The 71,705-nt window shown below is 43.1% G+C and overlaps 3 protein-coding genes across 4 annotated transcripts; 1 reads left to right on the forward strand and 2 right to left on the reverse strand.

The window, feature by feature from the left end:
* Nucleotides 1-3,621: 3,621 nt before the first annotated feature.
* On the reverse strand, nucleotides 3,622-9,498 carry LOC111178987 (uncharacterized). Its single transcript, XM_030761105.2, has 2 exons — nucleotides 9,390-9,498; nucleotides 3,622-9,070 (listed from the first exon to the last, which is right to left on the reverse strand). The coding sequence occupies exons 1-2, from the start codon at nucleotides 9,397-9,399 to the stop codon at nucleotides 8,343-8,345; spliced, it is 738 nt and encodes a 245-aa protein (XP_030616965.2). The 5' UTR covers nucleotides 9,400-9,498; the 3' UTR covers nucleotides 3,622-8,342.
* A 1,920-nt stretch (nucleotides 9,499-11,418) lies between these two features.
* CTSO (cathepsin O) lies at nucleotides 11,419-36,541 on the forward strand. 2 transcript variants are annotated; one of them, XR_016393417.1, is made up of 9 exons: nucleotides 11,419-11,552; nucleotides 17,976-18,084; nucleotides 18,654-18,793; nucleotides 21,900-22,067; nucleotides 23,498-23,619; nucleotides 27,977-28,140; nucleotides 28,718-28,810; nucleotides 30,925-34,801; nucleotides 36,140-36,541. XR_016393417.1 is itself a non-coding variant. In XM_022582208.3 (8 exons), exons 1-8 carry the CDS (start codon nucleotides 11,454-11,456, stop codon nucleotides 30,957-30,959), a joined length of 930 nt encoding a protein of 309 aa, XP_022437916.1. In that variant the 5' UTR covers nucleotides 11,419-11,453; the 3' UTR covers nucleotides 30,960-36,541. The 2 variants fall into 2 exon arrangements, 1 of the variants encoding a protein (XP_022437916.1); XM_022582208.3 differs by having other exon boundaries at nucleotides 30,925-36,541.
* Nucleotides 35,253-55,826, reverse strand: TDO2 (tryptophan 2,3-dioxygenase). The gene is made up of 11 exons (XM_089912495.1): nucleotides 54,741-55,826; nucleotides 53,307-53,397; nucleotides 51,292-51,362; nucleotides 50,155-50,282; nucleotides 48,471-48,657; nucleotides 47,134-47,241; nucleotides 39,973-40,084; nucleotides 39,312-39,369; nucleotides 37,864-37,943; nucleotides 37,201-37,291; nucleotides 35,253-35,459 (listed from the first exon to the last, which is right to left on the reverse strand). Exons 1-11 carry the CDS (start codon nucleotides 54,885-54,887, stop codon nucleotides 35,306-35,308), a joined length of 1,227 nt encoding a protein of 408 aa, XP_089768621.1. The 5' UTR covers nucleotides 54,888-55,826; the 3' UTR covers nucleotides 35,253-35,305.
* Between the last annotated feature and the right edge of the window lie 15,879 nt (nucleotides 55,827-71,705).

Here is a 71,705-nt window from a genome sequence, read left to right on the forward strand (position 1 = left end):
AAAAAGAACTAAATAAATGGGAAGATATTCCATGTTCATGGATGGAAAGACCTAATATTGTCACGATGTCAGTTCTTCCCAATTTGATCTGTGAATTCAACAGAACCCCAATCAAAGTCCCAGCAAGTTATTTTGTGTATATTGACAAAGTGATTCTAAATTTTATATGGAGAAGCAAAAGACTCAGAAGAGCCGCCTTGATTATTAAAGGAGAAAAGTCAGAAGACCAACACTACCCAACTTCAAGGCTTAATATAAAGTTACAGTAATCAAGACATTGGGGTTTAATGGAACAAAATAGAAACCTCAGAAATAGATCCATATAAATATAGCCAACTGATCTCTGATGAATAAGCAAAGGCAATACAATGGAGCAAAGACCATCTCTGCAACCAATGGTGCTGGAACAGCTGGACAGTCACATAAAATAATGAATCTAGACACAGCCCTTACACCTTTCACAAAATAGATAGAAACCTGAATGTAAAAAACAAACTATAAAAATCCTAAAATATACTCAACAATAAGCGTATAAACAACCCAGATAGAAAATGGGCCAAAGGTCTTAACAGACCCCTCACCAAAGAAGATAGATAGATGGCAAGTAACATATAAAAATGGCCAAAATCCAAAACACTGACATCCGTAAATGCTGTCAAGGATGTAGAGCAACAGAAACTCTTATACACTAATGGTGGGAATGCAAAATGGTACAGACACTTTGAAAGACAGTTTGACAATTTCTTACGAAACTAAATATACTCTTACCATAGGATACAGCAATGGCCCTTTCTAGTATTTATTCAAATGAAATTGAAAACTTATGTTCACAAAAAACCTGCACATGGATGTTTATAGAAGCTTTAGGGACAATTGCCAAAACTTGGAAGCAACCAAGAAGTCCTTCAGTAGGTGAATAAACTGTGGTATACACAACCAATGGAATATTATTTAGCACTAAAACGAAATGAGCTATTAGACCATGAAAGGATATGGAGGAAACGTAAATGCATATTAGGAAGAGAAATTTAAGCCAATTTGAAAAGGTTACATACTGTATGGTTCCAACTATATGACATTCTGGAAAAGGCAAAACTATGGAGAATGTAAAATGATTGGTGATTGACAGGGGTCAGCTGTCTGGAGGGATGAATAGGAGCACAGAGCATGTTTAGGGCAGTAAAACTACTCTGTATGGGGCTTCCCTGGTGGCACAGTGGTTGAGAGTCCGCCTGCCGATGCAGGGGACACGGGTTCGTGCCCCGGTCTGGGAAGATCTCACATGCCGCGGAGTGGCTGGGCCCGTGAGCCACGGCCACTGAGCCTGCGCGTCCGGAGCTTGTGCTCCGCGACGGGAGAGGCCACAACAGTGAGAGGCCCGCGTACCGCAAACAAACAAACAAACAAACAAAAACTACTCTGTATGATTCTATAATGGTGGATATATATCATTATACATTCATCAAAACCCATAGAATATTCAATACCAAGAGTGAACCCCAGTGGAGAAGAGTGATGAGCTAATGTAGGCCGTTGATTGTGACAGATGTACCATCTGGTGGGGATGTTGATGGTGGGAGAGGTCGTACACGTGTAGGGACAACAAGTATACGGAAATTCACTGTTCTCGTTGTTCAATCTTGCTGCAAACCTAAAATTGCTCTAAAAGTCAAGTTTATTAATTTGTAAAAATGAGTGATCAATAAAAATCATTTAAACCAAGTAATCCTTCAAAACAATGAAACTGAATCTTTCTGCAGCTAACTGCCCCTGTAGTTCAGCTGCAAGTAGCTTTCTTTTTTGTATGCTTCCTGTGTTATAGATATTTTTTGTGATTGTTGAGTGTAAGGCTAGATTATAGTCAGGATGAGTCAGCCTCATTTATGCAAAATCCACCTGAAGACTGTTTTGTGTGTGTGTGTGTGTGTGTGTGTGTGTGTGTGTGTGTCCCTCCCTGTGAGTCTTGCTTTTCTTACATCTCCTGTTTGGGATAATGTGATTTTTGCATAGACAATAGAAGTTAAAAGGCATGTAATCATTTCAGGCTCCATCTAACCCCAGGAAATGGAGAGGTATTAAAAAGGTTGTACATTAGTACTAATGACGTCCTGAGAATAAAGGATACTAGAATTATTTTCTTAGATCATGCAAAGGACACAGTTCCGCTATTTAAAATGATTGCGTGAGAGAGAAAGGGAGTTTTAGGGTCCTGCAAAATATTATTGTCTTGTGAAATGTATTGTTTATACCTACAAGTCCCAGATATTTCTGAAATACTTAAGACGATGGAATAATCTAAGTCTATGAGGAGAGAACTGCTACTGTTTTGCTACAAGCAGTTACTAATGGTTCTAAGATAAACCCATTAGCTGTCACCACAGCGCATGCCATGCAGCAGAGCTAGTGCTATCTTCTGCTCACATTCATTCAAATGTCGGCAGAATAGAAATGGATTGAGGTTTCTATGGAAACCACTCATGGTTTCAGGCATTTCTTGGGGCATTTTGTTCCATTAATTGTTTGGAGAAAGGAGGTATACATCAGGGCTTTTCATTAATGACATTTTCCCTCTTGGTTAGAAGCTGGTGGGTGGAGTTACCACCTTGCCTTTTGTTTTACCGCAGTCTTAGCAGCTCCTGTGGCAGCTTCCCCTCCGGCTGAGAAAATGGAATGAACTACTTCTAAAGCTTAACAAATCCTGCCCATCAGCAGTGGCTGTTCAGACAGCATTTCTTCTCTTTGGCCTTAAAGGAAATTTGAAATTCTCATACCTAGAAATTTATGTAACTTATTTTCTCACTCAGGATTTAGGTAGTTCCTATGAAATGTAAACAATGCAAAAAGTCAAGACAACTTCAATGCCTTTATGAACCCAATTAGCAATAACAATAACAGAAGGGAATGCTTGTGGGGAGGGGGGATTTTGTGGCATTAATGAAAATTTCAGTGTGAAATCCAAGACCAAAGAAAATAAAATATTTTAATCCAGACACTAGCTAATTAATTGCCTGGAGGAATAAGATCCCTCCCATAATATAGAGAGAAAAATTAAAAAGAAAAAAAACAGCTCTTCAACGACTCAAGCACATTAATGAGTGTCACGCTTTCCTGTAATCATACCAGAACACAAAAAGCTCGTAGTGGACTAAAGAAGGTATTATTAATAAAGAAAAGCCAACACTAAATAAATAATAAGAAGAAACAAGCACAGAGGTTCCTTGGTGTAACTGAGGGCAGGCTGGACTCTGAAATCCGACAGCTCAATTTACATCTCTTCGCAACCACTGACTACTTATGATCTTAAATAATTTCCTTAGTCACCATACAAGTCATTTGTTGAGTGAAGGTGAGAATTCCTACCTTGCGGAGGTGTTGTGAGGATCAGAGGTCATGGATAAGGTTCCTTCTCATATCAGTATAGTCATTATCTGAGACCCTGCAGTCATGAGGTTGTATAGGGATACAAAATTCCACATATCATGCAAAACATCACTAAAGTACTACTCTCTTATAAAATTAACATCCATTCAAATATCATCCCTAGTTTAACATGAGCAGTTTCCTCGGCTTATGTGTCCGATTATTTGACTATCATTAGCTGATTAAAGTTTCCAATATCTCTTGCAATTATAGTGTTCCTTGATAAGGAATTAATAATGCATCTCTTAAGAAGATGCAGAATTTCATAAAGCAAATAAAGATGGGGATGAAGAAGTGAAAAGGCTGCAGAGCAGAGACTAGAGCCGGGCTCCCCCGACTCGGATGGGCCAGTTATCAGATACACAACATTGAGCAAGTACCTCTACTTTTCTGTGTCTCAGGTTCCCATGTGCACAATGGAAAAATTACAACCCCATCTCCTACAAGGATTTGTTATGAGGATTGAATAAAGGTAATATTTGCAAAGTACTTAGAACAATGCTTAGAAAATCTTAAGCATGGGTGTTCATTAAAGTAAAAATAAAAACAAACAAAATAACTCCATAGCAAAGTCATTTTATTTATTTTTTTAATTGGAGTTTAGCTGATTTACAATGTGGGGTTCATTTCTACTGTACAGAAAGTGACCCAGTTATACAAGTATATACATTCTTTTTAATATTTCTTTTTTATCAGATAAATAATATATTTTTCTTCTTTTCCATGACCGTTTATTACAGGATATTGAATATAGTTCCCTGTGCTCTACAGTAGGAACTTGTTATTTATCCATCCTATATACAATAGTTTGTATCTGTTAATCCCAAACTCCCAATCCATCCCTCCCTCACTCCCTCCCCCTTGGCAACCACAAGTCTGTTTTCAATGTTTGTGAGCCTGTTTCTCTTTCATAGATAAATTCATTTGTGTCATATTTTAGATTCCACATGTAAGTGATATCATATGGTATTTGTCTTTCTCTGTCCGACTTACTTCACTTAGTATGACAATCTCTAGGTCCACCCATGTTGCTGCAAATGGCATTATTTCATCCCTTTTTATGGCTGAGTGATATTCCATTGTATATATGTACCACATCTTGTTTATCCATTCATCTGTCGATGGACACTTAGGTTGCTTCTGTGTCTTGGCTATTATGAATAATGCTGCATTAGCAAAGTCATTTTAAAATAAAGTAAAATGATTATAAACTGAAGAAAACCCAGAAGGTTTATGACAAGATAGAAACAATAACAAATAATGATCTGAATACCACAGAGGTTGAGAAGCATTTGTGAAAACAGTGGAAACGCTGGATTGTTCTCACGCACACACAAATGACCGCGTGCGCTGCTAGTGTCGACGTGAGGCTGTGGGATCTGTTTTCCCAGACGCACCGATGGGTCCAGCTCCTGGTGTTCACAGCCTGTATCATCCCCTCCACCCACCCTAGACCAGGCTTGGTCTGTGTAACTCAGCGCAGAAGGGTGCTGTGCAACTTCAAGGTTAGGTCATGGGAGACACTGTGGCCTCACCCCGGTCCTTCCCTGGCCTGTTCTCCCCACCCCTGGAATGGCTCACTCTTGAGGAAGCCAGCTTGCAGGCCCCATGGAGCCCTTGGGGGGGCCCAGGGGGTAGGGACTGGAGGCCTTCATCCAGAAGCCTGAGGACCTCTGAGGACCCCTGCCAACAGCCATGTGAGCTTGAAATCGAATCCCCCAACCCCGTGAGACCTCCAGATGACCACAGCTGCTTTCAACAGCTTGTCTGTGTCAGCTGAAAAAAAGGCACAAACTAAACGTGAGAATTATGTGTTACTTGGCAGACATTCTGAGGACTTAAGCCCGGGACGCAGCCTCTCAGATGGCTCGGAGGGACTGTTTCAAAGAGGCAAGGGGGGAGCCAGGATATAGAGGAGTTTTTGCTACAAAGACCAGGTAGTCGGAACATCAAAAGATTACTGTTAAGTAAAGAAAACCAGACATCTCAAGTTAAGGAAGTTAGAGCTTTTCGGTGTGTGGAAAGATGCAAAATCTGGGCTCACTGAAATTGTTCCTTTGATGCCCACCTCAGCTCCCTGGGGCAAGTCTCCCCATCACTGCAAGGTGGCTGCGGTGGCTGAGGGCTAGATGGCGGGCATCCCGTTTCCATCCTGAGTCCCTCAGGGCTCACCATCCAGGCGGCTGTAACGTGATGGCTCGATGGCTGCAACATCCTTTGTTTACTGATATGGCGGCAACAGCTTTCATTGACACCTGCAACCCCGTGAGAGAGCCTGAGCCAGAATCACCCAGCTAGTTCGCTCCTAGATGCCTGCCCCACAGACACTGTGTGAGATCATAAAGGTTAGTACTTTAAGCTACTAAGTTTGGGGGTTATTGTTATGTAGCAACAAACAACCAGAAGCAACACAGAAGCAAAGGAAGCCCAGTGTGTTATTCTGCCAGTTTAATGAGAAGAATTACACCTCCCACATAGATGAAATTGATGGTGTTTATTCTAAAAATTAGCAGGAACGTGCAACCTTCAATTTTCAAGATAAAAGCTTTTTCAAATCCCTTTCTAATAACTACTTAATAAATAATTTTGATTCCCCTTTAACCTGCAGAGAAATACACAGTCTGAGCGCTGCTTCTGCACTCCCCGCGTTCTCTCCTCTCCACCGCACGGACGTCTTCAATGCTTCTGGACCATGCCAGGCACACTCCCACCTCAAGGCCTCAGCGTTAACTATTCTTTCCATCTTAGTTTCTCTCTCCCAGACACTTGGGCATCTCACTTCACCTCCTTCAGGTCTGCTCAGATGTCTCTTCCCCAGAGAGTTTCCTCCCAAGCACCTTACTGAAAATTGAGGCCCCACCACTCACTCCTGACCCTCTGTATCCTGTTTTATTGCCTTGTAACACTTTTACTAACTTGTGTGTACCCTTCCTCCCTGGAGGCCAGCTCCACGAGGGTGGGGATTTTTGTCTCTTCAGTCACTTACTTACTGACAGATCCTTATTAACCAGAATGTCTGGCACTTAATAGGTGCTCAATACACGATTGTTGACGTGAGCTTAGGAAATAAATTTAGTTTAAATGGCTTTTTTACTGAACCAGTTTTCCTGGGGTAAGGTGGCTGCCTGTATTTAAATGTTCTGACTCAGTAGGTTGTCAATAAACAGTAGCTATGATCTGAATGCAAACTTCTGCTAAAAAAAAAATATATATATATATATTTTTTAGCAGAAGTTTGCATTGCAAACATATATATATATATATATTGCAATATATATATTAGCTTGAGTGACTTACAGGAGAGGGCTTGTTGCAAAAGAACAGCCAGAGTTCATATGAACATTGACCTGTGAGCTCGCTGTTTAAATTAAACCTTTACCCCCTACATTCCGAGAGCAATCGTCTTATCATACATGCATAGAAAAAACTTTCATGTCTTTATTCCTAATACCCAGAACAGGTGTACATTATCTGTATTATCAATTTTCCATCAGAGAATAGTATGACTCACCGTACCTAGGCAAAAACGAAAGATGTACACCAGATGGTGGTTCTAAAAAGTCTAAGAGGGCTGACCTTGACATCAATTCCGAAGACTCCTGGAAGCCTTGTTTAGAAAAGATTAGAGTAGAAAGGCCTAGTAAGCTGCCTGTGTGGGCATGTGGCACGGGGAACCACACAGGACCGTGTGCTCAGAGAGACTCAGCACTTGTTGCCATCCTGAAATTCTTAATAACGTGTGAATAGGGGGCCTCCATTCTCAGTTTACACGGGAAGCTGCAAATCACATAGCTGCCCTGAGGCCAGAGACGACAATATTACTCACTGATACTCACTGTCGGAGGAAATGAGCAGAGATGCAATGACCAGAAAGGAATATGAATTTTCTCTGAGGGAGACACCTCAGCCCTCCTTCATTTCCCTGCTGAGTGAAGGGAGTGCAGAAACAGCAGCAGCCTTGGTGTACTGCTTGCCCTTCTAAGTGTGGCCTCTGCTACCAGCAGCAACAGCCCTGGGAGATGGTTAGAAAAGCATAATCAGGGCCCACTCCAGAACTACTGCACAGGAATTTGCACTCACTGTGCACTTTAAATTGGAGAAACAAATCTGTGTTCTTCTGAAAGACAATGGACATTGGAAGTGGCCTGGTCTCCTTGTTACCAAACTTGGGTTCAGTTGCTCACCAATCAAAAGTCAATAATTTGAGAGGCAAGTGTGAATAGAAAGGAAAGGTGCTTCAATCAGAAAGGGCGGCAATCTGGGGAGAAGGTGGACTCATGTCCTAACACCAACGCCCAAGATTCTGCTCAGCCAGGACAGTGTTTAAAGGGGAAAATGGGGGGAAGAATCTCAGTGAATCACAGAGGCAGGAGAGCGTGCAGGCTGGCTGACTCCTTCTTCAGATGTTATCTCCTCCGCCTAATCTGCCTGCAGGATTGTTAAGGGGCCTTGGGGGTAGAGAGATAGCCATTCTTTACTTGCTGAATTCTTCCTTCTTCCTTCTTTTTATCTAGGAAACAAATCAACAGGTTAGCAAGGCATGGTGTGCATTCAGGAGCCCATAAGTCAGAAGTTAGGTTAAACTGCCTAGTGGTCTCATTCCTATAATTATTCTTTTAAGGTTAGAGGGGGACAGAAATGTATAAATAGGAAAAGGGCAAAAGAGCTGCTTTCATCCTTAAAGTGGCCCCCACCTTCACCAGAAAATCCTTAACCTGAGATGCTGCTGGAATGGGATGTTAACTTATTTGAACACTACTTCTGCTCCTTCTGTGGTCCATTCTCTAGGATTAGGTTAATATGAAGTGAAATGATCTGAAAAAAATTAAAAACAAGGAGAAGAAAGCACGAAGAACTGGGTGACTATGAACTAAGCTGAGCAGGTGGAAAGCAGTGTAACGATAACCAAAGGAGGGGAAAAACTACTTAAACATAAAATAAATAGCTAATACTGAGTGCTTAAGACGTGCCAGGCACGTACAAAGTGCCTTTGTGTGATGATATACTTTATTTAAACTTGGCCACACGGCCGGATGTGAGGCTCCTGGGCACAGGGCCTGCCCCGAGCTCAGCCCCGGCCAGCCTAGGGTCTCCCGGGTGCCGCCAGCCCTGGAGGACAGAGCCATTGCTGAGCCTGCCAGGAGCCCAGCCTCGGGGTTAGGGGCTGGGCCCAGACCCTGGCCCTGGCGATGGTGAGGCTCAGCATGCCGGGCAGGCAGCCCGAGTGCGGCTCCCTGTGCCCAGGCCACCCGGGGCCAGGACTGTGCCTTGGCCTGCGGCCCGGCGTAGGGGGGCCAAGGGCAGGAGAGCTCGTCTGTCTGACTCTGGCCTGGAGCTTGGTCACCAGGGTCCTGGTTCAGAGCTCCCTTCACCTGGCTGCCTGAGGGCCCCAGGTCCCGGCCCCAGAGGTGGACAGACGCCTTGGGGGAGAGGCGCTGGTCCCGAAGAGCCACATCGGGCAGCGCGATCTTTATCCGTGACTGGCCGTGTAGACGGGCGGGGGCTGCTGGCCCGTGGAGGGGCAGCAGGGTTCTGTGCCCACTGCCGGTAGTTCTGGGTGGTGTAGCGCGGGCGCTGGGCGCTGACAGGTATAGCACGTAGTCAGACGTGCGCCACAGCGGCTCCTCTCCGAATTGGTGCCTGTGGATCACTGGGGGGCCAGGACCTGGGTCACCGGCTGGCCCCGCCTCCTGGCCCCGGGCGGTCTCACTCCAGCCCCTGGGTCGCGTACCCTGGCCCAGGATCACCGTACTCCTTGCCCCATGGATCTGTCTTCTCACATCACGCTCCCTACCGCGCGCGGGGGCCCCTGTACCGCCCGGGAATGATGCCATCTACCAGGCAGTCGTCTCCCGGAGCCACTGGGTGTAGGCTGCGGGGTAGGGGTCAGGGGTCATCTCTGCACCTCTGGGCCTCACCCTCCCCTCGAGGAGGGCCTGGTGTCGGGGCGGGCGGGGCTGGGCACTCACCCGAGGGCATGCTGCGCTCCTGGGGGCTGTGGCATCCGCGCTTGTGGACATAAGCCTCGAGGTATGGGCTGTCCAGAGCGCCTGAGGGAGTGTGTTCCAGGCTTCTCGGGGGTCCGAGCTGGTCAGGCCCATGTACCACTGTGGACCGGCAGCGTCGCGCCCCATGGGTGTGTACTTCCAGCGCATCGCCTGCTTGATGGCCAGCGTCTGGCGGGGCCCCTCGTGGGACAGGTAGTCATTGCTGAGGGCGGGAATGGGAGGAGAGAGACTGAGTTTTCAGCCCCCCTGCCCTCCCCGGGCCTCTTCACCCCCTTCACCAGCGCTGAGGGTGCAGAAGCCTGGCCCGAGGTGCGGGGGGCCTCGTCTGTCCTTCAGTACTGGACACCCTCCCACCCAGGCTGGCAGAGGGTGGGAGGCTGACCGCTTGTAGCCCCTCCTCTCTGCCACATTCTCCCCAACCCCCAGGACCTCCTAAACATTTCATCTTTTCTTGCCTCTACTAAGTCCTTTGCCCAGCCTCCCAGTTCTGCAGGCCCTTTCCTCCAGGAAGCCCCCCTGGCCTGGAGGTGCACCAGGAGGACGTGGTCTCAGCTGTGGCTGAGTGAATGGCGCAGGTTTCACCGTCATTGGTCTGGCCTGGGAGCCGTGGGCTGGGGACACAGGGAAAGTGTGTGGGGAGCCCAGGCTCCCAGGGAGACCTTCAGGGAGCTCTTGCACCATCACCACCTGCCCAGTCATCGGGGCCAGCTGGGAGTGAAGACAAGCTCACATTTAAAGGAGAAACTATGCAGCTACACAGGAGTGCCTGTTCCGGGGCCTCTGTTGCCAGAGCCCGTCCCAGGCTGAGAGCATCAGGAGGGATTCCCCAAGGAGGAGGTGGCAGTGATGGGAGGAGGGACCCGCTTGTGCAAAGGCCCTGGGGCATCAGGGATGGTGTAAGGAACAGAGTCTGGCAGAGCAAAGAGGGAAATGGAAATAAATATGCTAATGATGGCAAAAATCTAACCTCAACCAGGTACCATTAAAACTAAAGCTATCCTTCCAGAGCACCCTCGCAGCACCACTGCCCAAGAGACAGACATGGGCACGTGCTGTGCTTTGACTTGGTGAGCTCCCTCCGGGGAGATGCCCTAGGGAATGAGGACGTGGCCCCAAGATGGTCCTAGCAGGGATGCTGATAAAACGTTCTCCCCTGTGCCTACTTGGAGTTCTCACTCCGCACGGAAAACCAGAAACCCACGAGTCTCATAAGAGGTGGGCTCAACCCTGGTGGTTCCGGGACACAGGTTTCAGGAAGTGGCCGCAGGCTGGGTTTGTCGCTTGCAGGGAGGGGAGTTTGGGGACCATCTGGGGAGCCCCACTCTTCTGAACTACAAAATGAGCCGAAACTACAAAATGCACCTGGCTTGTAAAAAGGAATTAAAACAGTCTAAAATAACACACACACACACACACACACACACACACAATTTGACCACAAACTTAAGAATTAAACGCTACGTTTCTTTCTGTGCAAATGAAGAAACTGGCTTCCAAAGTTTGAAACGGCCATACTGTAATAAACCGAAACATTGTGCACTATTTTCACAGCCGTGCGCTTTGATATGCATTGAATAAACACCTGCTGAATGAATGTCTCCGTGCAAACTCGCAGACATTACTTCGGAATCAGGTTCCCAGTGTCAGAGCCCATCACAGAAGAAACAGGATGACGGTGAAATTAAACTCCGCGGCTGCCTGCATCTTTCCATCCGAGATAGAAGGAGGAGGCCGAAGGGGCTTGAGGCAGCAAGTGCGGTCACGCGACAGCGCGTACTGTCACTCCCGTGCAAAGCCCACCCTCAGGCTCTCTTCTAGCAGGCGGGAGGCGACGCCGGAGCACGGGGTCCCGGGCGGGCGCTCCGCCGAGCACAGCGCGAAGCCGCGCTTCGCGGCCGCCGGACGCCCACTTCCGGGCGGCGGGGAAGAAGGGGCGTAACCGTCTCAGCCCCGCGCCCCGCCCGCGGCCCCCAAGCTCCGTACCTGCCGGCTGCGGGAGCCCGCGACCGGAAGAGGGAGCGCGCGATGGAGCTGCGGCGCCTCTGGCTGCTCTGCTGCTGCTGCTGCTGTCCCGGCGCCGCCCCGGCCCCGCCGAGCGGCCGCAACCCGCCCGCCGCCTTCCGGGTACCGCGCTCCCCGGGGGCCCTTCCCGCCTGCCTGTCCCGGAAGGGGGAGGGGGACCTGAGCGCACCCCCGGGTCCCCTGGGCTTCCTGTCCCGGGGACGGGGGAGGGGACCTGAGCTCACCCCCGGGGTCCCCTGGGCTTCCTGTCCCGGGGACGGGGGAGGGGGACCTGAACGCACCCCCGGGTCCCCTGGGCTTCCTGTCCCGGGGACGGGGGAGGGGGACCTGAGCGCACCCCCGGCGTCCCCTGTGCTTCCTGTCCCGGGGACGGGGGAGGGGGACCTGAGCGCACCCTCGCATTCCCCTGGGCTTCCTGTCCCGGGACAGAGGCGCCACCGGAGCGCCACCCCCGGGGTCGCCTGCGCGCAGTCCGGTGACGCGCCTGCGTTCCAGAGCTGGCGTGACGCGCGCGAACCGTGCTGACCCACAGCGGGGTCCTCCAAGAAAGATGTGCAGCTGCGGGTGACCACTGGCTACGTCCAAGGTGGTCCTGATTGGAAGGCGCACCCCTTTTTGGAGCCCCCGGGCGTCCTCGCCGCCTTCCCAAACTGCATTTCAAGGATGGGAACCAGAAGTAGGCGGAGAAACCTGCCCATCTTCCGGAGGGGGCGCTGGCCACCTCCTTCTGAAGTCGGAATTTTATCCGCACAGAGCCAGCCTTCAGCAAGCTCAGGGAATCCTGCCGGTTTATGATTTAACTGAACGCGGGCCCCTTGGACTAGCGCACACCCTGCAAGTTCCGCTGACTTGGTGGAGACCGATCTAGAGAAGGGGGAAGCATTTCATTTCCTTTTCAGATTATTTTGAAAAGGCTCAGTAATCTCAGATGCACGCCAGCATTAAAACTCAGGAACACACCAGTTAGCTCAGTATAAATAAGGTTTTTCCTGAAACCAAGCAAGCTGCAAGAGGTAATGATTTAGAGTTGACCTCACTGTGTTCTATTCAGTATGTATCCAATACTGGGAGCCGTGGGCTGGGGACACAGGGAAACTGTGTGGGGTCATGAGAGGTCATTATCATTTTTTAAGTTATCAAAGAAAATTCCTTCTTTCTTAATCAAAAGCAAGTATGAAATCAGTAATCCTGCTGCTTAGTGGAATTGCATTTCTTATTTTGCTGGTATTTTCTTGAGCTTTCCATGGGATTCTGTAGTGGTGCTCTCTTCTACTTCTCGTTCTCATCTCCCTGGACCTCCAGTGTTTAGGAAGTGCCAGCCTTGCCTGATTCTGTGCATTCTTGTTTTTTGCCCAAACCAAGATGTGTATTTTTATCACCAATTTATTTCTCTAGCTTTCAAAACCAGAAGCACCGGTATAATCGCTTAAGATCAAAGTTTTTGTCCTGTATTCCATTCCTGCCCTGAGCTTGGAGGCATATGGTGGTGAACTAACACCTTAGGGGAAAAAAATCAATCCCACCCATACCGCTAATGTATTCATTGACTGAAGAAATAAAAGCACTGCCATACTTCTCAAAAATAAAAAAATTGAGAATTGAAGTCACAAGGAGGCCAGAGTAATGAATATGTATTTTGAACCTATGTTACTTATATAATTTATAAATATATATGTATTCACTCATATTGTATAGTTACTCATACTAGAGGCCATACCCAGGAGATGCTGTCTAGAAAATACAGCTCCTCTCGGGTTCTGCAAGGGTGCATGCCAGGAGATAGACAGTTGTAAGCAGACAAGGGCAGAGTGAGGAAGATTCTCGGTAAGTTTAAAAACCTTGAGCTGAGAAAGCCTGAAAGATGTTCAAAGCAATTGCTCCCAGTGGGAGTTTAGTTCTTGAGATGGGGGCCCGGAAAGGAGAGCAACGAGGGCTTCTGTCCACACTTGCTGGAAACTGTGTTTGAACCTAAACAGCTGTTTGGACCTGGGGCAGAGCTGGACGTGAGCAGATAGAAAGGGCCTTGCTTGCTGGGTACCCACAAGCATTGGGAAGCACCTCTCTGGCCTGGCAAGATGGATTAAAATGTGTTGTAACTGACAGTATAACTCTGCAAAGCTTTATCTCTTTAAAATTATGTCAGGGCTTCCCTGGTGGCGCAGTGGTTGAGAGTCCACCTGCCGATGCAGGGGACACGGGTTCGTGCCCCGGTCCGGGAGGATCCCACATGCTGCGGAGCGGCTGGGCCCGTGAGCCATGGCCGCTGAGCCTGCGCGTCCGGAGCCTGTGCTCCGCAACGGGAGAGGCCACAACAGTGAGAGGTCCGCGTACTGCAAAAAAATAAAAATTAAAAATTAAAATAAAATTATGTCTAATTAGGAATTGGTTAAGTTGAGATTCTCTATTTACCCATCGGGGTAAATTATGTACAGATTCTAGAAAATTCCCTGGCTCCATAATCAACTTAAAATGAAAAAAAAAGTTTAAAAATTAAAATAGAGTTATAAAGTGCTCTGTGTTGTGCTAGAGAGAATGGAGAGGTTTTAGGGTGAAAAGTGGACAAATGTTGAACCAGGAGCTGTAGTCTTTGGATCTTGGTATATTATTTAGGGAGAGCAAAGAGGTGTCCTCTTGTTTGCAGATGCATTGATGACTGACTAGCGGCTGCCCAAAACACAGTGGAGAGGTGTTCAGGGAACTGCTGACGCAGTTAGAGAAAGGATCTGATTGATTAGTAATGTTTTTCATCATCATGGGTTCATGGTGAAAGGTTTTGTTATCCCTGCCTTACAGGGTTTCCTAAGTTCCCCGGGAATATTCCTTGAGCGGAAGTCAGGTGGCACCTGTGATACTTGTACACACTTGGTTATTGTTGGGTGAAGACCAGGCTCCTCCTGGGATGATTATGGGATGCCTCATAGGATAAGTGACTGGAGAAGGGGGGGACAGCAGCCGCCTCTCTGCCCTTTCACTCCTTAGAAGCTTCTGGTGCTCAGGAAGCCCCTGCCGCTGGGTTCAGCCTGTTCTTTGTGCTACAGCCCAGGTGTGGACTGACATTTGCTGAGGCTCCCTGTCTGACCACAGAGCAGCTGCTCTTCTGACCCCTGTGGGAGACCACAGACCCAATAAGGGAACCAATAAAAGTTGTATGTTCTCACCGCATAAAAGTATTTGTATGCCAATGCACATGTGATTTTGCTTAAAATTTCAGAAGCTCCACCTTAAAAATTCTTGCCTTGATGATTACATGCTCTGTTTTTAAAAAATAAAATTATGTGTACTTTGAGGCATGTTTGTTTACATATAAATAGAAGGTCATTTTACAATGAATGATCCTAATGAATGAACCACAGATGTTTGCTGTAAACAGCCCCTGAAGATCTGGATTATTTCCTCCAAATAAACTTTATCCAGAGTGCTTTAAACCGCAATCTCTATCTACCAGAAACATTAAGAGGTGAAATTGATGTAAGACACTGTGGTTCGGGTGGCAACTTCTAATGGCTCTAGCTTCACGCATACACTGCCAAAATGAAAATATACCAGAAACTTGAAATCTTGGGTCAGAATTGATTCAGTCATTCGTTCATCTGTCCATCCATTTATCCAGTACTTTAACATCTACCATGTATAACAAGATAGTCTAGGTTTTCTGACTAATTCAGTAGGAAATAAGACACAAATGGATTCTGTTCGAAGTTGGCCTCTGATTGAAATAGGCACTTCATAGATTCTTTCCATCAGGTTGAAGAAGTTTCTTTTCATTCACTGCTGAGAGTTTCTATCGTGAAAGGATTATGAATCATTAAGTGCTTTTTCTGCGTCTATTGAAAATACCATATAGTTTTCCTTCCTCTTTCATTCCATTAATATGGTGTATTATGTTGATTGATTTTCAGATGTTAAACCAACATAGTCTTTTTTAATGGCCCTCACTTGGTCATGATGTATTGTCTTTCTTATAAATTGTTGACTTTGATTTGCTAATATTTTCTTAAGGATTTTACATCTGTAGTCATGAGGGCTATTGGTGTGTATTTCTCTTTCTTTGAGACGTTTTTGTCTGGTTTGGGGTCAGGGTTATACTGGCCTTATAAAATCAGTTGCAAAGAGTTCCCTTCGCCTTTGTTTTCTCAAAGAATGTGCGCACAGTTGCTATTGGTATTTCTTTTTTAATTGTATAGAATTCACCAATGAAGCCATCTCGGCCTGGAGTTTTCTTTGCGGAGTCATTTTCAGTTAGGAATTCAATGCCTTTACTTGATAAAAAGCTGTTCAAGTTTTCTGTTTCTCTTGTATCCAGATTTGGTAATGTGAGTCTTCCAAAGAGTTTGTCCATTTCACATAGGTTGTCAAACTTATTGGCCTCAAGTGGTCAGAATATGATTCTTCTAGTGCCTGAAGCGTCTGTAGCGGCCCTTGTTTCATTCCTGATATTGGTGATTTGTGTGTCTTCTCTTTCTTTCTTTTCTCTATCCCAGGAGTCAGGACTGAGAGAGGAAGTCGGGGAGGGTCAGGGAGAGTGTCTGCAGCATCTCTGAGCTGAGAGAAGGGGTGAGGGCAGGGTACCCTAGACGCCCTGCAGGCCAGGGGAGGGTAGGAGGCCATGGGGACACACAAATCCCAAACCAGTCTTCAGTGGAGGCCCTTCCCCAGTAGGCCGGCCGAGTGTTTAGTCATGGCCTGGGTGCAGCCTGTGAGCACCAGGGCCTCCCTCCCTGCAGTCCTGGCAATTCAGATTCAGGGGGTAAGCTCCCTGTGGATGGCCTGTGAGGCCCATCCTCCTGGCTGCAGCGGGCTTTCCTGTACATCCATAAAGGTCCTACCTTCTCAGGCCTTCGCTCATCCCTCCAGCTCGCAACAGTGGCCAGTAGATGCTTACAGGACGAGGGAGGCCGCTGGACTTCTCAACAGTTTGCAGTCGCTGGCTTAGATTTGTCACACGGCCTCTACTCACACTTGCTGTGCATTTCAGTTCTGTTGATAGATTTTTACATCTCCTTTCCAAATTATATTCAGAGGCTTGCTTCATCAAGATTATCCTTAAATGTCTAAAACTCAGTAACTGGTGATCATTTCATTGATTAACAGTCCCTCCAGGCATATGCTCAATAAGGAAAAAATAAGATTATGAAAAGCCCCAGGAATAATTTGCTTGAAAACAAACAGCTTATGCCATTTGCAGCAACATGGATGGGCCTAGAGATTATCATGCTAGGTGAAATAAGTCAGAGAGAGAAAGACAAATACCGTGTGATATCGCTTGTATGTGGAATCTAAAAAAATGATGCAAATGAACTTACTTACAAAACAGAAACAGGCCCACAGACATAGAGAACAAACAAACTATGGTTACCAAAGAGGAAAGGGGTGCAAAGGATAAATTAGGAGTTTGGGATAAACATATACACACTACTGGGTATAAAATAGATAACCAACAAGGACCTACTGTACAGCACAGGGAACTCTACTCAGTATCTTGTAATAACCTATATGGGAAAGAATCTGAAAAAGATACATATGTAAAAGAAAAAGCAGCTTAGCACCGTCAAGGGCATGACGTATATAAAACGTAGTTATGCATATATTCAACAGCAAATATTAATTAAGCATCTGTTGTGTGCCAGGTGTGCGCTCAGTGAGGGAAACACAGTAGCGAATAAGACAGACCAGCCTGGCCCTCATTTTGCTTATAGGTTTATGGGACAGACACGCAATAAACACGTAAGTGCACAAGCAAGTACAGAATAGCTAGAGCTGGACACTTACCAAATGGTGGGGTCTCCTGAAGTTCTGTTTATCCCACACAGCTGGTTAGAAGTAGGAAATGGAGGCGTGTTCATACAAAAGACAAGCCTAAGATTATTATCACAAAACTCAAAGCTGAGGAAATCTGTCAACAATGGTCCGATTTTCCCTTTGGAAAGACAAGCCAGGCGATCTTCCTGGGACAGTTCCAGGGTTGCATCTCTTTCCCAAAGCCTTTTTACCCAGAATGAAACAGAGACCTCTATAAAGCTCAAGGAGAATCAGATTTATTGATTCATTAGTTACTTACTCCTTTTTTCGTGCTTCATTAGCTGTGCTGGGAAATACGGAGATAAAGAAAACAGTCTTCCCAGATCCATAGCTGTTGGATCACATGAATGCTCTTTGGCGACAATTCCCACTAGTGTCTAGTGTTTATTTGCAATTTATTTTATTTTTCCACTATATTAAATAACCATATATTTAGTGCTTTCAACATGCTTAGTAAAGAGGAATTATAAATGGTTATCCATTTATAATTCCTGGGACATTCCTTTCCCAGCTTCAAAAATTACTCCTGAAATCAGATAATATTTTTAATACAAAACATTTATAAAACTAATCTGATTATCTTAGATGACCTTCCGTCGTGATCTGCAAGAAATAAATCAAGCTTTAACTTTTGCATCTGAAGCTATCTCCAAGTAAGTTATATCCAGCTTGCTCTGGAAAGTTAACATGGATGATACAAATGAGTGTGGTTTTTTTTCCTTTTAGGAAAGTCTTAATAGACATCGATACTTGAATTCTGTATTTCCTGGTGGAAACTCCACTGCCGTCTATGGAATAAATCAGTTTTCTTATTTGTTCCCTGAAGAGTTTAAAGGTACGGTGCGATGGGGCTACTAGTTGATTAGTTTCCCGGCTTTAACTTGTTTCCTTAACTTTTGAGAATTGTTCAATTGTGAAGCTAGTAAATTGAGTAATACTTAATATTTATTAAATGCTTAATAAGTGTCAAGCACGTATCTGGTGCTGACAGTTAGAAAAATAAATCCATGTTCACTCTCTTCTAATTATTGCTTAAGAACTAAATACCGTAAATATAGACATTTCCACGTGGCTCTGAGGTCTAATACCTCATCTCTCCTCCAGTTTTCTGTGCTGTTTCTATTCAAGACACCCATGGTTCCATGGGTTGTGATCAAACAAATGATGTCAATTATACTCATCTTTTTTTGACCTGCTTCTATCAAACACGTCATTTTATGTGACAGCCCCGGCCCTATTGGAGGGATTCTCATCTTTGTAGCTTTCGGCTAATCCATTTCATGTATGGAAAAGCACAAAAGGCAGACTTTATCAGAAACTCCACTGTTTCTGTTGAAACGTCCCTCCAAAAGGAATCCCTATAATATAATGTTGGTTGCCTTTTCTTCTCATGTGTATCCTCAGCTATTTATTTACGAAGCAGACCTTCCAGTTTTCCCCGGTTTCTGGCGGACGCGCACACATCCATCTCCAACGTGTCTTTGCCGTTAAGATTTGACTGGAGGGACAAGCACGTCGTCACCCCAGTGAGGAACCAGCAGACAGTACGTTTGTTTTCTTTTCCTTTTTGATCAGTGTCTGAGTCACTCTTGAGGTCAAGTTCGATCAAACTTGTAAAGGAGCCATCACTGCTGTAGGTGGAAGGACACCCCAATCATCAAAAAATGGCAAGGCCAGGAGAACCCCTGGTAGGGGAGATGGATGTCAGGCCGGGCTCTCACTCTGGAGGTGAGCTCTGTGGGCGCCCCTCCCTGGCTGCCTAGCCCCCTTATCACGGTCCCCAGGCCTCTGCAGAACAGCAGGTGAAAGGCTGGAGGAGGTGAACTTGACCACTGACGCTTGAGCCGTTCAAAAGGGAAACGACATGGGCTTCCCTGGTGGCACAGTGGTTGAGAGTCCACCTGCCAGTGCAGGGAACACGGGTTCGTGCCCCGGTCCGGGAAGATCCCACATGCCGCAGAGCGGCTGGGTCTGTGAGCCATGGCCGCTGAGCCTGCGCGTCCGGAGCCTGTGCTCCGCAACGGGAGAGGCCACAACAGTGAGAGGCCCGCGTACCGCAAAAAAAAAAAAAAAGGGAAACGACGTGACATCAGGCACTGGCCCCCTATGTGCCCTGGCCTCTTGGGTTCATCCCCTGAACTCCCTCAGAAACCCTACCTCCATCCCCACCCCTACAGGATCACACACTTTGCACCTGTGATCCTTAAAAGTGCAGTCAGTTCTGCTGGAATGTGACATAGACGTTCCTAGAAATCACCAACTCTGCAAAATCAGGCAGTGAAAATGAGAGGGAGTATAGAAGAAATGAGGTTAGGACTCAGCGCTAAAAACTTCGTGACACACTAAAAAAAGACAGGGAAGTAGTAAAAGTGGCAGTGCGGTTTAACATGTGTGTTAAATGATAAAGAAGTGTGTAAGTCCTGCAGTAAATGCAACCATTTACCACCCTGTGATATCACTTACATGTGGAATCTAAAATATGGCACAAATGAGCTTATCTATGAAACAGAAACAGACTCACAGACATAGAGAACAGACTTGTGGTTGCCAAGCTGGAGAGGCTGGGGGAGGGATGGAGTGGGAGTTTGGGGTCAGCAGATGCAGACTAGTACATATATAGAATGGATAAACAACGAGGTCCTACTGTACAGCACAGGGAACTATATTCAGTGTCCTGTGATAAACCATCACGGAAAAGAAAATGAAAAAGTATACATATGTATAAGTGAGTCATTTGCTGCACAGCAGAAATTAACACATCATTGTAAATCAACTATACTCAACAAAAACGAATTTTAAAAATGCAGCCATTTACCTTGCAGAAGTCCTGAGTGTGCCTGTGAAGATCACCTGGAATCAGAGGGAAAGCGGGACCCCAGATGTGGGTAGGCATGCTCATTCACGAGGCAAGCCATCTCTCCGGCAGACGCTGGAGGGCAGATGCGCTTGCCCCGCACCCCCGCTGGGCACGGGGATGTCCACTGACCTGGGAAAGTTGGTCCCTAACCCCAGGGATGCGGCCCCAGTTTGTCTGCAGTAGAAACCTCAATGGGTCACTCAGTCTCCTCTCCTAAGACCGACGCTTTGGACCCACCAGTTCCCCGGTCACCATCTAGTTAAGATGACCCTTTTCGCTTTCTCAGGTTCTGTATTGATTGTTGTGGGTTACATTTTACCACCAAAGCATCAGCTTTATTTTTGGATTCGTAATGAAGGGTGATGTAGTCTGAAACCCAGTCCATCCAGGGTGCGCTTACGCTGTATTCAAGGCGAACTTTTAATTAGGAGTCTTCTTACTAAAGGAAAGATGTTTTGGAGCAGGGACTGTCCCCCTGGGGCAGTGGTAGGTGGGTAACCTAAGGTGACCTGCATTTACAGTTCTCAAGGGGTGGGCACCCTGCTGGAATGTCCCCTAGTGAATGCGGTACCCTGCCCCAGGCACTGAAGCTAGAGGTGTAAATAAGGCCACTTCGAGGCCATTAGATCGCTCAGAGCTTCCCTCCACGAACACCACCAGCTGTGCGTCCTTTCTTCGCCTGCAGTACCTGGTCCTGGGATTAAGACAGTTCCGCCCAGTTTCAAATCCCACTCTCTGCCTTTCCTGCCGTTCTTCCTGGTATGAAATTCTTGATCCTTTCCTTCCACCTCCTCCCTTTCTTGTAGGACCAGCCCTTTAATTCTTTTGCTCTAGTTTGTCCAGTGAGGGGAAGTTAAGAGACCCAGACTCAGGGAGATCGTCAGCCAGTATCTCAATGAGGAACGAGCAGTAGAGGTCTCCATCATTGGGACGTTTCCTGTGTTCATAACTGTGATGGGCTGAAGAGTCATTCACCCAGTTCCTGAGTCCGTCTGTGAAAGGGACCAACGTAGGCATGTGCATCCTCACCCCTGCTCACCTCATCCCTGCCTTCTAGCTGGGGGGGTGGGGGGGAGGGGCGGGGCGGCGGCGGGGATGGCCGAGCAGAGGGATGGAAGAACGGGCTGCGCGTTGGTCGCACCTTAGAGGCAAGCCACCTGTTCAGTGAACTGGCTCGTTTTTTTAATTTTTTTTAATGTATTTTACTGAAGTATAGTTGATTTACAATGTTGTGTTAATTTCTGCTGTACAGCAAAGTGACTCACTTATGCATACATATGTACATTCTTTTTCACACGCTTTTCCATATGGTTTATCACAGCATGTTGAATATAGTTCCCTGTGCTGTACAGGAGGGCCTTGTTGTTCATCCATCCTATATACATACTGGTCTGCGTCTGCTAATCCCAAACTCCCAATCCTTCCCTCCCCCATCCCCTCCGCCTTGGCAACCACCAGTCTGCTCTCTGTCTGTGCAGACTCGTTTTTGAAAAAGACCATCGGTTCAAGTGTGTTCCCAGTCTCTAAAATTCACTTTTATTTTGCATCGTCTAACCTGCAATAGTGATACTACTAATTTACCTTTAATGAGTAACTGGATTTTGATGCTTACAAGAGAATTTTGGGTTTCGTTTCCTTTTTTCAACTAGAAAGTCGACGGGATCAGCGTTTGTATTCTGTGGGCCTCCAGACTGTGCTCACTTGATTTGATCATCTGAGATATCAGAGATGTTGGCAGGCTTGATTTGCACGTTATTTGATAGTAAGTACTGCCCTGTTTCTGTCCCTGGCAGTGCGGTGGATGCTGGGCCTTCACCGTGGTAGGAGCAGTGGAGTCCGCGTGCGCCATAAAAGGGCAGCCTCTGGAGGCACTGAGTGTCCAGCAGGTCATAGACTGTTCATACAGCAACTACGGCTGCAACGGAGGGTCCCCGCTCAACGCTTTGAACTGGCTCAATAAGGTGACTAGGTCCACAGCCTTTTAAGCTGCCTGTTTAATGCGCATTCAGAATTCACAGACAGTCTACTCTCATTTACTAAATAATGTTTTCAAGGTCGGCAATGGAGCTAACCGAGCTTGAATTAATCAGAAGACTTCCCAGTGTGACCATATCCAGAAACAGAGCCTTTAGGAGGCTCTGGGGGTTAAATGAGGCCATAAGGTTGGACCCTAACCCGATCGGACTGTGACCGTATCGGAAGAGGACAGGAGCTCTGTCTGCCCTGTGAGGACACGGTGAGAAGGTGGCCGTCTGCAGCGCAAGGAGAGAGCTCTCCTCAGACGCTAACCCCGCCAGCACCTTGACCTTGGACTTCCAGTGTCCAGAACCATGTGAAAATCAATTTCAGTTTTTTAACCCCAAAAAAAAAAAAAAGAATTGCTTCTGGGCAGGTCAGCCATCAATAGAGAAACCAAAGCATGAAAAATCTTACCTGCAATCGGTGTTCAGAAAAATATTTATGTTTATTTCCTCACATTACTTAACAGATGCTTTTTTTTTGCAGATGTGTGTCACATGACTCAAAGCTGAGAGCGTATTCATTTCCGTAGAATTTCCGAGTGTTCAGGTTTACAGGGGATTAGCGGTCAGCTGATTGGGTGCTCTCTGTAGGCGCAGGGCTGAGCCCACGTTGCGCGTCAGTAGCTGGCATGGGGCTGCGCCCTGTCTCTCCCCCTCCAGAGGCTTCCCCAGCACTAAACACCCTCTGACGCTGTCCTAGGTCCAGCGGCAGTGGCGTGAAGCCAGCGATGAGGTGTTGTGAAAGCTTGTCACGACAGCGCTCCCCAAGCTCCAGGGCCCCCCTCTTACTCATTTGCTGTGTTTTGAGTCACCGCACACCGGACGCTGATGCTCTGTACATGTTATGGGCAGCAGTGGGTAGAGCGCGTGCCTGCGCTCGCATAAGCCCCGCTCTCCGAAAGGGAGGGTTCGGTCCCGACAACCGTACGGGTGTGTGGCATTTGCCAAGTGAATGGCAGCGAGAGAAGTGGATGGAAGGATGCTTGTGAGCACACCGCAGGACCACTGCCCTGCCTGAGCCTCAAAGGCTTGGCAACCCAGAGCCAGAGCCGTGGAAGGAGAGCGGTGTACACGCCTGTACCCTCGGGAGAAGGAGAGCCAGACTTTATCATCAGATCACCGGAGGTCCCGGGAAACGGAACACAGGAAATACAGGAGCCAAAGACAAAGAAAGACATTGAGTTTAAGTACCTAGGATGTCCTTATAAAACACCTAAAGCGTTCATTTAAGATGTTCATAACTCAAAGAGTACCCACACGGTGAAGGTGTGGCCCAGGCTACTCTTATTTTGCCACAGGGTAATAAGCTCTATTTGATCTCTGACACAACCGTGTGACAGTGATCACTTTGGGCGCGCATTCTCTTTTAGATGCAGGTGAAGCTGGTGAGAGATTCAGAATACCCGTTTAAAGCCCAGAATGGCCTGTGCCGTTACTTCTCTGACTCACATTCTGGATTTTCAATCAAAGGTTATTCTGCCTATGACTTCCGGTAAGTGTCTCCCTCTGTTGTGGTTTCCTCTGTATCTCTTAATTCATTATCTATTGATTATTTGGAATGAAGAAGTTGATTGACAGCATCGCTGCCTACTCTTAATTGTTTGACAGTGGACTTTGTACTGAAATTGGTAATCAGCGTGGAGGTCTGTGTGCGTTGCTTCTTAAGTATGATCTGCTTTCTCCCACGTCATTACAAATAGAAACAACACACTTAAATTAACACATTTAAATCCAGTTTAAAGTATAATTGACACTCACCACCTCCTACCAAGTTTAAGTTTCACACTTACCTTTAGCGTATTTCAGTCTTACTCATGAATCAAGAAAAAGATTGCTCGGTGTAGACTCCAGCTAATGTCAAGCCGTCTACTTACCAAGAAGCATTTTTGAACGCACTCTGTGTTCCTTGCATTTCTCAAGTGATCAGCTGTAAGAAAAACATGAAGTGCAGTTTTCATGTGAGAGGCAAGTAGGCAGAGCATATGAAGAGCAGGTGACGTAGCACATCCTGTAGGCGCAATGGGGAGGCCGGAGAAGAGGACTTGTGTTGGGACTGGAAGGGTACAGTGACTTTGGACAGATTCAGGAGAAAATAATCATTTAAAAATTCTTTAAAAACACATGAAAAACTCAGAGCCGGCTAGAGAACCATTACGACCATTTGATTTAGTGCAAAATAGGTGCTCAGGGATGAGGAGAGCCACGCAGCGCCTGGCTTCATTTTTTAAAAATATGAAGGGAGCTTGTCACAGCGTTTCGAAACAGAGAAAACAGAAAGATTAAACTCAATTCAGCTAAAGTGACATTGCCCTACTACTTAGTAAATATAAAAGGACCTCTGGGTCCAGATGGAGTCTCCCCATGGGATCCGAAAGAAATCACAGGCGAATCTGGATCCTTGAGCAAAATGGAACCCTACTACGCCAGCATCCTTGCGTCCGAGGACGGCCAAGGGTCCCCGGCTCCCGTCTGCGGGAGGGGCTCTCACCAGGCGGCCTCAGGCCCCGAGGGGAGGTTGCACAGAATCCACGATAAACGGGCAGGGTCGCTGAGCACATCGGTCCCCACCTCCCTTGAGGGTGAAGTTCACGCACTTTCTAAACAAGCAAGTGTGTCTCTAAGCTGTCAGCTCCTGGAGAGTCTAAAGGAAGCGTCTGCACACGAAGGAACTGCATCTTCAGAGTGTCATTAGAAAGGACTCAGGGCCTCCCTTGTCATGAGTAGCAGACTGAAAAAGTTAAGAAGAAACAAAAGAATAATAGGCATTAATCTGAGTCAGAGAGAGAGGGAGAGGGAGAGAATGCAAAGGTGACTGCTTGGGGCCTGAAGCAGGATTCCTCCAGCCCTTGGATTAGAAGGCAGAGGACCTTGTGAAATCCCTCACATTGAGCGAACAGTTAACTCTGAGAACACAGCGCCAAGCTCACTGCGTTAGACTCTGCAAGAAGAACTTCCTTTGATTTATTCATTTATTCACATATTTACTGAACCCTGTTTTAGGTTCAGGGGATTTGGCAGTGAACAAAACAGACAAAAATCCTGTCCTCAGGACTATATTTTAGTGATAGAGACAAGAAATAAATGAAAGAAATAAAAGTATGCCTGGTCTGTTAGATGAAATAGCTTTAAAGAGAACAAAGCAGCAGTGGGGTGAAGAGGAGACATGGGAGGGGTGTACAGTCTCGGGACGGGAGCCCAGGGAGAGGGTCCCTGAGGAGGTGACATTTGAGTGAAGACGTAACCCTGCAGATACCTGGGGAAACGGTGCTCCCAGCAGAAGGAACTGTACATGCAAAGGCCCTGAGGCAGACATGGGTCTGGCATAGTTAAAGAGCAGTAAGGACGCCAGTGTGCCTGCCACGGAGAGAAGAACAAGACGGGCAAATGATGAGGTGACAGGTCGTCAGTGATAACCTGAGCAGTGTTACAAGAATGGCCTTAGACCTGGTGGAGACTAAAGCCCCACAGGGTATACTGAGGGATGTTTCTGAGTTTGTATAGGAGAGCATCACAGGGGACTCCGGGATTTTTGCCCTGAAAGACGGAAAGGATGGAGTTGCCATGAATAGAGCTGGGAGAGTCTACGACAGAACAGAGAACATCAGATTTGTAGGAAGTGACCCCAGGAAGCGCCAGGAGGGGACTAGGGCGTGAGACAGAGCGGGGAGAGCCGTGTGTCCTCGGGACGCAAATTAGTCCTGAGGGTAACTCGGCCCTCAGTCCTACTGGGGGCCTCTGGGATGCAGGGCAGGATGTGTGTGTCAGGGACGATGTCCCGCCGCAGTTGGCGCACATCACCTCCCAGGATTCAGTAGCTGAGGGCGCAGCGGAGGTAGCAGTGGGACATGGGCTTGCTTTCCAGGATCTTGAGGGGAGAAGGGCCTCAGGCAGGAGCTGCAGGGTCTCCTAGTGGGACCCTGGCTGCCTGGCCACACCGCAGGGTAAGGGCCGGAGGGTGTGGGAAGGTCCTCAGGCGTCTGCTGTGACCCGGCACTGGGCAAGCCCCTGCCCTGGGCTTCCATAGGAGGACCTGAGCCGCAGGGCCCGGTTAGGGCTCATGTCAGGCCAACTCTGAAGCTCATGCTTTTTCCCCGACCTCTATTTGTACGGTCATGCTCTCTTAGTTTTTGAGTAGTCTCAGACAACATCAGCCCAGGGCACAGCTACCAGCCAAACACTTCATAAAATCTTGTGGTGACTCTAAAAAGATCTAAAAGAAAAAACCACACTGAGTCATAAAAGCCATAATGATCATTCATACTCAGGCTGCGTTCTGCATTTTTGCTCGTCAGACCTCAGGAGAAGCATCTCAGGAGTCAAACTAGGATATGAGCATTACTATTTAAATAGAACGGACAAACATCATATGATATCACTTAGATGTGGGTTCTAATAAATGATACAAAGGAACTTATTTACAAAACAGGAACACTCACAGACATAGAAAACAAATTTATGGTTACCAGGGGACAGGTGGCAGGGGGATAAATTAGGAGTTTGGGACTAACATGCACACACTACTATATATAAAATGGATAACCAACAAGGACCTACTGTAGAGCACAGGGAACCCTACTCAGTATTCTGTAATAACCTAAAAGGGAAAAGAATCTGAAAAAGAGTGGATACTCGTATAGGTATAACTGAATCACTTTGCTGTACACCTGAAACTAACACAACATGTATCAACTACGCTCCAATATAAAATAAAAATTTTTTTAAATAAAATAAAATATTTATGGGTGAAACAAACAAAAAGGGAAAGAGCCTACTACATATAACAAGAGACTGAAACACTAGGAAGCAGTATACCACACTGAATTCTAGGGAGGTTGAGGTGCAAACCGACACACTTACCCAGGGTCTGTAACAGGTAAGACTCGCCTTAATCACCAAGTCTGGATGGCAGTAAAGATTAGGAGAATTCTTTGAAGACTGCGAGATTTGTATCTTACTGATGTGTAAAATTATTAGTAAGCTCATGGAACAAGGTTTGATAATTTGATAGTAGTTCCATATTGGGCTAAAAATGGAAATAAAGATACTGTTCGGAGCATATTTTCACTTGTTTCCAGCCCACACTGCTCTGAAAGACAAGTGACCGCAGTTCTGGGGCTAAATGGAGCCTTTCCCTGCTGGTCTAGACCGTGGCGTGCACTCCTATTTCCTGTTTTCCAACAGCTGTGAAACCTCCCTCGTCCTGCCTCGAGCAGAGATGATAACTAAATCGTTTCCATCAGCCCACAGCGCTCATTGCCCTCCACGTTCTGAACAGCTTCTGTCCCCCCCACCCTTCTCCTTTCCTCACACCATCCCTGTAAGGTGTCGTTGATGTCCTGTATTTACTGTATAGCTTTTGTTACCTTTAAAAGGTGGCGGGACTCCCCTGGCAGTCCAGCGGTTAGGACTCCGCTTCCACTGCAGGGGGCACGGGTTCAATCCCTGGTCCAGGAAGATTCCGTGGGCCACGCGGAGCAGCAAAAATAAATAAATAAATAAAATGGAAAAAATAAAAGGTGGAGGCGGGCTTCCCTGGTGGCGCAGCGGTTGAGAGTCCGCCTGCCGATGCAGGGGACACGGGTTCGTGCCCTGGTCCGGGAGGATCCCACATGCCGCAGAGCGGCTGGGCCCGTGAGCCATGGCCGCTGAGCCTGCACGTCCGGAGCCTGGTGTCCCACAGCCCTCCTGGACGGCCAGTCTTCCAGACTTCTTTTAGCCTCCATCGATTAGGGCTTGATAATTGCAACCAAACCTACTCCTACCCACATACAGATTAAATAGATCACTTTTATAAAGTATTTTTACCTGAAAAACTAAACTTCTTAACCAAACATTTCCTCTTTTGGTAGTGACCAAGAAGACGAAATGGCAAAAGCACTGTTTACCTTGGGCCCTCTGATAGTGGTAGTAGATGCCGTGAGCTGGCAAGATTATCTGGGAGGCATCATACAGCATCATTGCTCTAGCGGAGAAGCAAATCACGCCGTTCTGGTAACCGGCTTTGATAAAACAGGTGAGTGCTGGTGAGATGTGACCAATTGCTTTGCAGCTTGAACTCCAGCTTGACAAGTGATTGCCATCCTTTAAGACGCTGAAACCTGGTCCTATTACGTCTAAGTCCTCATGAGCTTTACACCTTTTCACTAAACTTCCAGGTATACACGCCCTGCGGGTCCCACTGTCAATCTGGTAGATGCCTTGTTGAAATGACACTAAATTCCTGATCTAAGTAATGGGCATTCTCCATCTGGAATGTTTAGGGTAACTGCTGGGAAAGAGAAGTGCTTATTATTTCATCATGCTTATCTAAGGATCCTGTTTTTTCTTTCTTTTCCTTTTTCTAAGTCCCTGGAAAAGGATGTGTGTTTTCATTTTCTGCAGCCATTGCATTAAGTGAAATGAATTAAACACATTTTCCATTGATTGGCGTGTGACACTAGTACTGATCAAGTTTACTTGGCTGGTTTGTTAGCAGTTCATTACATTTTTTATCTTTTTCTTAGAGCCACTGTACTTTTCAATAACTGAACTTTAAATAAACATTCTTTCACCACAAATATGTTCTCCAGGGTTTGTTTTATGTTTTTTAGGAAGTACCCCGTACTGGATTGTGAGGAACTCCTGGGGAACTTCCTGGGGCATAGACGGCTGTGTCCACGTAAAAATGGGAGGAAACATTTGTGGTGAGTCGTGAGTTGATATTCAAAACTCCAGGCTAAATGTCAAGGGAGAGACTTCGAATAGATTAAAATTATAGCCCATCCAGTCCATAGTGTGCGTCCAGGATACTTAGATCACTTTTACCGTAAGAATTGTCATCCTTTAACTAATTGATAAAAATACAACAGTGTTTTTTAAAAAAGACACTACTGTATACATTCATGTTTTTAAAAGGAAGAGGGGCTGTAGTGAAAGCCAGTGTAATGAGCAAAACATTGTAAGACATGGCGAAAATTTACCGAAGTTAACTACTTCCAAAACCAGAAAAAACTCCTCTTAGGAGGCTGAGCTTTTCCAGAAATGTCTCCAATTCCAAATTTACTTTTTATGATTGTATTACTTTCCATTATTTTATGTATTATAATACCTTCTCTAGGATCATCAAGAATCACTTTTTCTTTGTATCAAAATGGGTGAAAATCGGACTATTAGGGTTGTTTCTGATTTAATATGCCCCTTGTCACCTACAAAATTCTAGCAAAAAATTCTACTCACTGGAATTGAGAGGCTTAAAAGAATGCCAAACATGCTCTTTTGTTGAATAACATTTTTTATTAATTAACAACAAACCAAATTAAAATAGTCATTTAAGTATGTTAAACGTATTCTAAAATCCATATTCAAATTCTGTTCTAAAATTTTTGATCTAGAAAATCAGCATATTTTCTGAATCAAGTTGGACCCAAACTATGCTATGTATACAACTTTTTAAAAATTGTAGAACACCCCAGGTTGTGATATTTATGATAAAAGAGAGTTATGGATGGGCTTCCCTGGTGGAACAGTGGTTGAGAGTCTGCCTGCCGATGCAGGGGACGCGGGTTTGTGCCCCGGTCTGGGAAGATCCCACGTGCCGCGGAGCGGCAGGGCCCGTGAGCCATGGCCGCTGAGCCTGCGCGTCCGGAGCCTGTGCTCCGCAACGGGAGAGGCCACAACAGTGAGAGGCCTGCGTACCGCAAAAAAAAAAAAAAAGAAAAAAGAAAAAAAGAGTTATGGAAAAATTTAAGAGCTTATATTTTGATTCAGTCTAGCGACGACAGCTCAGTCGTTCCACAGAGCAGCATCCGTGTAGTTTAGTAAATGGCCTGTTCAATCACCCCAGTAAACAATTTTTCATAAATTATTTATTAACAAGAGTCAGCCTCACAGAAGCTTTTCAGCCAGAGCGCGAGCACCCCTGTCAGGCCTCTGCTTTCAGCTTCACTGGGGCTCTGCAGATAAAGGGCCACTGCCACTCCTGGAAGCCCTGCTGCCCCCACAGTTTATCCCCAGCTGCGGAGTGAGGGGCCTGCATCTGGGCTGAGGGGCGGCTGCTCTCACAGCCCTGGCAGGGTTGCTGCAAGGACGTGATCCGGATGCTGGTTCAGCATCACTGCATCCCCACCTCTTCCCAGCCCCCAGCTACAAAGGGTGAGTCGAGATCATCTTTGCCCTGTACCCGTTTCCCAGTTTAAGTCTCCAAGGCCTGCCTGGTTCGTCATTATACAGGAATCCAGATCCTTTCTGAAAGGGAGTATTTCCTGAAAGTTACATCCCTGGGATGGTCACATTACTCACGACCAGCTGCGGAAGGCGGGTAGCATTCCGTGGCCCCAAGAGATTTCAAAGACACAGCTAATCACAGAGGAATCCAGTCTTCAAATAGGATGTTTGATCACTTCCGCCACGACATTCTGATCTGCGACCGCAGAGCACGCTGGTGATTTATTGAAATGTTGTTGAAGTTCAAATCTTAGAATTTAAATTTTCAAATTGTGTTTAAAATAATCCTATAAATTCTCGTATTGCCTCTAAGCAATATGTATGAGTGCGATACAGATTTCAGATACATTCACCTGTTCAGTTCATAAGTCGTTTGGGGATTTTTAATAGTTTCTTGAAATAAAAACATAGGTATCTCGTCTAATATCTGCGTGTGAGGTTGCCATGTCGCTATGGACAGGTAGCTATCACCAGTGAGTGATTTTCTTAGTAGATATTAACTCTTCCCGAACCCAAATGAAAATTGTTTTAATTTGCTATTTAAAAGGCATATAAGGAGGAAATAGAGTAGTACTGATCGTTTCCTTTTTCTCAGGTATTGCAGAATCTGTTTCTGCTGTATTCGTGTGATATGTTCGCCAGATCAAGAGACAGATACAAAACCGAAGGCTCATGATGAGATGTGATACTTCATTCTTGGCATTTTCACCTTTAGGCTTTTGCAACTACCCACAAAAGACAGGCTCTAGGGCCTGGTCCTGCTGAAACTATTGATAAGTTGTAGAATGTTCTCTTCTTAGAGAGAGATGGACAAGGTCAGAAGGAAGAAAACCAGCACCATGGCCTGGGAGGAAGTCTGTGGGACAGTTTCCTACTGGGAGGACGGTCAGATTAGGAGATATTTTAGGTCTCTTCACTCTGAAAAGGCTATTGTCTGGTTTGTTTGATCATTGTTTCTGTTTGCCGTTTCTTTATTTTTAATGACGTATTTCCAATCGGATTAAAGAGGTGATAAGAATCCCTTTTCCTTTATGGGATAAAATCACCAGCCCAAGCTGCCCTGCATACAAGAACAGCCAGCCTAGAACTAGGTGTGCCCCTCGCAGTTGTATTCCCAGCCCTCCAGGATGGAATTTCAAAGGAATGTTGAAAGGCCAGTTGCTCTTCCCCAGCACATGGTGCTGACCCGTGACCTGAGCAGATCATGTAGAAAGAAGCAAAGAGACAAAGTTACTTTTTAAGGCAGACAGCTAGCCTGATTGAAACTAAATGACCAATATGGCAACCAAGTGATAGGAAAATCTCAAGTAGCCTTGCCTGGAAGACAAATTATTTGGGGGTTTCACGGCCCGGAGGGTTCCAGTAGGTTTTATCTCCTCCTTTGTTCTTGCGGATTGAGGAGCGGTGTGTCTTCTCACATTTTCTCACTCTTTCCCTTACTCTTGGCCGTGAAACTTCTAAATCCTCCTGGTGCTGCGGCTTCCCTGGCGAAAGAAGTCTCATTGTTTACTTTCCGTTTCAATTTAGGGCCATTTATTCGGCTCCAGTTGTCTCTAAGCCTTTATCAGCATCAGGACCTCACCTGTCTGTCCGCCCATCATTTGGACGCACCACCTCTTTCAAAATTCAACCTCATTAATCTGGGGTATCAGCCAAAATGTGTTTCCCAGCCTCTGTTGTCCCAATTTTCTGCTTATTTTTCCCAGACTCCATCCTAACTACTTTTTCGTGCATCCCTTTGGCTTTCCACGTGGTCCCTGGTCCTCGAGGTCCATCTCCTCTTTCGCAGGGTCATTATGCTTGGCCGTGTAAGAGCCTCAGAGCATGAAAGCTGCTCTTCTGATTGAATCGTATTGTGTGAGTTAAATGACAAAATTGTATCAGGTACTAAGTATGTAAGTATCTCCTCTCTCAAATTCACGGTCGCGGTCCAGTGTAGACTATCTTAAAAGCAAAATTGTAGAGGCGGCAATAACCACTGAAAAAAATTGAGACATCCCATTTTTCCTCTCACTGTTGGCCTTTATTTATCACTCTCCTTATTAGAAGAAAATCAAAAACAAGACACCATTTCTTTTCCTTACACCAACAGGAAGCAATTTCAAAAGAGTATGTGTTGACTCAGGTTTAGAAATGACAAGTTGATATTCTGTTTGACTAATATTCTAAATATCCAGCTATGCCAGAAAGGACTTGTGTCTTGATTGTTCTAGTTCGTGTTCATGTACTAATTCCTGTAACGTATGAACGCTTTTCTGATACTCTTTTACAAAGATAAATATCCTCCTGAATTACAAAGTGATGAATACCTCTCGGCTCTTCTGGATTTTGACAACATTTATAATAAAACAACCTGTATCTGACTTTGGGTTAAGAAGACTCTGTCCATGTGTATGGCTTACATTTTGTGAACACAGTGTTACTGTGGTTCACATTCACACAAGAGTTTTCTCAGCTCCAAACCCGTATATTTAATTTTTGGTTTTCTCCGTAGACATCTTAACTTCCATGTCTGCAAACTATCTCCTTCCCCTCCTCAAAACAACAAAACAAAACAACAGAACGAAAAACCTAAAAAACAACAACAAACTCGCACACCTCCTAGAGTCTCTGTTTCAGGTAACAGCATTAGCATCATGTAATAACCCAATCAATAAAATTGAGGGAAATCTTAGATGTTCCATCAGGTCAGCCAAACCTGAGGACCCAGCACCTAATCACCCACCTGCTCTCCATTTCCTTTCTCCATCCTTCACTCGATGCGTGTTCTTTAGCATCTCTGACCCCCGCTGCTCAGGAGTGGACCCACCAGACCCCTTGTCCCTCAGCCTGGGGCTTCTCGAGTACGGCCCCCAGACCAGGAGCCACCTGAGGACTTGGAAACTGTTTCGTCAGCCCCCCGGGTGTTTGTGATGGACGGATTGATAATCCATCTGCTCTGTGTCCCCGGGGTTTACATTTCTAAAAGACACCATTTTCATGTTATCCCTCTGTTTTAGCCCATTCAGGGGCTCACGGTGCCTAAAAGATAACATATCAACTTTTCTAAATGAGCTTTTCCCAAAGAGGCCCCTCCCTGCCTTCTCAGCCTCACCATCTGCTGTTCCACGTGGGCGTGTGCTGTGCTCCCGCGCTGACCAGCTGCTGGACGTTCGCCCGTGAGGCCGAGAGGAGAGCAATGCAATCTTCACATAATAATTAGGAGTCGTAATGAAAATAGCCAAGATGTTCCTGGATGTGATTTCACTGGGATCTCAGAGTAAATACTAAATTAGCCTTACAGGGATTCATGATTCATTTAAGAATTATTGAAAGTGGGTCGTAGGCACTAGAAGCAAGTTTAAATGGGGCAAGGGTACTAACTGGCATTATGAGTGGTTTCGACATTTACGTAAGAATTAGTGATACATCATTTGAAAAAAACTACACCTATATAACCTAGTCACACCAAGAAACAGAGATAAAAATAACTAAATCAGATCATTCATTTAGTCTATTAAAAGAATGTGCCTTGACAAATAGCATTTATTCCAGGCATCTTGATGGACGGAATATCCAGTAACATATTTCTTCATTACTTCCTGAGAAAAAGCCAAGATTATAAGTATTTTATCCCAATATATAGAGAGGAAACTGGGGATTAAACTGGTGGTTTGGACCAAAGTAGATAATTAATAGATGCATTTGATCTCAAACTTGCTGACTTATTTCAAAGGGAGTGTCATTGGCCTCGCTACTTGTCTCTGGATTTTTCAGCTTAACCACCATCTGGTACCATGTACCTGTCCCTGCACACACACACACACACACACACACACACACACACGCCATGGAGGCAAAAGCAAGTATATGTAAATAATGTAGAGACAAACTAGACAATATGATCCTTATAAGAAAATTGTAATTGAGACCAAAGAATAGTTCACTTCCATCAAGAACCTACTGCTTGCCGTAGATAAGCACCCTCGGTCAAGTTGGCTGCGCATTCCAGATTTCTTTGATAATATTTTGTACTCCCCTCATAACAGAAATTTCACTAGGCATTGACAGACTGAGCTAGAAAAAGAAGAAAGGAACTCCTGTGTGATCTAAACTCTTGATCTAACCCATTTTATGCCGAACGAACCGGGTCATTGCTTCCTCTGTTCACCTCTCCTTTCCTCTGGAAAGAACACTCCGCGCTACCTCAATTCTGCGGTGCGCTAGGGTGGGCTCTGGCTGCCAGACACGTGCCTTGGGGCTGGGGGGAGTCCAGAGGTGCAGGAAGAGGGACACAGCCTGAGGATGGAGCCGGTGCCCACAGGGCAGAGCGAGGCCAGCGCCGACAGAGAAGAAGAGGTGAGACAGAGGTCCTCCAAGGTTTGGGGAATGGCATTCTCCAGGAGCTGGATCCATCCCGGTGCCTCCAGGCTCCCCAAGCCTCTCTCACTTCTGGGAGCTACGGGAGAAACTGCCCAATAAACCCCCTGCAGGTAAGTTTCCGATAGATTTCTGTCCTTGGTCACCAAGAGTCCTAACAAATACAAACAATGTTTCCAAAACAGTGTATGTCAAAAGACTAAAGTTTATTTACTATTTACAAAACTTTTTGATTGAACACATCTTTGTACAGAATGACACATTTTATTGCATAAAATATTTGAAATAGCTGAAGTTTACAAGCTTATAAGGTATGAAACAGAAAATTATTACATTAAATGGTTACATTGAGGTAAACACAGGGACATTGTCTCTAATAGGAAAACACTAGGTACAATGTTACAATGTAACTGAATTTCTTACTGTTGAGTCTGATATCATCACAAACATGAGGTAATAAAATTACTTTTAGGATTGAATCAGTGCTACACTGCTATATATGCTATATATATGTATAAACATGTATTACATTAGGAGTCTGCAGTCATGAAAATGCATAGACAATAAAGACCGCAGACTGAGAAATCAATGTTCTTCATAAGCTTGTGCGGATGACTCTAATCGGATTCATCACTGCTGAAGTAAGAGCTGTCACAGTATTCAGCTGTGTAAAGGAACTTATGGATAATTGGGTTCATCTTCGGTATCCAGTGTCGGGGAACCAGATATGTTGAGAGATTAAATAAATCTACAAACACCTTGTACCTGTCACTGGAGAAGCACATATATACAGATGTGTTAGACTTACTGACATGAAAGATTTTTAAATTTCTCAAATACTGATATTTTGCGATAAATAATTAGTATTCATTATTATATTGTATGTTCCATGTTGTGTATATCAAAGAGTATTAGTATTAAGATTGCTTCATCTTTATTCCACATCCAAGGTTCATGCCCATAAAACCATATTACGTGTTTCAGTGATCTGGACCAGGCTGGTCCAGATTAAAACCTAGAGCTTTATTATTGTCATGCTACCTTCACAAAGATAAGGGTGTGTCCTAGTTTCTGACTTTTAAAGGACAGGATGCAAAATTATAAATCGAAAGCACACAGAATTCCTAGCTGTTCATCGGAAAATATTTCCCACCCATTAAGTTGCTGCCAAGTAAGTGACATGAGTGCATTAATAAATTGAAATGCCATCTTAGATTTATAATAAATGTCTATAAGAGTGATTTTCACATTTAAAATTGCCATGTGTTTGTTAGTGAACTATTTTACCTTGCAGTTTTATAGCAGAAGAACGTTTGTCTTTGAAGTCAAATTTGCGTTCAAATTTTGCTCTTTCATTTGCAACTCATGTGACCCTGGGCAAGTTGTCTAAAGCTCAGTGTTTTGGTTTCTAACTCTGTAAGATAAAAACTACAATCCCTTCCTCTAACCAGGCCTTTGTGAAGATCTAATGAGAAAATGACACACCAGGAAGGCTGTTTGTGTTCACCGTTCCCACCACCCCTGATGGCTGTGCTCGTTTTGTACAATCATTTACAGTTTCATGCTGCTTACAGAATTTATTCCCAGGAAAAGAGAAAATGTGTAATGACTGTGAAAATTCAAACCAATAACTTTTGTGAATCATTCAGCCTAGCGTTTATTCCCGGGGAAACTGAAAATCTCTACAAATGATGAAAATAGAAACACTGTGTTTTATAACTTAGTCAATCAGGTAGTAAGAGTAGGGATGAAAATAGTGAATTATAAAGAATTTTGGAGTCACTTTGCTGTACAGCAGAAATTAACACAACATTGTAAATCAACTGTACTTCAATAAAGTTAAAAAAAAAGAATTTTGGAGACTAAATCTAATTTATTCTCGATTCTCCTTTCCCGCGGGGCTCTGTAAGTTTCCCAGTTTTCAGATGTGTCTGTCTATCTGTATATCCATCTGTCTATAATACTGTGAATACTAAATAAAGTAAGAACATGAATGTCCTAGAAATCTCTCTAGCATGTTTGAAGTGCTCAGTAAATGTTGCTTTCTTTCCTTGTAAACAATATAAAAAGGCAGTCTCTGGAGCACATGGGAGTAGTGTTTATCCTATACAAGAGAGTCATCTCAGCAAACAAGAACCTATTTTCAGCTGTGTCATTCATCTGGCCAGGAGGACTTTGGCGGAATCAATGATACCCATCTTAGTCTAGCCCAGACCTGAGCCAGAATAAGTTGAAAACGCTTCTTGGGTTACCTGGTTCCTGCCCTCGCAGGTCATGCAGACATCGGTACCCCGCCCCCTCGCATCCCAGGATGCAATGATGAATTTCCAGAACTAAGGATGTTTGCAGTGACCTCCGAAGGCTCCCACAGGAGTCCCTTAATCTAAGGATACATGGGTTGCCGGCAGTCCAGACAGGAGGGAGTGTAAGTGACATTTCCTAGATAAGGCGCATCTCCGTGGGGAAAAAGGCGCTGGTGGGTCCCCGAGATGAGGAGGGATGCCCGGCTTACCTCACCGTGGAGCGCAGGTACTGGTACCCCGAGGACCCGCCGGTGCCCGCCTTGCTGCCCAGCATTCTGTGCACCACGCACACATGGTTGTCTAGACAGACACACGCGTTAGCTCCACGTGCGCCAAGGACAAGGGGTCGGTAACGATTATCACCTCCCCTTATCCCTCAGCCGTGTGGAAGACTCAGGTGTGAGCGGATGAGGGTGCGGGGCGGTTTCCCGGCGCCCCGCCTGGTCCAGGCTGCGCGGGGCGTCCGTCCATCCTTACGCACGCTCAGCCCTCGGACGCCGTGGGCGGAGGCCCTGCGACTTACATGAGCCCTCGCTACTCGTGTCCTCATGGGGCCCTTCCTCCATGAGCTCGAACTATTGAAATTATATTTTCAAGTTGTACTGACGCCAAGAGGAGTGCATTGCTATTACAAGCGAAATCTGCTTCGACCCTAAGCCTGCTTGTTTCTTCTGTTTATCAAACACAGCGTCTTCCTGGGCCCACAGAGGAACCGTGAGCACTGGGCACTGCGCCTGCCGCGCCCTGGATGGGTCGGCCCTGAGAGCCGCTGCTCGGCTGCTTTTACGACGGAGCCCCACCCGCACCCACCGCCGTGGGGGAGGGGAGGGTGCCAGGGAGGAAGCAGCTCTGGGGGGTCCGGGGGGACTTACATCTCCACTTGGTCATGAGCGAGTCCATGTCCATGAGGGAGGTCAGCAGCTGGAAAGGGACCTGGAACCTGGGCTCTTCCCTGGGGCAGAAAAAGAATAATAATAGTAAATAATAGTAATAATAATAAAAAGTGTTCAGGCAAGTCCAGTGTGTCAGGAAGAAGACACATTCTACCATCTGTTGGGCCTGAAACAAACATCCCCTTGCCTCTTAGGAGCTGTGACAGCTCTGATCTCTCTCCCAGGCTTAGTTTCCTCATCTCATAAAAGGGCTTAACACCACTCATGTTGCAGCATGTGTGTAAGAGTCTAGAACATTCCTCGATAGACGTGAATTGACCAGCCAGAGTCGCACCTCACACCCCTTCTCATAAAAGGCAGACACGGACACCATCTCGGATTTTCTAGCCAGTAACAGTCAGAAACTTCTTCCAGGCAAAGATGTTAAAACGTGAAAACAAAGACTGCTTGTTACAGCTCCCTCTGATATATTTGTTTCCTTTTTCATCTAATCCCCCAGCTCTCTCAGTGCATTTCCTGCCGAGGATACATAAGCCTGAATAGCATATGCTTACTAACATTTGAGGAAAACAGAAGGGTTTTTTATGCTGCCATTCTGAAAAATAGATGGGACAGGATTAAAAAATAAACCCAAGTAAGTAAGACATGCAGTAAACACAGATTTTTTAATTTATTTATTTATTTTTTGCTTTTTACTAGTGTGCCATCTATTGCTCTGACACATTTAATCTATGAAACACAAAGATGGGCCGTTCACCCACGTGGCTAGGAGGACAGGACGTGGATGCCCCAGACACTGTGGGTGGTGAAGACAGTTAGACTTGAAATTGCTGAACAAGGAGAACAACAGTTATAAGGTGTTTTCACTTCATTCTATTTCATTTTACAAAACAGGAATAACAACATCATTAAGTGACAGAACCCGTTTCATGGCTGAGTTTCTGAGACAGATTAAACTTTGGGTCCTTAGGACACTTAATGTACATAACACTCTGCAGAATTTAATGAAAAGGATATTGATTAATTTGTGTGTATTTTTATGTTTTTTTTACCCACCACAGGTATAAAATTGGACTCTTACTATTTAAAATAAAGAAAAACCTCATGAAACTTCACGATTATTTTCTAAGCTTCCCCCCCCCGCCAAATCTAAATGATTTTTTTAAAACTATGATTGCAATGTATAAGCTTTATACTGGATTTATTATCTGTATCTACTCCTCCATTTTTACTTCTAATTCACCTCTTTTGAGAATTCCCTGGCGGTCCAGTGGTTAGGACTCAGTGCTTTCACTACCAGGGGTACAGGTTCCATCCCTGGTTGGGGAACTAAGATCCCACAAGCCGTGCGGCGCAGCCAAAGAAAACCAAAAATAAATAACTATCATGCTGTATGCCTTAATTCTCCTCTTTTGATTTGCTTTTACCTGTAAAAGTATATCATCAAGGCCCCCTGAAGTGCTTTGTATGATAGCCGTCTCTCTCCTGCAAGACACATAGCAAGTTTTAATTTAATAGGTAATTTAAGGCACTCATGTTCACTTGGCAATCATCACCTTAAATAATTGTGTCACATGTTTTTAGAAAAGAATGTGAATGTTCGTTTAAATATTTTATCCCTTAGCTTGAATTTGGAAAACTATCATTTAAAACATTATTTTAATATTAGATTTTAAAAGACAAATTTAAATATATATACATATATATCTATACACATACTTTAAATTCTCAAAACCTTTAAATAGGCAGGGTTAGAAATCAAGCAATAAACAGCCACATACAAAAGGACTTGACCTTTTTTCTTTTCCTAAATACTAAGTTCCTGTATCATCTATGAATACCTTATTGGAAATACTTCAAATAAATTATAGAATTATAAAATAAGGTTTATTAAATATATTTTAAGTCACTTAAAAAAAAAAGAGAAACCTGGTATAGAAAATACTTAACTTCCACAACAAATGAAAAATTCCTTGTTCCTATGAGTGGAAATATCAGTGTGCATTTCTTCCCCCCAAGTAAGGTTTTACTTTTTGATCTCACGGTCTTACGTTCCAGGGGAAGGATCCTCGGAATAGAAATGCCTACCTTTACTAAGGAGATGCTCATGGCGTTTCTCATCAAATAAGGATAGTAACACCTCTTTCTGCTTCTGAAATTCAGCCTTTTGTTCCTCCTTTTCCTCTGACTCTTCCTTGGCCTTTGGGGAAAATACTGCATTAATATTCCCAAGAGAGAAGAGATCCTTATTTTAGAAAACATTGCTTGTGAGAAGAAACTAGCTGGGTGCAGAAAGGGTGTACTTAGGATATGTACTATATCATCTAACACTGCAGCTTGGAAATTACGGCTTATGAGACAGGACCTTCCTCGTACCACTGGTTCTATACTTTTGTTTAAGTTTAGATGATTTGTTAAATCCAAATACTCTCTTCATAAATATCAAGAAAACTGGACTCAGATGGGCAAAGCTGGAGGTAACTACAAGTGGTCAATAATGGTCTAATTTTAGACAGCAATTATTTAATACAGGCAGTAAAGTAATTCCACTTAGGAAAAATTAAGAATTCCTAGTCAGAGATACTACTAATTCAACTGAAATTCTATCTTCAGTGCAGTATTCTAGAAATACAATTCCTCAGATATTTTCCACTGTTATATTTTTATTTATTTGATATCTATTTATTTGTTTAAGGAAATTCTTATTTTCCTGCTTACAACACATGTGCTACTTACAACTCAATTACTTGGGCTGGAGCAAAAATCCATTTCCCCAATTGTCTTCAATTCATCAGAACAACCACACTGTGTGGTGAGAATGTGTGTGCACACTATAGCCAATTGATTATTGATTTCTTCAGTAAATAAGGCTAATGTGATAGAGATAAAAATCATGAGCAAAATTGAGTCCCTTGATCTCTATCTGGTGGGACTGAAACACTGAAAACTTAAGTTAAATTTCAACCATAGGCAGTGGTGTAAAGGAACAGTGTTGTCCATAATAACTTATAGTAGCAGAGAGGTTGGGTAAGAACATCCCGCAGAAGTTGTCCTTGAACCAAGACATTCAAATTATAGGGGTCCCAGAAGAAGAAGAGAAAAAGAAAGGGACTGAGGAAATATCTGAAGAGATTATAGCTAAAAACTTCCCTAATATGGGAAAGGAAATAGTCAATCAAGTCCAGGAAGCACAGAGAGTCCCATACAGGATAAATCCAAGGAGAAACATGCCAAGACACATATTAATCAAACTATCAAAAATTAAATACAAAAAAAAAATATTAAAAGCAGCAGGGAAAAAGCAACAAATAACACACAAGGGAATCCCCATAAGGTTAACAGCTGATCTTTCAACAGAAACTCTGCAAGCCAGAAGGGTGCGGCAGGACATCTTTAAAGTGATGAAAGGGAAAAATCTACAACCAAGATTACTCTACCCAGCAAGGATCCCTCATTCAGATCTGACAGAGAAATCAAAACCTTTACAGACAAGCAAAAGCTAAGAGAATTCAGCACCACCAAACCAGCTTTACAACAAACGCTAAAGGAATTTCTCTAGGCAGGAAACACAAGAGAAGGAAAAGACCTACAAAAACAAACCCAAAACAATTAAGAAAATGGTAATAGGAGCATACATATCGATAATTACTTTAAATGTAAATGGATTAAATGCTCCAACCAAAAGACATAGATTGGCTGAATGGATACAAAAACAAGACCCATATATATGCTGTCTACAAGAAACCCACTTCAGACATAGGGACACATACAGACTGAAAGTGAGGGGATGGAAAATGATATTCTATGCAAATGGAAATCAAAAGAAAGCTGGAGTAGCAATTCTCATATCATACAAAATAGACTTTAAAATAAAGACAATTACAAGAGACAAAGAAGGACACTACATAATGATCAAGGGATCAAACCAAGAAGAAGATAGAACAGTTGTAAATATTTATGCACCCAACATAGGAGCACCTCAATACATAAGGCAAATGCTAACAGCCATAAAAGGGGAAATCAACAGTAACACAACCATAGTAGGGGACTTTAACACCCCACTTTCACCAATGGACAGATCATCCAAAATGAAAATAAATAAGGAAACACAAGCTTTAAATGACATGTTAAACAACCTGAACTTAATTGGTATTTATAGGACATTCCATCCAAAAACAACAGAATACACTTTCTTCTCAAGTGTTCATGGAATATTCTCCAGGATAGATCATATCTTGGGTCACAAATCAAGCCTTGGTAAATTTAAGAAAACTGAAATCGTATCAAGTATCTTTTCTGACCACAACACTATGAGATTAGATATCAATTACAGGAAAAAAAATACAAACACATGGAGGCTAAACAATACACTACTAAATAACCAAGAGATCACTGAGGAAATCAAAAAATACCTAGAAATAAATGACAATGAAAACACGATGACCCAAAACCTATGGGAGGCAGCAAAAGCAGTTCTAATTTTGTTGTGGTCATCCATTTACAATGCTTGGTGTCAGTTTATTTATCTCTTGTAAAAAAAAAATACAGTGTGTGTGTGTGAAAAAAAAGTAGTTCTAAGAGGCAAGGTTATAGCAATACAATCCTACCTCAAGAAACAAGAAACATCTCAAGTAAACAACCTAACCGTATCCTAAAGCAATTAGAGAAAGAAGAACAAAACAAACCCAAAGTTAGCAGAAGGAAAGAAATCATAAAGATCAGATCAGAAATAAATGAAAAAGAAATGAAGGAAAAATTGCTAAGATCAATAAAACTAAAAGCTTGTTCTTTGAGAAGATAAACAAAATTGATAAACCATTAGCCAGACTCATCAAGAAAAAAAGGGAGAAGACTCAAATCAATAGAATTAGAAATGTAAAAGGAGAAGTAACAACTGACACTGAAGAAAATACAAAGGATAATCAGAAAAAACACAAGCAACTATATGCCAATAAAATGGACAATTTCTGGAAGAAATGGACAAATTCTTAGAAACACAACCTTCTGAAACTGAACCAGGAACAAATAGAAAATATAAACAGACCAATCACAAGCACTGAAATTGAAACTGTGATTAAAATCTCCCAACAAACAAAAGCCCAGGACCAGATGGTTTCACAGGCAAATTCTAACAAACATTTAGAGAAAAGCTAACACCTACCCCTCTCAAACTCTTCCAAAATACAGCAAAGGGAGGAACACTCCCACACTCATTCTACAAGGCAAACATCAACCTGATACCAAAACAAGACAAAGATGTCCCCAAAAAAGAAAACTACAGGCCAATATCACTGATGAACATAGATGCAAAAATCCTCAACAAAGTACTAGCAAACAAATCCAACAGCACATAAAAGGATCATACACCATGACGAAGTAGGGTTTATCCCAGGAATGCAAGGATTCTTCAATATACGCAAATTAATCAGTGTGATATATATTAAAAAATTGAAGGAGAAAAACCATATGATCATCTCAATAGATGCAGAAAAAGCTTTTGACAAAATTCAACACCCATTTATGATAAAAACCCTCCAGAAAGCAGGCGTAGAGGGAACTTACCTCCTCATAATAAAGGCTATATATGAGAAACCCACAGCCAACATCATTCTCAATGGTGAAAAATTGAAACCATTTCCACTAAAATCAGGAACAAGACAAGGTTGCCCACTCCCACCCCTATTATTCAACATAGTTTTGGAAGTTGTAGCCACACCAATCAGAGAAGAAAAAGAAATAAAAGGAATCCAAATTGGAAAAGAAGAAGTAAAACTTCTTCACTGTTTGCAGTGACATGATACTATACATAAAGAATCCTAAAGATGCTACCAGAAAACTACCAGAGCTAATCAATGTATTTGGTAAAGTAGCAGGATACAAAATTAACGCACAGAAATCTCTTGCATTCCTATACACTAATGCTGAAAAATCTGAAAGAGAAATTAAGGAAATACTCCCATTTACTATTGCAACAAAAAGAGTAAAATACCTAGGAATAAACCTACCTAAGGAGAAAAAAGACCTGTTTGCAGAAAACTATAAGACACTGATGAAAGAAATTAAAGATGATACAAACAGATGGAGAGATATACCATGTTCTTGGATTGGAAGAATCAACATTGTGAAAATGACTATACTACCCAAAGCAATCTACAGATTCAATGCAATCCCTATCAAACTACAAATGGCATTTTTCACAGAACTATAACAAAAACGTTCACAATTTGGATGGAAACACACAAGACCCCAAATAGCCAAAGCAATCTTGAGAAAGAAAAATGGAGCTGGAGGAATCAGGCTCCTAGACTTCAGACTATACTACAAAGCTACAGTCATCAAGACAGTATGGTACTGGCACAAAAACAAAAATATAGATCAATGGATCAGGATAGAAATCCCAGAGATAAACCCACGCACATATGGTCACTTTATCTTTGATAAAGGAGGCAAGAATATACAATGGAGAAAAAACAGTCTCTTCAACAAGTGGTGTTGGGAAAACTAGACAGCTACCTGTAAAAGAATGAAATTAGAGCACTCCCTAACACCATACACAAAAATAAACTCCAAATGGATTACAGACCCAAATGTAAAGCCAGACACTTTAAAACTCTTAGAGGAAAGCACAGGCAAAACACTCTATGACATAAATCACAGCAAGATCCTTTTTAACCCACCTCCTAGAGAAATGGAAATAAAAACAAAAATAAACAAATGAGACCTAATGAAACTTAAAAGCTTTTGCACAGCAAAGGAAACCATAACCAAGACGAAAAGACAACCCTCAGAATGGGAGAAAATATTTGCAGATGAAGCAATCGGCAAAGGATTAATCTCCAAAATATACAAGCAGCTCATGCAGCTCAATATCAAAAAAACAAAAAAAAATCCAAAAATGAGCAGAAGACCTAAATATACATTTCTCCAAAGAAGATATACAGATTGCCAACAAACACATGAAAGGATGCTCAACATCACTAATCATTAGAGAAATGTAAATCAAAACCACAATGAGGTATCAACCTCACACCGGTCAAATGGCCATCATCGAAAATCTACAAACAATAAATGCTGGAGAGGGTGTGGGGAAAAGGGAACCCTCTTGCACTGTTGGTGGGAATGTAAATTGATACAGCCACTATGGAGAACAGTATGGAGGTTCCTTGAAAAACTGAAAATAGAATTACCATATGTCCCAGCAATCCCACTACTGGGCATATACCCTGAAAATACCGTAATTCAAAAAGAGTCGTGTACCACAATGTTCATTGCAGCTGTATTTACAATAACCAGGATATGGAAGCAACCTAAGTGTCCATTGACAGATGAATGGATAAAGATGTGGCACATATGTACAATGGAATATTACTCAGCCATAAAAACAAACGAAATTGAATTATTTGTAGTGAGGTGGATGCACCTAGAGTCTGTCATACAGAGTGAAGTAAGTCAGAAAGAGAAAAAGAAATACCATATGCTAACCCATATACATGGACTCTATGAAAAAAATGGTTCTGAGGAACCTAGGGGCAGGACAGGGATAAAGAGGCAGACGTAGAGAATGGACTTGAGGACACAGGGAGGGGGAAGGGTAAGCTGGGACGAAATGAGAGAGTGGCATGGACATATATACACTACCAAATGTAAAATAGATAGCTAGTGGGAAGCAGCTGCATAGCACAGGGAGACCAGCTCGGTGCTTTGTGACCACCTAGAGTGGTCTGATAGGGAGGGTGGGACGGAGACGCAAGAGGGAGGGGATATGGGGACATATGTATACATATAGCTGATTCACTTTGTTATACAGCAGAAACTAACACAACAATGTAAAGCAATTATCCTCCAATAAAGATGTTAAAAAAATAAAAAGTAAAAAAAGATTAAAAATAAAATAGAATCCGCCTTCCAATGCAGGGGATGTGGGTTCGACCCCTGGTCAGGGAACTAAGATCCCACATGCCGCGGGGCAACAGCCCGGGCACCACAACTACTGACTGAGCCCATGCACTTTGGAGCCCGCGAGCCACAACTAGAGAGAATCCCGTGCACCTCAAGGAAGAGCCCCCACCCCACAACAAAAGATCCCGCCCCAACTAAGACCTGAAGCAGCCAAATAAATAGTTTTTTAAAAAGAAAGAAAAAAAGAAATTTAAGGAGCTAACTAAGCTAAACAGTTGAGGATTACTCGTGTCTTAGCAGATGCTGAAGCAGTGGGTATAAACGAGTTCACTGGTGGAAGAGGACAGAGCGGGAATGCAAGGGATCTGAGCCCATGCCTTGTGAAAAGGAGAGAGAGAAGCAAGGGTCAGCACACTAGATGAAGACACAATGCTGATACCAAAACCATGGGGGAAAATGTTCAAGAAAGTGTAAGTAGTCATTAGTAGTAAAGCCAGTAGGAAGTGAAGTAAAATGGAGATAAAAGTGGTCATTGGATTTAGGTACCAGTGACCATTTGTGAATGAAGGACAGGAAGGCAGACTGAACCGGGGCTAGAATTAGATGGAGAAAAAGAAATAACCATGCTGACCGCTGTTCTAAATACTCCGCGAATGTGAATCTCATGTAATGTTCACAGTAATCCTATGAGGTAGATACTCATATTTTCTATTTTGCCAATGAAGGGAGTGAAGCAAAGAGAGGTTAGGTAGCAGGAGGGGTTCAATGGCACAGGGTCACCAAGCAGGGACGGGGGGACTTGACCCATGACTGTGGCATCAGGTCCCTGCTTTAAACACCTCGTGACACAGTCTCTCAAGGTGTAGAATTGAACCAACTCTTTCAAGAAATTTGGTCATGAAGAAAGGATATGGGGCCCATAATGTGAGGGAAATTGAGGAATCTACAATATATACTTTTTTAACTGAGAGAAACTTGACATTGTCTGAGAGCCAATAAGAAGAACTCAGCAGACACATCAGAGTGAAGGAAAGTTATATGGCTTAGTGTATTGGATCACTGGTCCTTTGTGAGCCCACTTCTGTCTAGAACTGGTCATAACATGATATGTTCAATATAAATGAGAAAGGTCTATTAGTCTCATCTATTCAAAGTCTTGCTTACAATCAACTTCTTCATTTAATTTTTATTGCACATCAGTAAAATTAAATCAATCATGTCATATATTCCAAGCAGGTGCATTTGTGAAAGAATATGAGGAAAATGAAAGATTAATAGAAAATGGTTAAAATGAAATTCCCAGTACTTCTCCTGTAGCAAACTTATGTTTACTTATGGCTTCACAAATACCTGAATTCTTGTGAATTCTTCTTCCAGGCCTTTGACAATGTTGTTTTCAAACTTTCTCCAGAAGTTAAATCCATGTGGCTCTAAACCTGGGGTTCTTTCCAGCCATGCCTGAAATAAATATTTTTCAAGTAAATGCATTGTAAAATTTAAAATATGTAAAATGCTTCGTAACAAACATTTATGAACTTGAAATAGAAAATTTTCATGGTTTTGAGAAACATACACCCTAAGTTTTTTTGTGTGTAAATATTTCTCTTTCCCTTCAATTTCTTCATTTATAAAATAGCAATATTTTATTCTCCTAATCTTAAAGGAAATCACATTAAAGATATTTACTCTTTATTAAGAAATATATTATTACAGAAATCCCAATTTTTTTCTATAAATCTATGAACATATTTATACATTCTTTCAATGAGGGCTTCTGGTTTATTCTCAAAATAGTTTATGTCTTAGGAGCTGAAGGAATCATGACATGTATGAGATATGATTTCTTCTAAACGCAGGGACATTGTACTCTTAGCAACTTTGAAGTCAACTGACTGCTCAATTATTTTAAGATGCCACAGGATTTTTAATCTAGAAATAAAAGCAAATCTGTGCATCTCTGTGGGTTCTCACTTAGCCTATTTTTCGTTTTGAAATTAGCTTTCTGATTCTTTCTCTATCTTTATAAGCCATTAAATAGCATTATCTATAATTTATTAACCTAAATCTACACTTACAATGCCCAGGGGATTAGTGAGCAGAGTATAATTCACTAAAATAAAAACTGAATTTGCAAAGGAAAAGACTTTGTCATGGAAATCAAGACTATACAATCCTTATTTAATAATTTACTTATGCAAAAACAAATTAATAATTCCTCAAGGCCATTTACAGACCCACAGAGAAGTAAGATATGAAGGGAAAGAATTCTGAAGGATAGAATCTTAGTGACTTAGTTTAATTAAGAAACACAACTTGTGGAACTTTTCAATTATGGAATATTTTAAAGAAACAAATCTCATTCAATAAATAACCATACCCAATTTAAAAATCAGCTAATCCAATGTTGCTTAGCAGAAATATTTAAAAGGATTGTTATAATAAGATAAGGAGGTTATTAAATATTAACATATCATTGATTATATAAATTTCTCTGAAGTTCTCAAGAGAGCTTTTAATATTTTAATTAGTGGAATTTACCAGCTAAAGTATTTCTATAAATTCATTCTTCTCTTATTTGCAATGAACGCGACCCAACTTTGATATGAATTTTAAAATCCGGGTGTCGCAGAAGCTCAAGTAACCAGGTGTGCTGAGCTAGGCGTTCCCAGTGGCCTTTGCACACACACCTCCACCAGCTGCAGGAGGGTCCTTTCCTGCTCGGACTTCAGTAGTAACTCGTTGTCTTCTCCCCTGAAGTTATCACGGTAGTGTCTTCTGTTGTAAGGGACCCTCAAGCTCTGAAGAACCCCTATCTTGTTTTCTAACAGTCGGAACTGCAGACTCTGGAAGCCTGATGCCGGGAATAAGTACTCTCTGTGAGAACAGGTGGGGGAGGACAGAAGAGGAGGGAGGAGATTGTTGTCATGGTCAATCGCCGCAAGGGTCTCTTCTGTTGGGAAAGGTGGTCAGTGTGACTCTCCCAGGCATCACCACACACAGACACACAACTGCCTATCGTTGGACCCAGGACTTGGACTTCACCGAACTCAGGACAACGAGGTCCTAGCCATCATTGTCACTGTCAGTTGATGTTTGTGTATGTATATACACATATGTGTATGTATGTGTGTGTTTATCTATGTGTGTGTGTTTACATGTAAACTTATACGTACACATGCAGACACGTACATGCATGTGTGTATACTAAGCTTTTCCTAAGATAAAGACAGGTGAACACTGAGCAATATTTTTCATTCAATAGTGCTAAAAGTTTCTTTATAAGTATTATTCAAGGGCATTCCCTGGCAGTCCAGCGGTTAGGGCTTGGCGCTTTTACTGTGGTGGCCCAGGGACAATCTCTGGTGGGGAAAATCCCACAAGCCATGCAGCCAAAAAAATATATATTATTCCATTTCTCTTTAAAGTTCAATTCATTAATCTCACTACCTAGTATTATTATGAGCACTGGTGAGACCCTACAAGTAAAGTGAATGGGATGTTGCCTAGCACAAAATAGGGCATCACAAGGTGTGAGTACTCCCACCCCACATAACTCTCACATCCTTACAAATTTCCTTCATCTAACTGGTACTAAAACTTCAAGTTGTTAAATATACTACAAAGAAATGCTACCACTTTTCATTTGATCGTCAAATATGTAGAAGACACTGTATGTTCCATCAGTAAATGCACCTGACGCTCTTAGGAAGATTTCTTCTCAAATTTTGGTTATGAGAAAAGATTTCATAGATAGATAGATAGATAGATATCTTCCTGGATATGTACCTCTAAAATTTATAGTTCAACTGTTCAATATTCTGTAATAACCTAAATGGGAAAAGAACTTGAAAAAGAATAGATACGTGTATATGTATAACTGAATCATTTAGCTGTACACCAGAAACTAACACACCTGAGTATAGCTGTTAATCGACTATACTCCAATATAAAATAAAAATTTAAAAATATTAAAAAATAAAATTTATAGTTTAATCCATAACTTACACGGACATGTTTCTTTATATGTCACTCCTGTTTCTCTTTTATTTTTAGTTTTTAATCATTTAACTTTAGTTATGTGTATTATATCAGCCTTTTTAGCCATTTTGGTAAGTCGTCTAAAATCCTTTTGGGATGAAAATTGGGCACACACGATGAACTGAAATTCACGGACCGTGCTGCGTTCACATGTAAGAGGAAAGGGATGAAGTATTTTCAGTAGCTGCTTAAATGCGTGTGGTGATGATTCCCGAGTGCTCCCAGTGACAAAGTGTCAGCAGGACAGGCTTCTTACATCACAGCACACACGTTCTCTCCAGCCCATCAGAATGGGAGGGTAACCCCTGCGTGTTGACAAAGCCGCGTGCACACCTGAAGTCGTTGAAGTCCAAGGCTGTCATGGTCTCCAGGACGGAAAACTGCTGGACCAAGAGCTTGAGGATCACGCCCACTCGGTGCATTCGGGTCACCACCTTCAGCATGTTCCTCTCATCCCTGACCTGGGGGTTAGGAGATGAACAGAGTCCTCAGGCCTCAGTTCTGGAAGACACTAAATAGAGTGTAAATAACAATGTGTTCCTGTTAATGCCGTCTCTACTCTAAGGAGGAACCTTGGCACTAAAATGTGCCTTAGGTGGACACTGAACGAACAGCAACTCTGAATTGCGTACAAGGAACGCCTGCAACCTCAAAATCATTTTTTTCTTTAAAAATAGAAAACTACATGGAAGCAAGTTTTAAGTAAATTCTGGACCACAACTCCCACCGATTCCTTAGCAAATGTCTCTGTTAGTTTTGCTTTAAGGAATAAAGTCCAGGGGAACATGGGGACCTGTGCGTGCAGGTTAAGCAGACCCCTGGGTCCGTGGGCTCCGCCCTGAGGCGGGAGTTGCCGCTGAGACGGATGGGGTTTGCGTTCACAGGTACGAGGAGGGCACTGTCCGAGGATGGATGTTCTCTCCTCCCTGCCCCCTTGGCGCAGGGGCTCCGAGCTGGGGGACCCAAGGCCGGGTCCTCTGTCCTCCAAGGGCGGAGGAAGGTGTGGGCAGGATGCGGGCTGGGAGGGAGGCTGTGGGAGCTTCGCGGGGCGCCCCTCTCTGCCCTCCCCCGCATCCCCTCCCACTTTCCCCTCCTCTTTCTCTCCGTCTCCTTTCCTCACCATTGCTCCTGTCTTCCCATGCAGACGTTCAGTAGAAATACAATTCTGGTACCTACCGATGAACGAATCGGCATTAGCTGTCCTGGCAATCCACCATCGTTCGTCATAACTTTTTTTTAAGGGAAAAATATGGAGTTCTAAGCAAGGGGCTTGAAACTAGAATTGGAAAGGAACCTTGAAGCAAGGTGATGACGAGGCTGGGAAGATGTGACTAAACTCTTCTCCGCTACAAACTTTTTTCCCCCGTTATGTTATAATTCCACCATTTGGTGTTAAACTTTTCCCATTAATAACACTTTCTACTTTCTCCAAGAAAAGTATGAAAACGATATTGTGACATGGCAACTCACGTGGCCATGCTGAAAGATCTCGCGAACAGAATCCAGTTCCCAGAGGATCTGCTTAAACCAGAGTTCATAAGCTGCGAGGGGAAAATCATTGTCAGTTGGAAAGTGATGGGAGCCTTTTGACCATAATAATATGAAAGGCCCTGTTAACACACTGAAAGAGAAATCAAAATGGAACTTAGAATTCAATAAAGGCCAATATAGCCCCATTTTATGCTACAAACAAATATTAGTGATACAGTTATAACAGCCTCCTTTTATTGAGTGCTTGAATATGCCAGGCGTGTTATCCATATGCTTTACGTTATTTTCCAAACGACTTCTCTCAACAAAATATTGTTAATGTCCTTGAGGATATAGCACGTAAACTAAATCTAACTTCCCGTGTGGAAGCTGGAGGTGTGTGGAGAAGTGGAAGTGATACTAAACTTCTATAGAGTGAGACCCTAATACACATTAACCTAATGAGTACGACAACGTATTTGTTTCTAGGGACTTGGACCCTATGGGGAGGACAAGCTATGAACAGGCTGAAACTCTGTCACACTCATCTATTTCCCTCAGTTCCTAGCACAGTGTTTGGCGTAAGATAAATGCTGGGTGATTATTATATAAATAGATGAACTAAACAGCCAGTGTAGTCATTAGAGGAGCATGGAAACCAATCACCTTAGTGATCGCTAGTGTCTTCTCTTTGGGCACAGGCTGTGCTTCTGTACTAATGAAGGGGATCAAATTATACCTTTAAATTACATTTAAGGAGACTTTCAGAAATCTATTTTCCATATGTGGACAAAAAGAGCAAACCAAATATATTTTCGGATCAGTCTGTGAGTCACGTTTTCAGGTTTAACTTTGTGTAGCTGGTCCCATGACCCACTGACCACGTGTTCTGATGGAAGGAAAGTCTCCCCATCAGACGATAGGCACTACCATTCGTTGTGTGTTGACTGTGTGCTCTACCTTGAGCTCAGCGCCGAGCGCACGTTACCCGTGTCATCCTCACAACTCTGTACATGAGAGGAAACAATCATTCTTTCCATTGTGCAGGTGGGGAAATGGCGAGAATTACTGGTCAAGAAACCTGACCGAGGTTCCACCGTCTTTAATGGTAGAGATGGGATTCGAAACAAATTTCTGATTCCCAGCGTGTGCTGCCCTGCGGTGATTCCTCCCCTGCTGATTTTGCCTTCGAGCCACTGATAATGTCAACATAAAAAAACAGGAGAAGTAACACATTAGCCTCATTATTTTCCATTTTTAATTTTGTTTAACTCAAAGGAGACAATCATATTAGCCAGTCCGTGAAGAAAACAATCATTTGAGGGAAAGGCACAAAGAATTGATAGGACAAGGAAACATCTAGAAACGCAGCACCGACCCGCATGAGTCACTGGGCCCTGGTCAGCCAGAGGGCAGTATTATGACACCAACAATCTTAGAGGAAATCTAAAGGTTTGGGGGTCACAGACCTCTGAAAGACATGTTTGTGAAATTTTGCACAAAATTTCAAAGAGTTCAGGGACTTCCTAAACTTCCAAAGTCAAGGACTCTACGTTAAAAACCGCTACCCAGAAGCAGAAGTCTGGAGAGTAGGAACACACATTTTAGGCAAAATTCACATTCCTATTCAGTACCAGCTCTCTGTAGGATATGTAAAGTTACAGTAAATGTGAGGGATCTGTTTCTTGAAAATAGTCTCCTAACGTTCCAAGTGGAAAAAAGTGACATCTTAGCTTGCAAATTCTTCGTGAATTCCAAGAGATAGAAAGCCCCCTTGGGTTTAGGACAGAGTCCTAACTGATCCAACAAGCACCGAGGTAGCAGAAAGAAGACTGTTATAAATCACAGAAGGAGGTCCTATGAGAACTTATCTGGTAGCGAAGTATTCGCGAGCATCCTAACGACAGTGATTTCTTAGTCCTCCACCGTCTTACAGGTAAAAGTGTGCTACCTTTCCTCATTACTGATGGAAAATTCCTATGAATAGCTACTGTCCAATCTTGTGTGCAACTTACCTTGATGAGTTATGATGAAAAGATGCTCATCATGGATTTTATTTCCTTTTATTTCACTTTGAAGCTCCTGTGCATTCAAAACTTTTTCCAACTTTAAACAAAAAAATAGAAACACTGATTTTGTAGAAACTTCAGGTACAAGATGAATAAGTTATGTGGATCTAACGTATAGCATAGTGATTATAGTTAATGGCAATGCATTACATACTAGGTCTTAAGTGTTTTCACCGCAAAAAAAGAAATGGCTATTATGTGACTTGATGCATGTTAATGCTCTGGTGGTAATCACTTTGCCATATATGAGTGTATCAAATCAACGTGCGTGCACCTTAAACTTATGCAATGTTATATGTTAATTATATCTTGATAAAGCTGGAAAAAAGATTACAAAGAAAGACTGATTTTGAAATCGCAAAACTAGATTTTTACCAACTTTAATAAATAGAATACAATACTGAAAAAAGTCCCCCAAATCCCAAATGCTCAGGAACCAATCTACTTTCTTTTAAACAATTAATGTGTCTTCATAAAGAGTGAGTTGAATTTATGAGTTTTACTCTTTTCAGAAGAAAGTATATTTGGTAGGAATCTATCGTAACAAATGCTGTTACCCTCACTGAGAAATTATGTCCCTTCCATCTCTTGCCCCATCTCTTGACCCTCATGTCCCTTCCATTTATAAAAGCTTCATAGCTTGCTTAGTCTACTGTGTGTCCGCTGCTCTTTTATTCTCCTAAAGAGTCGATTCTAAGACCTTAACGTTGCCTGTCAGCTCATGCTTAGAAACCCACCAACAAGGGCATCAAGGGCTCTAATCACTTCACGTCTTAAAAATAATCTCCAGGGACTTCCTTGGCAGTCCAGCGGTTAAGAGTCCACGCTTCCACCTCGGGGGCATGGGTTCAATCCCTGGTCGGGGAACTAAGATCCCACATGCGGCGTGGCATGGTCAAAAAAAAAAAAAAAGAGAGAAAAATAATCTCCAAATGCCTCTTTGTAACATCTTTCTTTCATCTAAACATACGCCTCCAACATTTCTAGTTTACGATAAAGAATTTAAAAGAGAAAATGTTCTGGCTACATTTGCAATTATCTAGGCTGGGATTCAGTAACCAGGTCTCAGGTATACAAGTTGTGCAATGCCTGCCAGTTATCTGCGCTTTATCTTATCCCATGTGTCCTCGGCCTGGATTCTGCATTCTCTGCTTTCATTGTATTTCTGTCAGGCAGGTGAATCTTCACATACGAGTCTCTTGACTTGTTCTAACAAAACTTGAAAAAGCATACATGTGTATGAAAAGAGATATCTTTAGGTCCAGAAAACTATTTGACGACTGAGAAGACAAACAAACAAACAAACAAAAACCCCAACATGAAAATGTCACCTAGCGCTTAGCAGTGAAAGCTCCTCCTTGTGAGGACTCTGCCACTTACTTGCAGGTAGTTCCCATAGATAAGTCCCCCTTTACTGGCTCTATTCACACCCATTTGTGATTTGTCTTCTTCACTGCCTTGTACAGAGAGGTTTTTAAAAGCATATCTGCAGATGAAAAAGTGAGAAAAAGAACAGTAACTAATCATAGGAGTGACGAGAATTCCCTTATTGCTAACCTTTCAAAGTAGATTATTAAACAAGGGAAGAAGGGTGACAGTGTTCACCCTTGCTTTTGAAATTCCGAAATTAGTGTTCATACTTGACATTCCTAAGAGCTTACCCAGACTTAGGATAGAGGTAAATACTCACCCAAAGCTGCTTCCTAAACATGGGCACCCACTCATGGTGAAGACGTGCTGTCACAGGAGCCCTGAGCTTTGCCTCTGGCCGGGTGATGTCTTTGCCCCCCAGATGTTCCACAGCTCCCTTTTATGAACCCTGCCCACCCTGCCCAGCCAATCAGCTCCTCTGTGTCTCTTACCAAGGCTCTTGTTTCAGCTGGAACAGAAGCTGAACTTTGGTAAACGTTAGAGTGGATTTGTGTTTGGGACAGTTTGTTTGCTAGAAGTGTGAGTGTTCTGCCTAACAATATTGGACTTGTCAACTTCTGCTTTCATATCCACAGTAGCAAGCAACAAATAACTCGGTAAGAGGCAAAGGGAACAACCCAAAGATTTAACTATTCTGTTCCAAGAGCACATTTTCATAGTGTTACAGTGTATAAGAGGATGAGCTTGTACACTGTATGAGAAAAACAAATATTTATTCTCTCAGTCTCAGATTTGAATATTCTTACAACTCCTCAGCTGCAGACGGACCTCGAAAGTCTCTGGGGAAAGAAATTCGTTATGTAACAGACGCAGGATTCATGCTTAAACCCCATTTCCAGCCCCTCTTCATAGCTCTTCTGGCCTGAATCTCATCTAATGATTAGCAGCAGTTAGGCTTCTGTATTGAATTGGAACTTAAATGCACATTATTAATTTACTGGTCACCTGTCATACCCCGACCACCAGGCAGTGGCAGTCATCCCACTTTGTCTGCAGACAGTTTTTATTTTTATTTCTTTTTTCCTTTTTTTTTTTCCAGGATACAATATATAATGAGCTTGGTCAGGCGGACGTACATGTTTAATAAAATGGTGACGGTGACACTGCTTTGAGAACACAAAGTTAGCATTGCCGCATCCAGACTCTCATGTTGCCAAATCACCTGTTATGATGCAGGGCAGACAATTTTTAAACGATAATAATGTGCCCAGGGTTCCAAGCAATGTCTTTCTAGAAAACATTATTTACTGGACTAACTTCTAAACCGTTGCTTTGAGGCCCCTGGAGCCAGGGCAGAAGCTCCATCCCCCTCCCTACCCGCCGCTGAGACGCGCAAAGAACCACACAGAGAGACAGCTTTTCCTATTTCTCTCACCGTCTAAAGTGATCGATTTATGTCATCAGAAGTCAGAAGCTTCATTTCTAGTCTTGGCTGACTAACTTGTGATGTGGGGAAATTAACTTAATGCCTGTACACATCATTCTTCATCAAACGCCATGAAGGTATTAACGTTGATTGTAACTTCGAAGGTCTTCATCCACCTGAAAATTCTGATTTTATGACTATAATAAATTGTAACATCAATGCAGTTTTACAGAAGTATAAACAGCATGAAAACGTTATAAGAGCTGGGAAATCATCTAAACCACATCCTAGATCCCTGTACTCCACTGGGGTTTTTACAGACACCTCAAGCCATTGCTTATTCCCTGGACGGGGTTTTGTCAGCAGGAGAGGTAGCAATAGTTCCTGGTGTGCTGGCCCAGAGTGTCCGGAAGCAGAAAATATTTAATAGCGTCTCTTCCTCTACGTGGTTATTCAACTAAGTGTGTGTTTACAAAGAATACAGCTAAATAATTTATTCTACTCTCTTTAAGCCTTTCAGCTGAGAAATGATCTTCACTTACTGGTCCCCATACTAGTGAAAGAAATAAGGAAATGATGTTGTTTTCACTATAAATTAGAAAAGTTAGATATTTTAGAAGCAAAAAAATTTTCTGTCTTTTTTTTTTTTTTAATAACATTCCACTTAGATCTCCTAAGCAGTGCCAATTCAGTGGCTTATCTGAGCAACACGAGAGCTGATTATTCAAAGATTTGAATTCAGTGCACCAGAGAAATTCTAAGTTAACCTAAGAAAAGCTTGTTTCCTTCAGCCAGGACAGTAGCTACAATGACGGCCCCTCAAACACATGAATTTTCATTCTTTTCTTTCTTTTTTTGGCTGTGTTGGGTCTTCGTTGCTGCGGGCGGGCTTTCTCTGGTTGCAGCGAGCGGGGGCTACTCTTCCTTGTGGGGCACAGGCTTCTCATTGCGGTGGCTTCTCTTTATTTCGGAGCACGGGCTCTAGGCGCACGGGCTTCAGTAGTTGTGGCATGCAGGCTCAGTAGTTGTGGCGCACGGGCTTAGTTGCTCTGCGGCATGTGGGATCTTCCCGGACCAGGGCTCGAACCCATGTTCCCTGCATTGGCAGGCGGATTCTTAACCACTGCGCCACCAGGGAAGCCCTCACTCATTTTTGCAATAGGAAGTATTATGAGATTTAGGACTAGTGATATTCTGGTCAGCATCTTGCCAACACTTAAATGTAGCCACTTGAAAACCAATTTGTCAACCAATTTGTCACGTTTTCTTCGTGATCAGGTTTAAAACTTCTATAACTAATGTAGTACTTACTGCTCCCAATATAGCTTATGTACTGGATATTTTATACAGACCTTCTAGAAATATACTTTAATGCAAAGAAATCTCACGGTAAGAACCTCAGACATTACAGCAGGTGAAAAGAGGAGACCATATGGCTACAGACAATGCTTTGTGGTAATCTCTTCTAAACTCTTCGCAGGTCCTCAAGCACATAACTCTGTGTACCCATGGGTTACAGAGAGAAAATGCTAGAGGCAAAGCTGCCTGATGTCCATACTTAGAAGACAGGAATCATGCCCAATCCTGGGCCAAAGGAAACCCTCCAAACCATCCAATATGTAGAAGTAAAAATACTGAAAACGTGGGAGACAAAATAACATTTTTTTCTCAGATACGTCCTAAAAGAATATTAAAGGAATATCAAAAATAATTTGACTGTCAAAATAAAAACCCATGTCTCTGGCTCTTTTCTTGGTCTAAGATTAGGGAGTAGAGAGTGAGTCCGTGAGATGGAGCAAAGGGAAGAATTAGCAAGAGCTGGTGTTGGGCGTAATTTAGAAGGTGAGGGGAATTTACTTTATTCCTTCAGCCACACAGCATTGGTTTCAAGCAAAAGGCCACCTGTAATCTGCTGAGGAGTGGTCCATTTCCTTCTTTCACATAGCCCTCAAATCTTAGTACTGCCACAATCCCCACCCTACTCCCCAGCCCAACTGTTCCCTTTTTTCTTACTCAACAGTTAGAGATGGTGGCTGACATGGAAACACAAAGCCAGGAGGGGAGTTCTCGTGGATAAATGCCCCAGCATCCTGTTTTTCAGAAGATGATTCTGAAAACACCCCACACCCTTCTGGAACCATCCAAGTGGAATCCCCACTTGTCTACAGCCTTGACCTCCATAAGGAATCCTGATTTTGGTTTTTCCTCCCTCCCTGCCTGTCTCATCACCTCACCTCCTCCTGCGACCAGTTCCCAAAGAAACTCCCTCCGCTCAAGCCCTTGCCTCAGGCTCTGCTTTGGAGAAAACCAAAGCAATATACAGATCTCTTATTTATCATTTAGGAACTAAATAGTTACCTTTGTTTTTCAAAATCTTTTTCCTTTCCAAGCAAAGAAAGTTCTGTAAACATAGCAGCCATTCAGCAATCCTTTTTCATTCATTTCTTTGGTATGGTGAATTGCCATTTGTTGTATGAAGTAGCCTTTCTTTGTTGCTTTGTTGTTGATGATGTTTTGTTGTATTCCCATAGATGGGCATCTCAAGAGAATTAAAACCCCTTACCTTGGTGGTTCCCTGGTGGTCTAGTGGTTAAAACTCTGCACTTCCAGTGCAGGGGGTGTGGGTTTAATCCCCGGTCAAGGAACTAAGAGCCTACATGACCTTCAGTGTGGCCAAAAAATTAAAAATTAAAAAATTAAAAAAAAAAAACTTTACCTGGAATTTAAGCTTAGTTATAAAAGTAGGAGCTTTGCAAAGTCTTTTGGTAAAACTCTGGAACAGCCATCAACAAGTAATATTTGCCCAGTTGTAATTATTATGGCAGACCCATAAGAAACAGAAAAGAAACTCTTAGGACACGAATTTCAAGGGAAGGGGTACTCATGTTGCGAATTATGGCTCAACTAAGGGACTATTTCTTTCCTCTGTGTGGATTTAGGATGACTAGCGTCATCAAGAAACAGTGCAGAAGGCTGTAATTAAGAAAAGAGATTTTTGGGGCCTTAAGAATCACAATTTGGGAGACATAGATTCAGGTAAAACCAAAAAAGTGTTCTGGGGAAGAGAAAGAGTCAGGAAGACAAAAAGCCACAAGGTTGTTAAAGCTGCCTGGTGAGAGCTGTGATGGACTCCAGCTTGAGCCAGGAAACATTTGCCTTCAAGGATCATGAGCTGTTTTAGGGTAGGGATCTGCTAAGAAGACAGACCGTCATGAGTTATTTCAGGGTAACAGTCTGATAAGTATCTCGAGTTTCTGGCAGATATTCTGGATGCCTTCTTTGGACAGTAAGTGGTCAAAAGGTCAGATTCCATCCAGGCTAATGTGCATAGGTCACACTTCCTTACTGGCCTCCTGGCTCCATTTTGGAGAGCTCTCTTAACAATACCAACTCCATTTTTATTTTCCCTCCTTTGATTGAGATCTTCCATTAGAAAGCACTGACGGTTAACCATTTGGTTATTTGGCATCAGTATCAACTCCCTTGCTTCCGGGAAGGCTTGTTCTCTGAAAGCATGCCCCACTGAGGGGTAAAGAGGTGGCTGTGTGAGAGGTATGCCCTTTGAGAGTTTATGACCCCATAGGAGCAGCACGAAGCCATCCAGGAAGTGAGTCTTCAAAATAGGCATTGTCTTCATCGGGAGGGGTCTTAGAGGAGTGGTTAATCATCTCAAGACCTCAAGCTACCATTATTCCTGTGGAAGGTATCATAGCACAACAGCAAAAGATACAAAGCATAAACTGTTTAAAACAGCAAAGAGAGAACAAATCAGAAGCATGATTAGAATCACTAGTTGTAATCCGGATCGCAATAAGGCGCCGAGTCCAGAGTGGAGCCGGCTGATTCCTAGATGTCAGGTTCAAAGCATGTTTTGCAATGTCTCTGATGCTGCCATCAGGTGTTTAGGTAAACTTTCTGAGTGGCTCAGATACAAAAGGTACAAAGATTGTCTATACAGACATGATGTTATGGTGATTTCTCTGAGGTTTATATCAAATTGTCCAATTTTAGTTCCCATGACTTTGGAAAAAGGGCAGTTTTAGTTCTCAATGTTTCCAAGTTTTCAAAAAATGGGAGAGGAACTGAAAATGTTAGTTTGGAGAATTATAGCCAGATATTGGAGGAAACCAGAAGAATTCAGGATCTAGTCCAGTTTACAGATAAATAACAAAACCTCACAGACAACTGAGTACTGGAACCTAATATCCACAAAGGTATATTACTGAAACATAATTTTTCTCTGTCAAAACACCCTCATTTCTACCAAAGAGAGTCAAATTAAGACTAACTTGTTTGCAAAATATCTGGTTTCAAAAAACTTGATCTGATTCTTTATATACATGTAACAACAATAACGATTGACCATACAGGCTTTTTAAAACAGGATTTGCTGGAACTTTTCATAAGGAATCTCAGATTGAATTTTTTTTTTTTTTTTTGACCATGCCTCATGGCTTGCAGGATCTTAGTTCCCTGACCAGGGATGGAACCCAGGCCACAGCAGCGAAAGCACCAAGTCCTAACCACTGCACCACCAGGGAATCCCAGATTGAACTTTTAAAGACCTCTCAAGGTAAGAAAAGACAAGCAAAGGATGGCTATCAGACTTTGCCTGCAGTACCTACAGATATGGGTGAATTCTTCTCTTCTTGAGGTCCCCAAAATGTCTTGAGTTTTCTGCACCTTCCAGGAAGTTACCTTCCTTACTAAGCTGGTTATGCTGCTGGGAACCATGTAACCAAGGTACCAAGTGAATATTTCCAAGAGTCTTATTGGCTCTATAAAGTCAATCTTAGTTCCTTAAAGCTCTCTGGTCACATCTGAGTCTGTTTCTCTCAAACATGACACTCCAGTCAAAGCCTTTGTAATATAACACTTCCAATAGTGTCCTGTAATAAGGAGAACAGATTCTTATTGAACTTATGCAAGTAACTATGTTGAAATAAAAATAAAAATACTAAGAGTTTCCGAATTCTGGAGGGATCGGGTAGGGAGAATAAGATAAATGTTTCATCTTTGTTTACAAAGGTATACTTTACCAAATTGCTGCAAGTCATAGACAGCTTGAGAGAGGAGGTTTCTTTAAACCTGGAAGAGCAAAACATAAATGAACCAGCAAGGTTTAAAAAAAAAGTCATAAATATTGTAATCATCCCCATCAGTTCATTCAGTCCCATGGAATAAATTCTTGGCCTCTATCTTTTGTTAGCAGTTATATGAAGTCATCAGTTTCTTCATTAGAGTTTCATAAATTCTTTCCCAGTTCAATGGTATGATCTGAAAGTTCATTAGAAAACTGTACTCTAGATTAAGTGTCAGAGTCCTTTACTTGAATCTGTCTGAAGATGAAACATGTTTGTAAAAGCATCAATTAAAACAATAACTGTCTAGAAATGACAAAAAACTTAAAATGACATGGTTAAAGAGCTGAGTACAATGCAATTGACAAAGGAAATTAGGTTATTTCCTTTGTGGTATACAACATTTTAAGACAATAAATAGAATTGGCTGATAACATTTACCAGAAATATCAAATTTCTAGGAACTTCACAGTTTCTGAAACACTTATATGCCTATAAAGAAGTCTTAGCCTTTCTTGCCCATGTACTTTAACATATCAAATAAACTTAATTAACGACCCTTTTTTATAAGGAGAGAGAACAAACCTTTGAGATATTTCAGGGGCCCTCTGAAACATATCTCAAAGTTAGTTCTAAGTAAAAAGAACAGAATTTGATTTGGGGAAGTTTGTCAAAAATATCAAAAAATTTTAAAACACTTGTTCAAATTGGATCAGGGATCACTGTGAAACAACGCTTAGTTATCCATTTAACCAAGAGAACAATTAAAGATGCCACAGGCAAAAATAGATGGTTATATAGTTGTAAAAATCTTTGTTTTTCCAGACAGATTGCATTAAAAGTAAAGAAAACCTTTGTTTACAATTTATCATTAAGACCAGACCAATAATCTAAGAAAACTTTGTCTTTTAACGGAGAGAAAAAACCAAATTTTAATTTTGCACCAGCTTACTTTTGTTATTAAAACTCATTTACTAAATTAAAGTTATTCTGATTTTATCCAGATTGGCCACTCATAAAATTCCTTTCTAAAGATTCCTTTTTTGGGCTTCCCTGGTGGCACAGTGGTTAAGAATCCATCTGCCAATGCAGGGTACACGGGTTCGAGCCCTGGTCCAGGAAGATCCCATATGCCACGGAGCAGCTAAGCCCGTGCGCCACAACTACTGAGCCTGCACTCTAGAGCCCGAGAGCCAGAACTACTGAGCGCATGTGCCACAACTACTGAAGGCCGCGCGCCTAGAGCCCGGGCTCCGCAACAAGAGAAGCCACAGAAATGAGAAGCCCGTGTACCGCAATGAAGAGTAGCCCCGCTCGCCGCAACTAGAGGAAGCCTGCATGCAGCAGCGAAGACCCAACGCAGGCAACAATAAATAAATAAATGTAGAAAAAATATATAGATTCCTTTTCTAAAAACCTTTTACAACCTTCTAATTCCATTTTATTTGCCCCTTGTTTTCTTTCTCATTTACAAATAACCAGCTTTAGGACAAAATCACTTTTTTTCCCTTAACAAATGCTCCTCCATTCTTTATACCTTTTTTTAAAAGTTTCCTTTCATTCAAAGATGCTTTCCTTATAATTTTAGGAGTTTTAATTACATATATTAAGTAGAATTCTTAATACTTTGAAACCCTAAATTTTTTTTAGTAAAAATAAAGAACTAAACAATTGTGAATTGTATTAATGTTACGTGGCTTGGCATACTTATAAATACATTTTATAATTTTAAAAAGAATATGCTACTTTATAGCATAATCTTTTAATAAGGCACAAGATATACACATTTACTTATAGACCCAATAGTTTTAGTCTATCTGAAAAAGAGGTCAAAAGTAGGTAAACTTAGACTTGTTTAGCAATAAAGGTTTCAGTATTTTGACTTTTAGCAAACCTAGGTACAATAAAAGTATTATACTTAATGCTGATAGCTCTAACGACATGTCTGTATTAATTAAACCAGCCAACTTTAACAAGTTTTACACCAAATGTTAATTTAATACCAGATATTTCCCAGACCACATGAACCTGAAATTCATTTGGGCTAGTTTCTATTATATTTCTGAGAATTTATATAAGTACTTAATTTTCTTTAAGTCAATTAAATAGAACTCTTTACAAATTAATTTTGGTTATACCACCTAGAAGTAGAAAAAAATACCATATCTAAAATGTGCATATCTCGACATACAAAGTGATAGACACAGACACAGACAGAGATCTCATAGCTTTCTTTTTAAAACTTTAGCCAGGGAATTCCAGTGGCGGTCCAGTGGTTAGGACTCAGTGCTTTCACTGCCTGGGCCCAGGTTCAATCCCTGGTCAGGGAACTAAGACCCCACAGGCCAAGTGGCACCACCAAAAACAAGCATACTTTAGCCATAAATCAATTATAACACAAAAGTCACTAGTTTATAAATTACAGTTGGAATAAAGTAAATCAACTTGCTTAGATGGCTTTTATAATTTGTGGGGAAGACTTTTAAGATTTGTGTTTGTCCTTGACAAGCAATTTTAAGAAGGCGGTTTGGACAAGAGAGTCCCGTTAGTAGTTTGTGTTTAAAAAGACCCCTTTCCTCAGTCTTAAATAAATCTTCAGTCTTAGGATTGGTGATGACCTAAAAAAGGGTTCTTGAAGCACTGGTAGAACATTTACATTTGAAAGGCACAGGGAGAGAAATGCAAGCTCCTCCTAGGAAGACTTTTGAATAAATAGTATTTTCGCAATGATCATAATAATCATAGACAATGTCACCAGGCCATTGGATGCATTGTTGCCTTCTATGGGGGATCAATCTTAGTGTTATAAGAAATAAGTTCAGAGAGAGGTGGGCAGCAGGGTGGAGAACACTGCAGTGGACATTCAGAGGAACAGGAAGAAGCAGGGGTGGGGTGGGAGGAGGAGGGAGACCTTCAGAAGCCTCAGAGGACATTTTTCCAATTTGGAAATCCTTTGAAGTAATCGTGAGTTCGTTTCTCTGAGGGAAGCATTAGTGGATTCATTAGTGTGTTTGGGGCCCTCAAAATACCAATTGAAATGTGCTTCCCTATTTTGTCTTACATCCTTTTTTCTAACTGACTGGGCACATAGACTAACAAATAAATTAGATAAACGAATAAATAAATTAGGTAAACCAATTCAGGGATTTCAAAGGAGGCACAAGTAGGTCAATTTAATTGTTAATCATCCCAGGTAATCACAGTCAGCAAAACGGATACTTGCAAGGCTGGGGTCCACAGTTCTCATACTAAAACCCAGCAGGAGTTCCAGAGGGATTGCTCTGCAGACTGACCCTTAGAGAGTGAACTTTCCATATTTCGACAGTAATTACTCCCCAGACCAAACAGAAAATGACATCTTGAAAACAGAAGTCAACAACAGAGGACAAACAAATAAATTAGAACCTCTACAAGGTGAGAGCCTTGAGTAGAAGAGCACCCACCAGCAAGTCCAGGGCCACGGAGGAGATGCTGGAGCGCCGCGCACTCCCGCAGGGGCTTCCCTTGGATCCGAGGTTGCACCAGAGCTGGGGCTGGAGCAGCTGCCCTGTAGCCTATTCATTGGATGCCGTGAAAGGTCGACCCCAAAACAATGCGGAGGCTGCAGTTAAGAAAAGAATTTATTTGTGGCCTTAAGAACTGTAGCTTGGAAGGCACAGATTCGGATAAAACCAAGAGTGTCCTAAGGAAGAGAAAGAGTCAGGGGATTGTAAAGACAAAAAGCCACGAGGTTGTTAAAGTTACCTGGCGAGAACGGTGATGGACTCTTGATGTGGGTCAGAAAATACTTGTCCCTGAGGAATCATGCGTCGTTTTCAGGTAGGGGTCCAAAAACACATGGACTGTGGCGAGTTATTTTAGGGTGAGGGTCTGGAAAGTGTCTCGAGTTTCTGGCAGATGTTCTGGACGCCTTCACTAGGGCGATAAGCGATAAGTGGTCAAAGGTCAGATTCCATCCGGGCTGAGACACACTGAGGCCACATTTCCCCAGTGGCCTCCGGGCTCCATGTTGGAGCTCTCTTAGCAGTACAGACACAATGATGATTTTCCTTCTACACTCGTTTCCAAGGGAAAAGGAAAAAAAGAGAAACACTCGTGGGAGATGTGTTTGTGCAAGGCTGCTCTAGCCCACTGTGTAGAAATGGCTTTTGTCCACTATTGCTGGTGTGATTTGTCATGAAACTCCCACTAACATTTTAATATTCATTCTTTCCCTAGGTCAAACGTGATATTTTGCCATTTAAAATATGCCCCCAGATTATGCTTTTCATTATATAAATTAGTATAATTTCTTAGATAAATGTACTATTTATACAAGGAGAAATCATTCAAAATTGTCTATATAGTATGAGTTGTACAAAAACAAATTTTATGATATAATCTTCATGTATCATATAATTTTTAAGAGTACCAGGAACACATTTTATAATCAATTGGATAAAATGGATAAAATAATGGAAAAGTTTAGGTATGTAGCCATAATATATTGTTTGAATCACATGAAGTTGTTGCTTTTGTGAGTCAGAATAGTTGACTAGCAACTTCACATGGTTCATGTTATCACTATTCAGGTAACACTTAGTACTAAACATAGAAACATTATTAAAGGGGGTTTTGAGTCAGGAGAATTTGTGAAATGCTCAGATAGACAAGTCAATTCTTTGAAAAGGAGGAGGGAAGCCCATTCGGATGCTGCCAGGTTAAACATGTCTTTAAATGTTCAACAAAACCCGTGTCATAACGTATTAGCAGGGAACCCAAGATTTCACCCTGTTACTGATTGTGCAATTTTCAGATATATTTCCCCTCGCTTCCAACCCAAACATCTCTTAATAAATCTGGAGCCCAGTGACTAAGTTCTGCAGTTTCCTAAGTCCTTCATTCTTAGCGTGCTCGCGCGACTCTCCCACTGAACTCTTACTGGTTCTTTAAAATGGCACTTCCTCCGCTTTGTTTGCACGCTTTCCGTGATAACCCCAGCGGAGCCCTGTATTCCCCTCCCCAGTGTTCAACAAGACTCTGTACTCAAATTCTTAGACTTACTATATTTGATTTTGAACCTAGGGTTTTCGGCCTGATTTACTCACTAGGCTGTATTTCCTCTAGGTAAGTTCTGTGTGTTCTCTTGCTTGCGTCTTCGGCCTGCAGCATCCGCCCAGGGAAACAAGGATGCAACGAACGTTCTACCAAGGTGAGCCTCCTCTTCCCATCACCCCTCGTTCAGCAGAGGCCAATCTAAACGCTTAGGTACTTAACAGAGAAGGAGCCTGTCGATAGTACTTAGAAACATGGGGACAAACATGGATAACCTTTGAAGAAAGTCAATGAGCTTTGCTTTAAAATTATGAATCTCAGGTACTGTGGATTGTATATTTATAGCAAATATTTGCACACAGGCGGGTAGGTAAGTCAACAGCGTGCTGAGCACCTGTCAATAAAAGTTGTTCCGGTGCAGTTCACTACCTTCTGTGCACTTTGAATTCTCATGAGTCCAAGATTAAATTGATCACTCCCAAATCATTGGCCAATATGTGTGAAGTGATTTGCACAAATGGATGGAGAAAATACAAAAAAGAGAAAGAGAAAATAAGTATGTAATTTTTGTAATGCCTATTACGTGCCAGGCACTGCATTAGGGTTGTTTCACAGATTCATGCATTTTTGGTCCCCTGAGAACCGAGGCTGCATATGTTGGGAGATAACAGAGCCACATGTAAACCAGACTCTCATTCCGAAGTGCTGCCTTGTCATTCCCAGCTGGTAGACTTCAGTAACTCACTGGGAGATTATAGTTCCTGGCACAGAGTTCTTGAAACCTTGTAATTTCTCAAGTGATAAGAGTGCTGGGAGCATCTTTTGTTCCAATATTTGACCCCAACTCCTGACACAGCTCCTGAAACCCTTGTCATTTGCTGGAGGACAGGAGTGTCTTTTGTTCTAAGGAGGCATCTCTGGGTGGGGTCCTGGACAAGGGTGGGTCACTGGAAATGCTACGCCACCATTAGAAGCTGGGGATTTTCAGGCCCAGCCCCTTTCTCTTGTGAAGGGAGAAGGGCGGAAGGTGGGGTTACAGATCCATCACGCGTGTGTTATGAACCCTCCACTCAATCCCAAGAGTCTGACCTCCAGCAGGGGCCCGGTGGGTGCACAGGGGGTGGGAGGGTGGCACTCAGCAGGCAGCAGTGCTCTGCACCCGTCTGCACACCGTGCCCTGCAGCCCTCTCCATCTGGCTGTTCATCTGTACCCTTTAATAAACTGGTAAACACGAGGAAGTGTTTCTCTGAGCGCTGAAAGCCATCCTAGCAAGTAATCGGACCTGAGGACGGGGTCAGGGGAGCCTCCAATTTGTAGCCAGATCGGACGGAGGCTGTGGCTGACCCGAGGAGCTACTGCTGCAGCTGGCATCTGAGTGGCAGTCAGAGGCGGTGCTGTGGGGCTGATCCCTAAACTGGGGTACCTGACGCCGTCTCCAGGTAGAAGCCATTAGAAGCCAGTGAAATCGTAGGACAGACACCTGCTGGTGTCCCTCCTTCCTCCTTTTGGGTGCGTTTTGTCCTTGCCCCCTCTTGTGACTTTTGTGGGGAGCTCTTGGTGGCCTCTGCACCGAGAGTACCTGTGCTCTGGGGCAGAGACCCCACCTGTGGGGGCTGTACCCCCAGCAGCCCTCGTCGGGGGGCAACGAGCCCGGGCCCTGGCTCCCCGTGCCCCCCACCAGCTGATCTGCTGCCCACCCTCTCCCCGCTCTCACCCCACGTCCAAGTGAGATTTTTAAGTCTGCGTTGGCGTAACGACAGTTATCAGTAATTCCAAAGGACTAAAAAAGAGAATCGCTGGATGGGGGAAAATACCTCCACACATCTGGTGACCAGAAGTAAAGTGATCCGTGTGAGAGTAAATGAGCCACAACAGGTAAAAAGCGTTTTTCTTTTTACATCCCTTTACTCATTCTCCTTTTATCAAGGACCAAGTCCCATGTTTTGCATTTCTGTAAACCTAGGAATATCTTTAATTGTCTTATATAGCAAAGAAATCAATCGTTATGATAATGATTTGCTGATTTGACTTTGATTTGAACTTTTATTTGCTTAAGTGACAGAATTGCAGTAACCAGAATCTGACCCGTAAGTCAGGTTTATTAGTTCTCCAGGAAGTAAGGCATTTGTGAAAGGATAAGTCTCACTAGTTCCAAGTTTGCTTCAAGGCTTGGATCTGTTTAAACAGCCAAATTAAAAGAGATGCATCCAAACTTAATAGGATAAAATATCAATAGGACACCAAAGACTCATATCTCTGGTATAAAAAACAAAGTGGTTAGTATTTTCTACATAGCATTTGTATTTCATAAGCTCCTAGGTATTTAAAATACAGCCTGGATTTTAGAAGTTAAAATCGCTTAGTTCATCATTTGTCCAACAACGGAGAATCTTTTGAAACACTGTACCAAAGTATGAAGAGTCTTAAGCGTTAAACTATGTTATTATAAGGTTATTTAAATTTGCTCTAAAAACATTCATTCAGTCCGAATATTGAGCACGTCGACTACGTTATGAGCAGTGTTCTAGGCTCAAGGGTTCAAATGACGAGCGGCACAGAGAATATCCATTCTTTCATAAAGATAATACTCTTAGTAAGAAAAAAATGACAATAAAAATTAAGATGAATTAAGAAAAAAAGATGATGACTTTAGATCCCAAAGAATAAAATAAAACAGGGTCATGAGACAGGTCCAAGCAGGGCTGGGGAAGCGTGATTGACAAGGAAAGGGCCCTCAGAGAGGTGTCACCAGCGAGCCCAAACCGTAGGAGGGAATCAGCCAGGCCCAGATCTGGGTGGACATAATATCAGAAGCTTGACTCCTGTAAAGGATTTAAACTCCAAAGCAAATGTATAAAAACGTCCCAGTAAAATTGTATATGCAGCAAATTTAAAGTCACAGATCTAACCTCATGTCTGTTGAAAGTGTGTGCTCTTGGCTCCAGTGTGACTGCTCACACTTGTTTCAAGGCAGGTCTTTCTGAGTGTTGTTTGCTGACGGTGACGGGGCCCAGTGATGCCTCCATCCCGCCAGCACTGCTGTTTGTCCCTACGATTGTGAAAACCTTTTCCAGCACAGCAGAACGATAACATCGAGGCTGTGCCGGGTGTGAACAGGCAGACACCTCCCCAGCTCACCTGTATTCTCGTCTCACCTGCCCAGGACAGAAGTACGGGGTGTGGGTGATGACATGAATATAAACACAAGTGCACACATCCCCACATCACAGGTGACATGGAACCAGAGCCTTCGTCTGCCTGCATAGAAAGCATCTTCAAGGCTGGGGGGTGGGCAGACTCCTCACGAGCCCCACCTGTTGCAGTGGAACATTCTTGCCACGAGCATGTGCGCTGCAGTCAGCTGACATTCTGAAAGTAAATACAGCAAGTCCCCTACATACGAACCTTCCAGCTGTGAACTTTCAAAGATGCAAACGTGCGTTTGCACGTCCAGTCACGTAAGTTTGTTCACGTGTCTGGCGTACATTGTCACGTGCATGCAGCCGCCACAAGGGGTCGTGCTTTTGTGACTTTACTGTACAGGACTGTATGGAGTGCAGTAATACAGTGTCTTTATTTCAAGCCCAGGATGTCTGGAAGCAAGCGTAAAAACAGTGGCATACAGCCAATTGTGTTAGTTGGGTACGTAGGCTAACCTTGTTGGACTTATGGACGAATTGGACTTACGAACGCGCTCTCGGAATGGAAATCGTTCATGTGTAGGGGACTTACTGTAATGCAAAACTATTGCAGTTTCCCTGTTGGTGGGAATGTGAATTGATGCAGTCGCTATGGAGAACAGCATGGAGGTTCCTTAAAAAACTACAAATAGAACTACCATACGACCCAGCAATCCCACTACTGGGCATATACCCTGAGAAAACCATAATTCAAAAAGAGTCATGTACCACAATGTTCATTGCAGCTCTATTTACAATAGCCAGGACCTGGAAGCAACCTAAGTGTCCATCGACAGAGGAATGGATAAAGAAGATGTGGCACATATATACAATGGAATATTACTCAGCCATAAAAAGAAACGAAATTGAGTTATTTGTAGTGAGGTGGATGGACCTAGAGTCTGTCATACAGAGTGAGGTTAAGTCAGAAAGAGAAAAACAAATACCGTATGCTAACACATACATATGGAATCTTAAAAAAAAGGTTCTCAAGAACCTAGGGGCAGGACAGGAATAAAGATGAAGATGTAGAGAATGGACTTGAGGACATGGGTAGGGGGAAGGGTAAGCTGGGACGAAGTGAGAGAGTGGCATGGACATATATACACTACCAAATGTAAAATAGATAGCTAGTGGGAAGCAGCCACATAGCACAGGGAGATCAGCTCGGTGCTTTGTGACCACCTAGAGGGGTGGGATAGGGAGGGTGGGAGGGAGACCCAAGAGGGAGGAGATATGGGATATATGTACACGTATAACTGATTCACTTTGTTATACAGAAGCAACTAACACAACAACATAAATCAATTATACTCCAGTAAAGATGTTAAAAAGAAAAAGACTATAGGCTGCACATGACTTTGAAGACTGAAACAGCTGTAATATCTTTCTATCTAAACATTGGAAGCACCTGCTTTTAATCATAATTGTTGTGATTCTTCTAACAAAAACAATAACTTGTACGAGTCATCCCTACTTGACAATGTGGGCTAATCTATAACAGTCATTGCTAACAAGTATTGAGCTCACCATGCAGCAGACACATTACCTCATTTAATTCATGGACAGCTTTATAAGAAGCCATTGTACTTGATCCGAAGGAGAATCCGAGGGACATTTTCTGGCTACACAGCCAGTCAATGGCACAGCCAGGCCATTGCAAACACTGTGCGCGTTCTACTCGGCTAGGCTGCCTTCTCTTAATAAACTTACTTTGTCTCCTAGAAGAGATTATTGTCTTGATATTTGCTCAAACTGATTGACAAAGTATAACCCACTTGATGAGCCGTAATAACTGCAAGTAGGAGAACCACAAAATGTAAGAGAAAGAAATTCTGTTAAAACAAACAGAAAAATAAGGGCAACTTTGCATATGATCCACTCCTGGGCATATACCTGGACAAAGCTATAATTCAAAAAAGATACGTGCGCCCCCTGTGTTCATAGCAGCACTGTCCACAACAGCCAAGACATGGAAACACCCTAAATGTCCGTCAACAGAGGAACAGATAAAGAAGATGTGGTGCGCATATACAATGGAATACTACTCAGCCGTAAAAAAGAACAAAATAATGCCGTTTGCAGCCACATGGATGCAGCTAGAGATTATCATACTAAGCGAAATCAGTCAGAAAGAGAAAGACAAATACCATAGGATACCGCTTATGTGTGGAATCTAAAATATGACACAAATGAACTTATCTACGAAACAGAAACAGACTCACAGACATAGAGAACAGACTTGTGGCTGCC

The sequence above is a fragment of the Delphinapterus leucas genome, chromosome 5, assembly GCF_059928025.1.
Source record: "Delphinapterus leucas isolate spDelLeu-1000000601 "Yukka" chromosome 5, BTC_Dleu_Yukka2, whole genome shotgun sequence".
NCBI lineage: Eukaryota > Metazoa > Chordata > Mammalia > Artiodactyla > Monodontidae > Delphinapterus > Delphinapterus leucas.

Excerpts from the sequence above, each read along its gene's own strand:
- TDO2 (XM_089912495.1), bottom strand. The coding sequence starts at position 54,887 with ATGATTAGTTACTGTTCTTTTTCTCACTTTTTCATCTGCAGATATGCT. Across the intron at positions 51,363-53,306 it reads TTTCATCATAACTCATCAAG|CTTATGAACTCTGGTTTAAG; the intron begins GTAAGTTGCACA and ends TTCCCCTCGCAG. Across the intron at positions 35,460-37,200 it reads TACCTGCGCTCCACGGTGAG|TGACAGGTACAAGGTGTTTG; the intron begins GTAAGCCGGGCA and ends GTGCTTCTCCAG.
- CTSO (XM_022582208.3), top strand. The coding sequence starts at position 11,454 with ATGGAGCTGCGGCGCCTCTGGCTGCTCTGCTGCTGCTGCTGCTGTCCC. Across the intron at positions 11,553-17,975 it reads ACCCGCCCGCCGCCTTCCGG|GAAAGTCTTAATAGACATCG; the intron begins GTACCGCGCTCC and ends TTTTCCTTTTAG. Across the intron at positions 28,811-30,924 it reads AATGGGAGGAAACATTTGTG|GTATTGCAGAATCTGTTTCT; the intron begins GTGAGTCGTGAG and ends CCTTTTTCTCAG.